We start from the raw sequence: 72,089 nt of genomic DNA, 5'->3' as shown, positions 1-72,089 counted from the left end.
AATACTCCAAGCCAGTTTCAGGTCATAATAGGTAAATTTTATCAAATCTTCCCAAAAGTTATGAATACTATATATATATATATATATATATATATATATTTATATTATATTTTTTTTTTGTTATTCATCTGTTCTAGATAGTATAGGGGGAAAAAAAGAAAGAATTTCAATTCATTCTAGAAGGCTAGAATAACCTTGATCACCAAATTGGGCAAAGACATAGAAAGGAAACTGTAAACATAGATGCAAAAATGCCAAACAATGCATGAACAAATCAAATCCAGCAAGCAATTAAAAAGTTTAGTATACAGGGAGACATAAAATGATGAAATCTATTATCAGTGAAATATATGTAAAATATTTATTTATTCTTAAAGATTGTATTTATTTGAGATACAAAGAAAGCATGAGCATGGGAAAGGTTAAGGGAGAGAGGGAAAAGCAGGCTTCCCAGGCAGGAAGCCTGACACGGGGTTTGATCCCAGGACCCTAAGATAATGACCTGAGCAGAAGGCAGATACTTAGCCTACTGAGCCACCCAGATGCCCTTATATATATAATTTCTTTAAAAAGATTTATTTATTTGGGGGAGAGAGAGAGAACATGTGTGCATGGGGAGAGAGTAAAAGGAGGGAGAAAGAGAGAATCTCAAGCAGACCCCCTATTAAGCATGGAACCCCACTTGGGGCTCCATCCCAGGGCGCTGAGATCATGACCGGAGCCCAAATCAAGGGTCAGTCAGCCACTTAACCAACTAAGCTACACTGGCGCCCCTAATATTTTGCTTTTGTTTTTTTAAAGTAGGGTCCCAAAATGGGGTTTGAACTCACAACCTTGAGATCATGACCTGTGTTGAGATGAAGAGCTGGATGCCTAACCAACTGAGCCAAATACATTTCCTAATAGAAGAATGATGGCAGAGGAAACCTGCCCTCTGAAATATCAACATTTACTATAATAAAAGTACAATAATTAAATATGGCATAGGAAGAAATAAAGAATCAAACAGAATAAATCAGAAACAAGTCGGTTCATAGTACATTTGATAAAGATTAAATTTCAAATTAGTGGGGAAACGAAGGCAAAATAAAGATTTTTTTCTCTGCTCTTTTTTTAGTTGAGGTATAACTGACCTATTAGTATCATGAAGGAAAGGTTTAAACACTAAATAAATTAATTAATTAAACTGCAAAAACACCAGAAGGAAGTCTAAGAGGATATTTTTATAATTTTTATAATTTACTTCTATGAGGAAGGCTTCTCTCTTGCAAGACACCACCCAGAACGCATAAAAGGTTTTTGATTTAGCTATGGACAAAAATGTAAGTTTCTGTTCAATGGGAGATACCATAAATAAAATTTAAATATGACCGTCTAGAAAACACATATAACAATAAAAATAATAAGAGCTGACATTAATATAGGTGTTATAATCTGTCAGGAATTATGCTAAGCATTTTACATAAATTATTTAATTACAAGTGATAAGTGTTATTATTACTACTATTATTCTGTTTTAGAGATGGGAAAACCGAGGCTTTGAAAGGTCAAATATATACTACCTGGGTTAATATTTGTCGTTGGCATTTGTTGCTTTGCATTGTTCAAGACATCCATTCTCTGGCCCCATCACTCCTTGGACATGTGAACAAAGTCAGCTAGAATCTTTTTGGCTTTGGTGCTAGAGGAGAATGGACCTTTGGGTCTAGAAAGCTTGAAGGATGTGATTTAAAGTTTCCGGTGGAAACATAAAATAAAATAAAGTTTCCGGTGGCCGTCAATGTTTCTGTCTACATAAAGTAAACTTAACTGATGGAATCATAGAATAGATTAGCAGAGGCGAAAGGTAAATGGAGAAAGGTCTTGACCTAATGGTTTGGGTCCCTCAATCCACTTGTGCCTGCATTATGGCAGTCAGTAAATTCCATCTCAAGCTAATGTGGATGGGTTATCTGACCTGTAGAATACAATATCCACAGTATATAAAGACCCCATCTACTACTTAAGGCGAAAAAAAGACAAATCAGTAGTACAATGGACAAAGCATGTCATTAGAAACTCTATGAAGAAGTAATAGTGGGGGTTAATTCTAGGATTCTTATCTGGGGAGGCCAAGCCTCTCTGGTGGAGGACCACACACAATTTTTATCAGTTCCTCCTGAGGACTCCCCAGTGCTAAGAGCTACATAGTTAAGGACATCCCATCCATAGTTAATGTCCAGCTAGAGGTACAGACAGTTTATTGTGGGATCATTTCTGCCTTATTATATGGACTTCTTGTTTGGCTCTATGAATTTAAGAGGTAATATTCCTTAAATGTGTACTTAGAAAAGATGAGAAATCATTAATGGTTTATTGTTTCTGAAATACTGAAGAACTGAGAAAAGATTCCCCCCCTTCTTGGCTTCTGTGACAATCATGGAGGTGTGGGGCTGTAAGTGTGTTACAGATGGGGCGTGGGTCATTAACTGGCTCTTTACTGCAAGGTCTCTGCCTGCCCTCCCAGGTGGCTAGCTGCACAGTCTGTAATGAAGCTGACAGCAATTGGAGGCACGATTTTTCTTCCTTAATGCATGGCTTCTTTGGAATACAATCAATTAAAGAGTTTTATTTTATTCCATCTCTACAAATTAGCTGTGGGATGATGCTTCTTTGTTGTTGAAAAAAAGTCCCTGGATGAGAGATTGATATAGAGCAGCAAAAAGAATGTCACCACTGAGGATGTGACACAAATTGGGCAAGTGTCACATACTGTGACAATTTAGGGTAAGAGTTTACTGAAAACCTCCTCTGTGCTCAGTGTGGAGGGCTCAAAGCGAGTAGAAAACATTCTTTCCCTCAAAAAGCTTTCAATGTAGCTTGAGAGAGAAGGAAGGGTACAGGGAAGGGACAAAGATGGACGAGTATGATCAGGGAAGTGACAGAGCTTGTTCTGGAAGTGGGGATTTCAAAAGCCAATTTTGGATACGTGTTCCTTCAGGACAGGAAGGAAGAAGTTAAAGTAAGTACAGGAGTATATACATCCGCACGATACCGACATCAAGTTCATGAACCAATACGGGTTCATTTTGTCTCTTTAAACATGATGTGTTGACCTCGAAGCCATGATAATCTATTAGCAAGGTATGCCTGGTTCTACTAAAAGGAACTAGAGCTCCTTGAAAACTCTTATTCCATGGGCATGACGCAGAAAAATTTCAGACTAATGAAGACTAGTCAAAATGGCACAGAACAAGTCTGAAAAAGCACTGCTGATTAAATTTGGGAAAAATTTTCACACCAAAAAAACTAGAACTGCAATGCATTAAAACACAGCAAACATACAAAAATCCACGAATTCATACTGATACTGAAAACATTTTTTTTACAGTCACATTAGAGGTGGCTTTAGGGAATCAAAGCATTAATCTAGTAAAGGGAAGGAATCCAGCATTTATCCTGCCTTTCCAAACATGAGAGGAAATTCTCCTCTAAGAATCGTGGCTAATACATGTCAAAAGAATGAAAACATTAGAATACCACCATTTAGGAACCCCTAATGAGAAAATCATCCTAGGCAATGGTTGTTAATGTCTGTTAAAACTAACTGTAAGGTGAAATGACGTCTGAGAGTTGTTGCCCACTAAAAAAAAGAAATGGAGTTATGAGATAGATCAAAAAGGACACAAGGACAGCAGAATGGAGAGAACAAGATGATGGACGTAATGGCGGTTTATGATACTATTCTCCTACCTTTGTGAATTTTTGAGAATTTCCATGATAGAACTTAAAAAAAAAAAATCCTGCTTCCGTTTTTCCTCTATGAAGTCTTTCCTGCTACAGAGTTAGGCAGAGTTGACCCAAGCCTCTCAGCAGTTTTCCAAAATAAAGACAAACCATCTATCTAGAGGAGGGGGCAGGAATTTTGCTAGGTCAAGTGTCTTTGTGGAGCCGGGGACACCATGGGTTAACAGCCTGTCCCTGGCAGCTGAGCAGGGGGCCCCACAGCTGCCAGCAATTAGGCTAGCTGGCAGTCCCCTTAGGAAACTCCTGCTGCCTGATTAGGACTAATTGCTAGCCGGCATCTAAGTCCCCAATCGATAGAAAAGGAAATCCATTAGGGAAAGGCCGGGCAGGGAGAGGCTGCCTTCTGGTCAGTCTGCCTGTGCATGGATATGCAGACATGTTCACTGCTCCTACCTGAGTGCCCCAGATGCACCCCACCTTGCCAGTGTTACTGGAAAAATTACACTGTGAAACTCTCTTACGGTTTCCTCTTGACCCTGATTTTGGCCTACAACTGAAAGATGCCTGTTTCTGCCAAGAATGGCGTGATGACAATGGTTTCTCTGAGCTATAAACAAGGTTCATGAGAGTGTGGCCAGGACATGTGTGCCTGGGAAGCCCAGGATGGGCTCTGTGTAAGTGTGGGATTTCAGCTGTGCTTCTGACTTTGGGCAGTTTGTTCTGTATTAAGTAGACTCAGTTCAGAGACTCTCTGGCAGCCACTGAAAAAATGTCAGATCCTTGAAATCAGTTTGAAATTTGTGACTGGACAGCAGACGGGAGGGCAGTTTTCACAGGAGCCGTATCAACCAACCATGCTAGGTTCTGAGTGTACAAACATGCGGAAGACCCGGTCCCTACCTCAGGAAGTCCTATGGCCCACTGCAAATTCAAAACCAGAAAGAGAATACAGAAAGACCTCTGGAAGTGCTTACACAGCAGAAGGGGGAGGATTTCTACTCCCACCACCAAATTAATGTTTCTCATTTTGTTGAATTTCTCATTAGACTGAAACACATACACACACACACACACACACAGAGTTTTCACTTTTAACCTATTTTGGAATTCAACGGTCTGATAATCAAGTATAGATTGTATTATTTGAGAGAATACATTGTGAGCTTACTTTATTTATTTTTTTTAGATTTTGTTTAAACTAATCTCTCCACCCAGTGTGGGTCTTGAACTCACAACGCTGAGATCAAGTTGCAAGCTCCACCAACTGAACTGGCCAAACACCTCTGTGAGCTCTCTTGAGGTAAATTTCACAAGTAAGACATGGGTCACATCAAGTAAAAGTACCTCCATAGATTATACAACGGCTAGATTAAATTCAACCTGTGAACTTGTTTCTCCCAGAAATAACATGCATCTGAAAACAAGAGAAGAACCAAACCATTATCTGTAACTCTGTACAGGGGCATATTCTGGTCCCTCTTGCACTAAAGTGTAAGAAGTTTGAAAGATATCAAAGTCAAACTACCGTAAATAGAAAAATAAAATCCACAATAATGTGTTCCAAACTTGGTATTTTCCTCAAACGTGATCTAGAGCAACTTTTTAAAGTGCTTAAGAGCATTCATTTGCTTTAAAATCAAGTTTCATGACAAATAATCCATTTATTAAAGAAAGTCAGGTATCAGTAGCTCATTAAAGTCACTGCGTTTTATGTATGAAAGTAATCATTAAACTGTGTTTCTGTCAAAATATTCTAAGATTCAGTTTTTCCCAAAGTACTACCATAGTGCTGTTTAGACTTAGGATGACCTTGAACCGTGATCACGTTGCAGAGAGATCCTCGCTCTCAGGTGAGAGCTACAGAAGAGACTAGAAGAGACCTTGGTGGGGATGGTTGGGATTGTGCTGCATAGCTCCGTCCCCTTGTGACTGTTAAATTCTTACTATTCTTCTTTTTTTTAAAAAAAAACATTTTTTTAAAAATTTTTATTTATTTATGATAGTCACACAGAGAGGGAGGGAGAGAGGCAGAGAGAGAGAGAGGCAGAGGGAGAGAGGCAGAGGGAGAAGCAGGCTCCATGCACCGGGAGCCTAACGTGGGATTCGATCCCGGGTCTCCAGGATCGCGCCCTGGGCCAAAGGCAGGCGCCAAACCGCTGTGCCACCCAGGGATCCCTTACTATTCTTCTGTGTTGCTGAACTGGGATGAGGTCACCCTGAAAGTGACAGATGAATTTGAGTGACCTGACTCAGAAAGTCATCGTGAGACAAGAACTTGTCACTGGCAAACTCACTTCTTTTAAGGTATTTGTCTTTTTTTTTTTTTTTTTCAGGGTGTTTCAGGGTGTAAGAAGCCCAATGATAGAGTCAAGAGACTGGCTTTACAAACAAAAAGGAAAACAAATCTCACTGTTTTAAGCTCAGAAGTCATACTTTGTCCTTTGTCCCAGAAGAAGGCCAGGGAAGCAGGAGCAGGGAAAGAATGTGACCTGCCCGATGTTTGTGATTTACAGAGCAGAGCTGGTCCTGGAACTGGATTCCCCAACTTCTAATCCGATGTTCACCCTCCACCATTCCTTTGACTTTGCTATTTTTTCCCCTAAAGTAGTCTCTTTATTCTTCATTTTCTTTTATTTCCTACTTATTCCTTTTCTTGGTTAGATGCTTTTCGTTTCTTCCCTCTACTTGAGTTCTACCCTTTTCAATTGCATGCTTTTCCTGTTCTCAGGAGTTGCTGGACTGCCTAGAAACTGGGGTGTGAGGAGGCCTTGGAGAAACATTAGAAACTTTACCCCACTTCCACCCCTCCCCAGGCTTATGTACTCCTTCTCTCTCAAATAAGTACATAAATAAATCTTTTTTAAAAAAATGCATACACATTTTATTTATTTACATTTTAACAGCTTTGTAGAGTGGTCTCGGTCCTGATCTTGGAGGAAAAGCTTTCAGCTTTTCACCACTGAGGAGGCTACCTCTGGGCTAATCCCGTGGATTTGATTATGTTGACACATGTTCCTTCTATACCTGCTTTGTCAAGAGTGTTTATTATAAATGGATGTTGAATATTGTCAAATGCTTTGTATGTATCTGTTGAGATAACTGCATGATTTTCATCTTTCATTTTGTTAATGGGGCATAGATATCACAGTGATTGATTTGCAGATGGCCACCCTTACATCTCTGGATCAAACCCCACTGGATCATGCTGTGTGATCCTTTTTTTTTTTTTTTTTGTGATTCTTTTAACATATGGCAAATTCAGTTTGCTAATATTTTGTTGAGGACTTTTGCATGTATTTTCATCAGGGATACCGACCTATACTTTTTTTTTTTTTTTTACAAAGATTTTATTATTTGAAAAAGACAGATACTTTGGCCCAGGGTGTGATCCTAGAGACCTGAGATCAAGTCCCACGTTGGCTCCCTGCATGGAGCCTGCTTCTCCCTGTGCCTGTGTCTGCCTCTCTCTATGTCTCTCATGAATAAATACATAAAAAAAAAAGAAAAGAAAAGCAATTTTCTGGGCAGCCCCAGGGGCCCAGCGGTTTATCGCTGCCTTCGGCCTGGGGTGTGATTCTGGAGACCCGGGATCGGGTCCCAAGTCGGGCTCCCGGCATGGAGCCTGCTTCTCCCTTTGCCTCTCTGTCATGAATAAATAAAATCTTAAAAAAAAAAAAAAAAAAGACAGTGACAGTGACAGAGATGGCAAGAGCGAGCATGAGTGGGGAGGAGAGGGAGAAGCAGACTCCCCATTGAGCAGCAAGCCCAGGGCGGGGCTCCATCCCAGGACCCTGGATCATGGCCTGAGCTGAAAGCAGATGCTTAACTGACTGAGCCACCCAGGCGCCCCATCTAATTTTCTTTTCTTGTGGTTTTCTGGTTTCGACATCCAGGTAATGCTGGATTTCTGAAGTGAGTTTGGAAGTGTTCCATCCTCTTCTGTTATGTGGAAGAAGGACTGGTATGAATTCTTCTTTAGAACCACTTGGTTGACTTCCTTTCCAACTAGGGCCCGGCAGAATGGCTCCCGCAAAGAAGGGTGGCGAGAAGAAGAAGGGCCGTTCTGCCATCAACGAGGTAGTGACCAGAGAATACACCATCAACATTCACAAACGTATCCATGGAGTGGGTTTCAAGAAGCGTGCCCCTTGGGCACTCAAAGAGATCCGGAAATTTGCCATGAAGGAGATGGGAACTCCAGATGTGCGCATTGACACCAGGCTCAACAAAGCTGTCTGGGCCAAAGGAATAAGGAATGTTCCATATCGTATCCGTGTGCGGTTGTCCAGAAAATGTAACGAGGATGAAGATTCACCAAACAAGCTCTACACGCTGGTTACCTATGTACCTGTCACCACTTTCAAAAATCTACAGACTGTTAATGTGGATGATAACTAATCGCTGATTGTCAAATAAAGGTATAAAACTGCAAAAAAAAAAAAGAACCACTTGGTTGGGGGATCCCTGGGTGGTGCAGCGGTTTGGCGCCTGCCTTTGGCCCAGGGCGCGATCCTGGAGACCCGGGATCAAATCCCACGTCGGGCTCCCGGTGCATGGAGCCTGCTTCTCCCTCTGCCTGTGTCTCTGCCTCTCTCTCTCTCTCTCTCTGTGACTATCATAAATAAATAAAAAAAAAATTTAAAAAAATAAAATTCTTAAAAAAAAAAAAAAAAGGAACCACTTGGTTGGGCAGCCCTGCTGGTGCAGTGGTTTGGCGCCGCCTGCAGCCTAGGGTGTGATCCTGGAGACCTGGGATGGAGTCCCACATCGGGCTCCCTGCACGGAGCCTGCTTCTCCCTCTGTCTGTGTCTCTGCCTCTCTCTCTCTGTGTGTCTATGAATAAATAAAATCTTAAAACAAAAAAAAGAACCACTTGGTTATTTTTTAAAAATCTGGCTACTTTCTTATGATTTCTATTTCCTTATTGATAGTCTCCATTTGATTAGACAGTGTCACTAAAACTTCCTTAATTCTTCAAGCATTTTCTCAGTTCTTTGAATATATTTGTAATTGACTTTTAACTACTCATCCAACATCTGGCTCCTTTCAGAGGCAGTTTCTGCTGCCTGTTCTTTTTCATGTGTATGGGTCACATTTTCCAGTTTCTTTGCACAACTGGTAAATTTTCTTTGCATAGTGATATTCTCAATAACAGTAACTCTAGTGCTGGCTTCCCCTCCCCTTCCCCTCAAGGCCTGTTGTTTCTGCTTATTTTCTTGGTGGTTTGGCTGTATTGTGTTACTAAAATCCATTACCCTCTGCAGCATGCAGACTCCGAAAGTGCTCACCAGAAGGCACAGCCCTAGGCACACAGTCACCTCTCCTGATCTCCACCCTCTTCCTAATTGCTTACCATCAAACTTTCCATTATTTTGGGGAGCACCTTTAAGCCTGAACTTCCTCCTATTCTACTCCAAATAATGTCGGATCTCTTTGGAGCTCTCTATTCTTATAGCTTGCCTCTCTCCTATTGCTCTGGAGTTTCTCTCAGTGTGGCAGTGCCAGCTTCTCCTGGAGGGACATCCTGTTTTTTAAAGCATGGTGCTGTGTAGGGACAGTAACCTCTGCTTTCCTCTCCTGGCATAAATCCTCTGCACTACAAATGAGCTGGGTTGAGGGCTTTTGAGGCCTGTGTTCTTGGCTGGTTGTGTTTGTTGAATTTCCATCCTGAGTGGGTACTGGGTAGTGATGAAGACCCAGATCTCTCAAGCTTCCTCAATGTCTATTTGGGAGGAAATGAGAAATGCCGGTAGTTTGTTCTTCCTGGAAAGATACTATATCCCACAATGGGAAGCTGGAGAGAGAAAGCCCTATGTTCTTTTCTGGGTCGGCCCCGGGCAGAGCTTCATCATTCTGAGCTGGGCTGAGGAGGAGGGAAAGAAAGCAGCTCATGCCTCAAATACCACAGACATTCCCTATTCTCTCAAAGAGATTTAGAAGATTTTCCTGAATCAATGTTTCTTCATTTGCTGTATGCCTTGAACACACTTCCAGACTTTAGACAGTTTTTTTTTTTTTAAAGCCATGTTTACCAGTTACAGTGAATTCACAAAGGGGAAAATCTTCAGAATTCCCTACACCTCTATTCCAGAAGTCACCTCAATGGATTAGATTTTTATTTTTATTTATTTTATTTTATTTATTTATTTTTAGATTAAAAAAAATCTCATATTCTATTTAAGACAAATTCTATCTTAAAACTTGGAAGGGACTCTTAATATTACTAAGGTCAACTTCCAATTAATGAAGACATATCTAGGCATCCCTGATTCACAGTCTTTTCTTTTCTTTTCTTTCTTTTCTTTTCTTCTCTTTCTTCTCTCTCTCTTCTCTTTCTTTCTTTCTTTTCTTTCTTTCTTTCTTTTTCTTTCTTTCCTCCCTCCCTCCCTTTCTCTTTCTTTCTCCTTCCTTCCTCCCTCCCTCCCTCCCTCCCTCTCTCTCTTTCTCTCTTTCTCTCTTTCTTTCTTTCTTTCTTTTCTTTCTCCCAGATCTCCAGGATCAGGCCCCAGGCTGAAGGCGGTGCTAAACCACTGAGCCACCAGGGCTGCTCAATTCAAAATCCTTTAATCTTTGCTTGGTGACAACCTATTCATGACTTCCTACATAGGCAACTGGTTTGCTGCTGGACCTAAAATATGCCTGTAATTGGTAATATTTTGAAAGCATCTAAATTGTCTAATCCTTTTTGTATTACACAGTTCTTCAAATATTTGAGGCCAAGCATCAAATCTCCCCTTTTTTCTTTTTAAGTAGTTAACCTTCAAGCTTTCTTTAAATGAGTAAGTTTCTGAACTTGTAAACAACTTAGTCACTTTTTCCCCAATATCTCTCTTAAAACTGGCCTAAATTAAATGCAAACATCTAAATGAGATCTGAGGGATTCAGTGTATGAAACTATTATTTTCAGTACAGATGGGTAGATGTAAATAGATAAATGGATCAGTTGACGTAGAGAAATGATTACTTGAATACCTTCCAAAAGACCCGCAAAGCTGAAAGATTTCCTTTTACCAACTAGCATTTTTGGGGCACTTTGTTTAGTATGTCAGTATCATGTCTAGTAGTTCCACAGTAATAGTGGAAACCAAAGAAGTCAGAGGCCAAGTAAGGGGCTTTCTAGGGGAGATTTCCAACCCTTATTCAGATGCATTATTCCTCATGTCAGTACAAGTATACTCTTATTAGCCTTTTACTTGTTCCCTGAATAAAGACAAAGGAAGGATCACAGTGCAAACTACTCACCAAGCTTTCTATGTCTTAGGTAACCAGAGCAGCTCATAAGGAGGCATTAAATTCAACCTGTAACTGTGCTAGAGAGTATTTAGCTGAAAACTCCTTTTGTTTTTCTTCACTATGTCACATTAAAGCATATTTGAAATTTACATTTGGAGCCAGAATTTTAAAGGGCATCAAGGAGATTTTCCATTTGTATGTTTTTGTAGTATCGTTGGGAATTATTTTTGAAATAAAAATCAGCAGATAAATCGTCCTCTGGTTACCATCCTCCAAGGATTCCTTTTTTCCATATGAATTCAACCTTATTATGGGATAGAATTTTGCCTTGGTGTTTCATCTCTCTCTAACTGCTATTAAATTCCACTATGGGTTATAGGTAAATCCTTGCCTCTAATGTAAAAGATCCAACATTTTCTGGTTTGAATAATCTCAAATGCAGTGAATTCATGTCTGAGAGCATCTGATAGTTCACTTGCTAGTCTTGTCCATTTTTTGCACCACAAATAGCTTATTACTGGGAGGCAAGGGGGCTGAGTCTTATTTTGTGTTGAAGTAGCAGGGATACCTGGTAGAGAGAAGGCCCAATGGCTCAATGGACAGAACATGAAGAAGAAAAGTTTCAGGAATAGGGCAGATTTTAGGGCAGCACAAAATAGTCTGAAAACCCCAAATTCTCTAAGGTAACAATTATCAAAGTGTAATCCCAGACCAACACTGAAAGCACTACCTGGGAACTTGTTAGAAATACAAGCACAAATACACATCTAAGACCTTACCCCAGATTCATAGAATCCAAACATTCATTTAAAAAAAAATCTCCTGGGGCGCCTGGGTGGCTCAGTCGGTTGAGCATCCAACTCTTGGTTCAGCTCAGGTGGTGATCTCAGGGTCTTAGGATTGGCCCCATCTGCATTGGGTGCCACGCTCCATGGGAAGTCTGTTTGAGATTCTCTCTCCCTCTACGTGTCCCACCCACAAGCTTGTGCTCTTGCTCTTTCCAATAAATATATAAAATCTTTAAAAAAACCCACACACCTCCTGGTCATTTGTATGCACATAAATGTTTGAGAAGCACTGGGAAACACACAGAGAGTTTTATTCTTCTATGCCACAATAGTCCTGCTTTATTTAGGAGTCTTATATTAGGGTCACCCTAAAGTGTATTTGTACTTAGAAGTACTTGGAATAGGGCTCATGATCACATAGGATAAGGTGGTCATTTATGCTGGTCTTTTTTTAGTTCACAGCTTACCCTAATGATTCAGTCAAGGAATATTTAATAAACTCCTATGAGCAAGGTACCAAGACTTGTATTACGGAAGATATATATATATATTTTTTTTACAAAACCTTAATTTTGTGATTGGGAGATAGGAATAGGAAACAATCCCAATGGCATCCTGTTAGACTCAAATACTCTACAGACTTTTTTAGACTCCAACTAGCTGTCATGAAACATAGGCATATTGCTTTAATAAATGTTTCATTCAACCAAATGTAAAACACATGTGATTATATGGAATTAGATTTGTTCTTTCCTTGTGCACATCTTGCTCTTCATTAGATGAATCAAATTTAAATGCCACATTGAAAATTCAAGAGTAGTTTCAGAAGCTTTCTGCTACATAAATACAACTTCAAATTTTAGGCATAGGGTTGTATGAGGAAAACAATAATGGGTGTAGATAGCTGAAAAAATGCCACACAGAAGCTGTAGTCACTGCTGCAGATCATCCAGAGAAGTAAATTCTATCAAGTGCCAATGAGCTTGATCATCTTTAAAAAGAGTCAGGCTGTAGTACCTCTTCTACCTCTATAGGCCAAGAGTAATCTGCTCTCCTGTGAACCAACCAACAGTTACTGATTACTGAATGGCTACTGTGTAACCAACACTGAGACATAAAAGTAGAGGCTACAAAATTTTTTCTCTAGGACTTATAATCCAGACCCATAGAAAAAGAGATGCAGGTAAGAGTAATGGCCAAGATAGTGCAGACGTCTCAAACAGGGGCTCACACAAGCATGCAGAAATTAACTCTGGCCGTAAAGGATCAGGGGAGCTTCAGGGCAGGTAAGATTTGAGCTGGGAGTTGAAGCCCAAAATAAGTTTAACAAAATGACAGAAACAATTACTGTGATGAGTAGAAGATTCTCCTTCACCCACAGTTCGCAGGGTGCTTCTCCCAAAAGACACATTTTCTTGGGCCTTTTTCGTATCAGGTATCTGATTCTAAGGTCCAAATCTGTTTGTCTCGCTAGGTTAGCCTTACTCACCATCCAATAAGGAAAATGATCATTTCTGGATGATTACTTGGCTAAGCTACATGGGGCTTTGTCTGTTTATCTGGCAAGATGCTAATGTATTATAGCTTCATTTCGTTATCGTCGCAAATTTTTCCCTCCTGCTTCAGACTAGCAGAATTGCAGCTGCAAACAGTAACATGAAACCATGCAGCAACATCCCCCCTTTTACTGTCTGTTCACTGTGCCCTCCAGAGACACACTCTTAACAAACGGGGCTTTAAAAATGTTGTTGGCAGATGGATTAGCTAACAGAACAATTCTCTCTAGCTCATCTTTTCTAGGTTACAGGCAGAGAAAGTACTTGACAGTGAACGAAGAAGGAAGGAAGGAGGGGATTTGAGTACCAGTTGGGTTATTTTTATTACTAGTAATATACGTTTTTGTTTATCAATCAACCTAACCTACTTGGAGGCCAGAGTAAAAAAGCGGAGGCCTCAAAAAAAAAAAAAAAAAAAAAAAAAAAAAGAGGCCTCTAAAACTATGCCAAAAAAATAATTTTCAAAAGGTTAAAAATACAATCTCATACAAATGTGAAAGGAACACATCCCCAAAGATTTTATTCAACTCATTAGTTAATGCGGAAAATGGCAAGACTGGGTTCAAATGAGAATGTGAGGAGCTACGTATTGATAACAATTTAATGCAGGAATGTTAGGATAATATTACTAGGTTATATTTAAAACTAATTAATGTCCCACAGGGCCATAAGCCACAACCTCGGAGTTATCTTTCCCACTGGACAAAAATTATTTGCATCTTTTAGCAGGACAGGAATCTACAAGTTAACCTCTGACTCTACAGAGTTGTCTGTCCAGTAACCTAGTTAATAGACAGTCAAAGGTGGGAAGCCCAGCAGTGCACTGGTAGAGACACCTCTTGCGTCTGTTGCACATTCTGAATAATGCTTCTGACACTCAGGAGAGGCTCTCAAAAGGTAATGGCAAAGGTCCAACATCATAATAGAATAGTACGCAGATCTTTACAATGCAGATGACATTGGACCAATTATAAAAGAACACTGGTAAGAGTAGGTATTCATTCTGCACAGTTTGAGGAAATAAGAGTTAAGTAACAATAAAACTCTGGGAAGTTAGGCACACAAAAAAAGTTCCAGTGAACAGCCATGAGCACAGAGATCATGTACATGGTAGCTTCAATGATCTGGAGCCCAGATGAGTGCCATCTGGGTACAAGTTTAAAGGGTACTTAAGTCTAATATTAAATTAAATTCTAGGGATCCCTGGGTGGCGCAGCGGTTTGGCGCCTGCCTTTGGCCCAGGGCGCGATCCTGGAGACCCCGGATCGAATCCCACGTCAGGCTCCCGGTGCATGGGGCCTGCTTCTCCCTCTGCCTGTGTCTCTGCCTCTCTCTCTCTCTCTCTCTCTCTCTCTCTGTGACTATCATAAATAAATAAAAATTAAAAAATAATTAAAAAAAATTAAATTCTAACACACTCTTGCTCATCTGGAAAATGCTGGGTGCCGTCATACATCGGCAGAGACACACCATCAGAGAGGAATACATAATCTATAAGCACATAGGGCCATTCAGTTGTAGAATACAGAACTAGGAACCTTTGAAGGCATTAGTGTCTCATAGCAAAGTCCAATAAATCATATTTATATAAATGTCAATCATGAAAAATCTTAAACTGTTCTTTAATAAACTCTGCTCAAGAAAGTATGCAAATATACTATTCAAAAATACTTCTATGAAAAATATTCCTAAATGTAAAAGCATTGCTATTTAAAGAGAAGAAATCAATTTAACCTCTTGTATTGAATATACACAAAGTGTAGGATATGTTATTTGGCTGAGGTGAGTTAACAGAATAAGATATTGTTCCAGCTTTCAAAAAACTTATAATGGGCAAGGTATCTCTGCAAACATGTGGGAGCACCCAGGAAAGGACCTAAGTCACTGCAAGTCAGGGAGGGCTTCATGGAGAAGGCAACATCTGAGCTGGTCCTTGAGGGATTCAACATTCATTTGACTGGAAAATCCCCTAAAGGAATGACTATGAATAGATGAAAGGTTGCTCTAATGTTTTTTTCTTAAAATTACTCCAAATATATAGAAAAATACATGTGATACTATAAACAAAGGCAAGTGACAAATTGAAATAAAAATATTAAGAAAATCAAAACCATGTTGTGAACAATTCAAAAAACAAACAAATGGCCAATGAACATCTAAAACTTTATTTTATCCTGTTAATAACAGGAATGCAAAGTAAATGAGATGCGATTTTGTACACAGCAGCATAGCAAAGATTAGAGAGAGAGGATAATACTCTGCATCAGCAAGTGCGTGAAGAACGAGTGCTCTCATATACTGTTACTAGTCAAATGAACATTTCCTTTAGAAATGAATTTCCATTCTGAAGAACCTATCATCTGAAAATAAAAATAGATAGCAGGGAGAGGATTGCATTTATATGAATGTCCTCAACACACTGAAATCATCTTTAAAAGGACAAAGCAGGGATCCCTGGGTGGTGCAGCGGTTTGGCGCCTGCCTTTGGCCCAGGGCACGATCCTGGAGACCCGGGATCGAATCCCATGTCGGGCTCCCGGTGCATGGAGCCTGCTTCTCCCTCTGCCTGTGTCTCTGCCTCTCTCTCTCTCTCTGTGACTATCATAAATAAATAAAACAATTAAAAAAAAAAAGGACAAAGCAAAGGAAGAAACGTCCAACAATTGAAAATTGGTCAAATTACGGACCTATGAAATATCATGTGGCATTAAAAATTATAATCACATAAAACTAGATTGTGTGAGCAAGGGGTGGTGATCAATTATAAATCCTAGTGTCTGTGAGGATTTCTTTAATCAAAGAACCCTAAAGCTCCATGTTTACCCCTCTCTTATTTGTTAAGGGTGGGATATCTCACAAAGTGGGTCAGTGGAGAAAAGACTGCTCTCTTAGGAACCTAACACCTCTGATTATTTGGAAGAATGCATCACTTATGAAGGAGAGTATCATGTGAGTTAAGAAGTATCAGTTCAAAACACGGAAGGCAGGGCACCCCCGGTTGGTCCAGCGGTTTAGCGCTGCCTGCAGCCCGGGGACTGATCCTGGAGACCCAGGATCGAGTCTCGCGTCAGGCTCCCTGCGTGGAGCCTGCTTCTCCCTCTGCCTGTGTCTCTGCCTCTCAGTCTCTCTCTCTCTCTCTCTGAATAAATAAATTTTAAAAAATACTTATTTAAAAAAAAAACACGGAAGGCAGTGGAAGTTTACTTCATTTGGGCAATAAAATGGCACAGATTAGTGAATTCATCTACCTGTCTATCCATCCAATAATTAAAATATTCAAGATTTGTAAATATCATTTTGGGAAATGCCAATCTGTTACAAAATGCATTTTCTCTGCATTTTCAGATAACGGGGAAAAACATAATTAATATGGCCACACAATGTGTCTCAGTTGCATTTTGCATGATTTCCAAGGAAGAGGAATGGAAATTTTCATGTTTACTTCTGACCCGATGAACCTTACCACTTCAAATGAAAGAAACTATATTCAAGGTAAGTGACAGTTTTATATTACTGGTATAGTTTCACTCATTTTTAACTTGTTGCATTTGAAAATCCATATTTATTTTTAAATACGGGCAAGTTTCCTTCCTGATATTATTGATCAACGAATTCTGTTCATTTATTCAGTCCCAGTATGTACTTATTTTGACTTTACTAACAGATTTTACTAAGAAATCGTTCTCCAACACATTTTACTTTGGGTTATTTACCAATATTTGAAATACTTAGGTTGTTTTGACCAATCATATTCTAATAACTTTGTAATAATTACTCAATTACTTAATATGTAGAGTTTCAAAGTTACAGGAGAAAATTCTTTCTAACTTAAATTTACACTCATATTTTTGTTGCAGATGCATGTGATCAGGCCAACAATGTCAGTAAAGGACTTTCAAATATAAAGCAGATGAGATGAGATTAAAATTCAGTAAGGGAAGGGAATGAAAATACAAATTCAGGAAACTATTAACAATGTAAAGATTCTGACTATTCAATAGAAGTTTTACCTTTTAAAATCTGTTTTTAATTTTAGGAAATTATGGCAAAATACATATAAGATAACAGTTACATTTGAAGTGTGCAGCTTAGTAGTGTTAAGTGCATTCACACTACTGTGCAACTAACCTACAAAAATCTTCATCTTCTAAAGTGAAACTATACCCACTCAGCAGCTCCCCATCCTTCCCTCCCTCCAGCCCAGGCAATTCCTAATTTCCGTCTTTGCAAATTTGACTATGATACACAGCCCCCCATAAGTGGAATCCTACAGTATTGATATCAACTTTACTTTTGCATTCTAAAATATAGGTAATATCAAATTGCTATGATACAGATTTCACTGGATAGAATTCATGTTTTATTTTAAAATATTAACGTCAAAAATCAAATCTTTTGCCGATATCTAAACTTATGAATTAAAGTTCTGAATGTCAATTCGAAAGGTGCAAGGCGATACAAAAATCCCCAAATTACATGTAGGGAGTACATGAGTAGCAAAGAAGCCCAGTGACTCTAATTTGGTCTTTCTGTTTTATATATAAGAGATTAAATGATTTGCACACAGTCACAGATCTACATGACTGTGGGGCATCAGAAAGATTCTAAGACTCCTGACACCTAAGGGCTACTTCCAATCACAGATTCTACTGTCTAAACACACTATTCACATGTAATCCTAGGTATGAATATTCTTGTACAGTCAGGAATCCTCTCTAAGAAAAAATACCTGTATCTCTGGGATGTTAGATTTTTTTGTTTTTTAAAGATTTATTTATTCGTGATAGACGTAGAGAGAGAGAGAGATGCAGAGACACAGGAGGAGGAAGAAGCAGTCTCCATGCTGGGAGCCCGACGTAGGACTTGATCCCGGGACTCCAGGATTGTGCCCTGGGCCAAAGGCAGGTGCCAAACCGCTGAGCCACCCAGGGATCCCCTGGGATGTTAGATTTTTTATACAATGAACTTGAACAAACTTGTATTTGGTAATGTAGTTAGAATTTTAAGTGAGATGAGTCATATCATCCTATAATTAATTAGTACACTAATATGGACTCACAGAAGTAGGAGAGATCTCAGAGGTCAAGTGGTCAGAGAAAGACAAAAGAATACACTAAATCACAGTGAAAACTGCCCCCAAACAGACTTCAGGAAATTCTGGGCCATATTTGAAATGTAAAGATATGAATTATGTGACTATTCATAAATATTTCTTAATCTTTAAAAAGAGATCCTTTAAGAAACTTCAAAATAAATTAATGGAATCTAATAATTTAAAACTCAAGTGCTGTTATTTCTACAAGATCTTGGATTATACGTTCATTTGTTCATTGGAAGAAAAATCACATTTTCATTTCTTATATTTTATTTATATTAGTGAGCACTTCAATATTAATTCAAATATCTATCCATTAAATGCAAAAATGTTAATGCAATATTAAAAATGAAATTTAAATGGAAGCAAGGGGCTATCACATTAAGGTTCCCATGGTAACTCTCACTACACTTTCCAGCTTCTGAACTGTAATATGGTCATTTATTACAGGCTCATATCAAATATAATTTTGCAAATATTTAAAGATGTGTAGATTAATTCATATCAATTCAAGACTTTAGATGCAATGTAATATAATATATCAGGCTAAGGATACTCTAAATATTAACCCATACTCTTAATTTAGACATATCTATACCAAACAGATGCAAACTTTTTTTTTAAATTTTTATTTATTTATGATAGTCACATACACACACACACACAGAGGCAGAGACACAGGCAGAGGGAGAAGCAGGCTCCATGCACCGGGAGCCCAACGTGGGACTCGATCCCGGGTCTCCAGGATCGCGCCCAGGGCCAAAGGCAGGCGCCAAACCGCTGCGCCACTCAGGGATCCCAGATGCAAACTTTTTAATTTTGAGTCATTTGTTAGCACTCACAAGAAGCACAGCATTTTGCTATCCTCATCACAGTTGAGATCTGAACTGTGTTATTAAATACTAATATAGGTATGGTCGAGTGCCTTCCTCTTTAGCTGAGCAAGAGTTTGAAATGTCATAACAAATCTTGCCATACTAGGCAAAATGTAAATTCATTAGTTCACACAAGTTAGAAGTCCAAGAACTGAATAATGCAAGAAGCCAGATGACACTGCCAAAGCCTCACCTTTATTATTGGCTTTAGTGTTTTCCACAACCTTCAGCAGTACATATTAATATACTAAGAACTCAAAAAAGTAAACATCCTTTAACCAAGCAGTATCTCTTTATTTATGTGAAGGAAAGAATTGGACCACTACTTTCACAAAACGTGCAGGACAGAGTGCCCACTCCAAATGCATTTTTGAGTACATGTTATGATTACTATAATGTATGATAATGAGCTAAGGCATATTGAAAATGAACCTTAATGGACTTACTAGAACATTGACAAATCTCAATCTGTTTCCTTCCTTTCCTAATTGTAGCATATACTGTTTAGTTGTGCTTGTCTTTGAACCTTATTTTAAAAAGAATGTCCACATTAAAACTTAGGAGTGTCCACAGCAGCATCAATCATAATTTCCCCAAATTGGAAGCAACCCACATGTCTAACTGATAAATGGATTTTTTTAAAAGTGGTATATTTGCACAATGGAATATTACACAGTGATACAAAGTAACAAAGTACTGATGCATGCTGTAACATGGATGAATCTTGAAAACATGATGCTTAGTGAAAGAAGCCTCACAAAAGACCACGTATTGTGTGATTCTATTTATATGAGATGCTCAGTATAGGGAAAAGCATAGAGACAGTAAGATTAGTGGTTGCTAGGGGCTGAGGAGAGAGGGGTATGGAGGTTTTTTTTTTGGGGGGGGTGATGAAAATTGTCTAAAATTAAATAGCTGTGCAACTCTGAATATGCAAAAACCACCAAAGTGTATTCTTTAAATGGGTGAACTTCATGGTACATGAAGCATATTTCAATAAAGCTATCAAAAATAGGTATTATATTGAATGTGTTTTTTGGCAGTATTTTAAGAAAATTCAACAGTATGTTTAAAGATTTTTATGTAGGGGTGGCTGGGTGGCTCAGTCCACTGAGTGGCCAACTCTTGGTTTCAGCTCAGGTTGTCATCAGGCTCAATATTCAGTGGGGAGTCTGCTTAAAGTCTCTCTCCCCTAGCCCCTCCTACCACTCACATGTGGGAGAGTGTGTGTGTATGTGTGTGTCTCACCAAAATAAATCTTATGAAAAAAATGAAGGTTTACCCTAATGTTTATGCACTACACTGTAGTGCTTTCAATTTTAACGCTGCTGAGTGCTTCATGGTATGAATATACTATCATGTTTACCCATACTATAGTGAAGGGATATTTTAGTGGATTTCAGCTTTTGCTATTAAAAACAATGCTAAGATATTTATACACTTTCCTGATGCATATAAACAAGAACTTCTCAAGTACATATACCAGAGTAAAGACTGTAAGTGTTTAACAGGATAGAATAATGACAAATTAGTTTCTTCGTGTGCTGCACTGCCACGGTTCTACGTTCCCACCAGCACTGCCCTCCGTTTACACACCTTCACTGCTGAGTACTGTTGGCCCTTAAGCTTCTGTCCTCCAATTGTGGATGAAATGGCATCTTACTGAGATCTTAATTTGTACTCCAAATGACCAATGAGACTGAACCTTATTTTATGTTTTTTGATCATTCCCATTTCTTCTGTGAAATGCCTTCAAATAGGTTTTGCCCATTTTTCTCTTCATTAATTTTTCCTTATCATTGTGTGTGTATACTGTATGTTCATACAGTATCATATACGTATAAAACAAATTAGAAAAGTTAATGGATAGGAACGCCTGGGTGGCTCAGTTGTTGAGCGTCTGCCTTCGGCTCAGGGCGTGATCCCGGGGTCCAGGATCGAGTCCCACATCGGGCTCTCCCTCAGGGAGCCTGCTTCTCCTTCTGCCTGTGTGTCTCTGCCTCTCTCTCTGTGTCTCTCATGAATAAATAAAATCTTTAAAAAAAAGTTAATAGAAAAAATATATACAGTGTATATGTTTAGTCATATGATACATATCTAACAATTTATTTTGGATACTATGTTCACATGGATTGCAAATACTTTCAGTTTGTAGCATGTTACTTTATTTTACCCTCTGATGGATAAAAAAAGTGTCCACGTCAAATTTACTTCTTTTCCATTAACAATTCTTTTGTTTGCGTCTGTCTGAACTACTTCCCTAGAGTATTAAAAATATATTCTGTCTCCTGTGGTTTTTAATCTTCTGCCTTTACATTTATGTCTTTAACTACTGAAATAGATTTTTAAAAATATTATAAGGATCCAGTTTCTTTTTTTGCCCCCCATATGTATCTTATCTTCTTGTTACAATTTGAATAGCCCATCTTTTCCACAATGATTTGCTCCTTTTGAAGTATATCAAGCCCATTCATGGGTGGGTTTGTTCTGGAGCTCTTTCTGGTCTACTTGTTTACTCCTGTACCAAAAACATAACTTCTATTTCCATATAATAGGGTAAGCCTCCCTACCTCAGTCTACAGAGTAGCCTTTGAAGGGCACTGCTCAGACCTCCCTGAGAAGGGATATGCGACCACTGGAGTTAGTTGACAGCCTCCATCTGAAGCACCTTCTGGATCTGCTGCACCATCTGAACTGAACTAATGTTCTTCCCAGACAACTAAAGCCTGGCATTTCTGCACGATGTGGGGGCTCCTCTACAATCTCTGTGCTGGAGCTCCCTGTTGATCAAGCCAAGATTTTCTCAGAGCTGTGTGGCCAGTCTGAGGTTCCTCCTGCCAATCCTTCTTCCATCTGCCCATCAGAGTCAGACCTGCATCCCAGCCTGAAGGCTTTCCCTGCCTAATCCTGCTCTTTCCTCTTTATCTTTCACATTTTACACTTGTAACCACATTTTGACCACTGTCTCTTGGAAGACCCGAAATGATACAAGGGTCTTGGCTATTTTTGGTGCCTTGCTCTATTAAATTTAAGAATCAGATTTCTGGTTTCCAAAATGAACACAAAAACAAAAATACTTTGTTGTGATTTTATAGGAATCACACTGGATTTATCCACTGCAGAACTGACGTCTTCAAAATAAGGAGTCTATCTATGAACATGGTATCTCTCTCCACTTATTTAGGTTTTCTTTAAAACTTCTTTCAACACGGCATTTTAATTTTCCCAGGGTCTTGCTAATTTTTGCGAGATTTCTAGGGGTCTCATATTTCTAGTTATGGCTGAAATTATATATTTTAAAACTTTTTCTAATTCTGCTGCTAGAATTCAGGGTTTTTTTTTTTTGTTTGTTTGTTTGTTTTTGAGAGTGTGTAAGCTCAATGGCAGGGGGTAGGAGGAAAGGGAGAAAAAAAATCCTGAGCAGGCTCCTTGCCCAGAGTTGAGCCCCACATGGGGCTTAATCTCATAACCTTAAGATCATGAGCTGAGCTGAAACTAAGAGTTACTCAACTGACTAAGCCACTCAGGTGCCCTACATTGTATTATCATGAAGATCCTGAGTCCTATCAAATACTTGTTCTACATTGTTTCAGATCCTGTTTTTCCCTTTAATCCAGTTTATGTCGTACATTATATTGATTGGTTTTCAAATGTTAAACCAGTCTGTGTTCCTGGGATAAATCCAACTTGGTCATGATGTAGTTAATTGTTTGTTGATTGTGTTCAGTATTATTGCATATATGCCTTTCAGAAAGAAGGGCTTATAATTTCCTCCTCATGTCTCTGTCCAGTTTTGGCATCAGTGTTGGGAGCCTGATTAAATGAATTGGAATCTGGGGCGCCTGGGTGGTTCAGTTGGTTAAGTGCCTGCCTTTGGCTCAAGTCATCACCCCAAGGACCTGGGGTCAGGCCCCACATCAGGCTCCCAAGCAGGGAGTCTGCTTCCCCCTCTCCCTGCCACTCCTCCTGCTTGTGCACACTCTCTCTGTCAAATAAATAAAGTCTTCAAAAAACAAATTAATTGGAATCTGACCCTGACCCTCTTTTTCTTTTCTCTGAAAGAGTACACATAAAATTGATAACATTCTCCCTTCAAATGCTTGATAAAACTCAGTGGAGAAACCACCAAAGTCTGGAGTTTCCTTAGGTCTTAAATTTCAGATCCAATTTAATAGTTATAGACTATACAGACTTTTAAAATGTTGTCTGTGCAGACTCTAATAAGCTGTATTTTTCTATTAATTTGCTCATCTTACCATTTATCAGAAATCTTGAACATGAAATAATTACTAATAACTCATCTTTTGAAGGTCAGTAGAATCTGCAGGGGTGTCCCCTTTTTCATTTCTGATATTGGTTATTTGTGCCTAGCCAGGGGGTTATCAATTTTATTGGCCTTTTCAAAGAAATAACAATTGGCTTTGTTGATCCTTTATTACATTCCCCCTCCCCATTTTATTAATTCCTGCTTTTATTATTACATTTCTTCTACACAGGGAAGGGGATTTAATTTGCTAATTTCCTTCAAGTAAATGCTTATTTAGCTCACTTTTTAAAGACTTTCTAATATAAGAGTTTAAGGCTGTAAATTTCCACCTAAATATTGTCACTGGAGAACTTACTCTGTGATTTCAATCCTGTGAACTCTGTTGACAGATTTATGGCCCAGTATAGAGTCACTAAAAAAATGTTATAAGCATGCTAGAAAATAACGTATTCTGCACTTGGTGAGTTTATTGACTGTGCTGTTCAGGTTTCAGTATGTTTTCTGATTTTGTTTGCTCCTTGCACCACTCAGGCGTTAAAAGCTCTATCTATGATTCTGAATGGATTCCTTTACACTTCTATAAACTTTATATTATTCTGGTGAACCAAGAGTTTTATCAATTTTGTTATTAATCTTTACCTTTAGTAAAGACACCTTCCAGCTTAATATTTTTTGTCTGACATCAATATCCATAGATCAGTCTTCCCTTGACTTGCGTTTAATAGAGAATCTTTTTTCTATTCCCTTAATATCAAGTTTCCTGAATTCTTATGTCTAGAGGTCTCTTTAAAACAGCAAATATGTATTTTTAAAATCCAGTCTGAAAATGCATGTTAAACCAAACAATTAGTCCATTTAAATATAATTATTGCTATACATGGATTTAGATGTATTATCTTATGTCTTTTCAATTTGTCCTCCTGTATTGTTCCTTTTCTCTTTAGATTTTAAAAATCATCATTTGTGCTCTATTCATTTTAACACTATTCCCCCTTTTTCTACTGAGTGGTTATTCTAGAAATCATAAGATGCATCCTCTTTATCGCTGCATGTTAACTGATCCCTTTCCTTCTTCCAGAGTCTGACTGAACACCAACTCAACTGACCCCTACTCCCACACCTCGTGTTGCTCTTCCTAAACGTCTAGGTCTGTATGAGTTATGTATGTGTGCTTGCCTGTCTTGAACAGTGCTCTTGAGAATTCACTTTTAGAAATAATTTGAAGCCCAGGATGATATCCTTCTCCAGAGAGAACTTGTGTTTTGATAGGGACATGGGTGCACCAAAAGTCTGAAACCACCTTACCACCCTTCACCCAGATTTAAGTCATGAACACTGTGCCATTCTTGTTTCTGTTACACCCCCTACTTCAAATTTGTAAAATATATTTTGAAAAATTATTTTTTAAGGGTTGTGATTTTTTTGAGCCATCTAGATGATGAGAGGCCAAGATGTGGCCTGTGCAAGGCTGGTCTACCTCAATTTCACCCTTAATCCTAGGGCTACAGGGTCCTGGTCCTTCCTCTTCTGAATCTTCATCTGATAATTCCTCATTAACTGGTTTGCTCTTTGATACCTTAAATATAAATGTGTATTTTATCCAGTTTTGTTTAGCTTTGACACATTCTGCTATTACTGGAAGTAACACTGACTGGAAGAGTCCAGGTCTTGTAATGATTATAGTATTTGACCTAGAGATTTAGAAATTTGAACATTTTTTCCTTCCATTTGGAGACTTCCAGTCATTCTTTTGTTGCTGACTTCTGACAGTTCCATTATAATCAAGAAAAATGATCTCCGTGATATGGATTCTTTGAAATTTAATATCTTTTCATAGCACAAGATCACTTTACATAAATTTCCCTTTTTTGTTTAAAGTACATATGATTTAGTATGCAGAGTTCAACATATGTTCACTATATCAGGTTTGATTTTGTGTCCATATTCTATCTTCAACCAATTTTTTAAAAAAGATTTTATTTATTTGAGAGCAAGGAGAGAGCGCAAAGGGGTGTGGCAGAGGGAACCCAATGTGGGGCTCAATCCCAGGACCCTGAGATCATGATCTGAGCTAAAGGCAGATCAGCTAAATGCTTAACTGAATGAACCACCTAGGTGCCCCTTCAACTGATTTTTTTAATTGCTTGATCTCCTAGGTATATTAAAACATCTACCATGACGGTGACTTTGACAATTTCTCTTTGCTATATAGTTTTGGAAGTTATCTTACTGAAGACATATAAACTTAAGGGATAAATCAAACCTTCTGTCTTTATGTAGTGATCATCATTAAAACAAAATGTTATCATAGTTAGAGTCTATTTATACAGCTACAGAGCTTTCTTTTATCTTTCTTTGGTCTTTTTTTTTTTTTTTTAATCTTTTGGCTCTCAGCACTTCAGTATCTTTGTTTTAGATGCATTTCTTTTATTTTTTTAAGATTTTTTATTTATTTACGAGGGGGGGGGGCAGAGATAGACAGAGGGAGAAGCAGGCTCCGTGCAGGGAGCCTGACATGGGACTTGATCCCGGGTCTTCAGGATCACGCCCTGGGCCGAAAGTGGCACTAAACTGCTGGGCCACCGGGACTGCCCTAGATGCATTTCTTTTAAAAGCACATTGCAGACTCTTAAAAAACTAATGACCAAGATTTCTTGAAGAAGTGCTCAATCCATTTACCATTGGATTTATCTTACCTATTATTTGGCACTTATTTGTCCTATCCACTTTTCCTCCTGTGTGCATTTTGTTTGCTTCTTGTTTTTCTCACCTTCCTTTGCCTCCTCAACAGATACCAGTGGAGCATGTATTGATTTGTTTCTTCTAGGGGCAGCTCTTCAATTTGTCAAGTTCATACCTAAGTCTAAAGTAGGTCCACATCTTTACTTTCCTTCAAAATAATACAAGAGGGGCAGGCCAGGTGGCTCAGCGGTTTAGCACCACCTTTGGCCCAGGGAGTGATCCTGGAGACCCTGGATGAGTCCCACGTCAGGCTCCCTGAATGGGGCCTGCCTCTCCCTCTGCCTGTGTCTCTGCCTCTCTCTCTCTCTCTCTCATGGATAAATAAAATCTTAAAAAATAATAATAATACAAGATATTTATATTGATAATTTCAATTATCTACTTCATATGCATTAGGCTTAAAAAACAACAGGATACCTAGACTTTTTACTTTATATCATCTTTTCCTACAAATTTGACATTGTTTACACTATCAATAGTTCTTTAGATTTATTCAAGTACTTATTATTTTCTTTACTCACTGCTACTCCTTACACCCTTCTGTGATAATATTCCTCCTCTTTCAAGTTTATCTTTTATTTTTTTTTATTTTTTTTATTTTTTTTTTGTTTTTATTTATGACAGTCACAGAGAGAGAGAGAGAGAGGCAGAGACACAGGCAGAGGGAGAAGCAGGCTCCATGAACCGGGAGCCCGACGTGGGATTCGATCCCGGGTCTCCAGGATCGCGCCACGGGGCAAAGACAGGCGCCAAACCACTGCGCCACCCAGGGATCCCTCAAGTTTATCTTTTAGAAGTTCCTTTAGTGAGGCAATTTTGGTGGTAAATTCTAAGTTTTTGTTCATCTAAAAATGTCTTTCACCCTCATTCTTAGATAATCCATAAAGCAGAGTATCTACATCAAAATTGCTTGGAATGGTATAAATAACACAGTATTTGATAGTTGAAGGCTCAAAACTCTATATAAAGGAAGCAGTAGGTAAGTGCTATCTTAATTTTGTATTGCATTTACCATATGAATGTCTGGAATATCCTTCATATGCAATTTTCTTTCACTAGGTTCTCAGGAGGATCGCAAAGAAGCTCACCCCTCCCCCCTTCTTTACAGGTAAATGGAACACTCTAGAAAGTGTAACCCCTCACTTCATTATTCTTCTGGTTCTAACCAGCACCCCCGTATATGCTTTCCGTATAACCTAAGATGTGCTTGCTACTTTTCTTTCCCTGTAAGCTTCATTCTTTTTTATAAGTATTAAATTTTCTGTAGTGTTCAAGAAATCCCATTGGTATAACTTTTAGTTTAAAAGAATTTTTTATTAACCAGGACTCTTAATTCCTTCCAACATGTCAGATAACAAATCTTTTTAAGATAACTAAGTCTTTGGTCTGACACATTAATATATAATTGATAATTTAAGTTAATATAAAAGTTCATTATTTTTTAATCATGTTCCTGAAGAATAAGTTATAAATCTGTGAATAACAGTCCATTAAGTTAATACTTCATTTATATAGAGGAGAAATGGAAACAAGGATAGAATTCTGCTAAGAGTTAGTAAGTTTCTCCTATATGCATGTAACACACAAGCTAGGCAGGGAAGTTGGTGGAATTTTCATTTTTCCAACAGCTGAAAAGAGACATAACCTAGAGTAGACCAAGAGATTTTCAATCTTACTATTTTTAAAAGATTTTATTTATTTGAGAGTAAGTGTGTGGTGCAGGTGCACATGGGCGACGGGGTGGGGGGGTGGGGGTGAGTGGTGGGTGGGAGGCAGGGGAGAGGGAGGAGCAGGCCCCCGCACCGAGCAGCACAGGTGGGCGACTCCAGAACCCCAGGATCATGATGTGAGCTGAAGGCTCAACCGACTGATCCACCCAGGTGCCCCAAGAGTCTCAATCTGGTTCATCACACACATATGGGGATATTAGCATATTCCTCCAACATGCAAATATTTATAAATTACTTACATGTAATAAAAAAAAATACAAAGTGAAAATGGATGAACTAGTAAAGTAGGTCATATTCTTAAATATTTTAAAGTTTATCAGGGCAGCCCTGGTGGTTCAGTTTAGTGCCGCCCTCAGCCCGGGGTGTGATCCTGGAGACCCAGGATCAAGTCCCACATCAGGCTCCCTGCATGGAGCCTGCTTCTCCCTCTGCCTGTGTCTCTGCCTCTCTCTCTCTCTGTGTCTCTCATGAATAAATAAATAAAATCTTAAAAAAAAAAAGTTTATTAGTGAGAAAACAAAATTTATTGAAGGCATATGGGTGGGTGTGGGAATGTGAATGACAGGAATGTGATCCAATGTGACTTGACTTGATTGCTATTTGGGTCACCATTGTTTAAAATTTCACAGTGTGGCTGAAGAACAAACCCTGGGCCTAGAAGGCCTGTCTGACCACCTTTTATTGTCTACTGTCGGTTTGGATCCCCCTGACCCACAATAGAAGTAGCTCCTGGACCAGAACTTGTTGTTCATTGGGGAGACAACCCCAAGATGCCCCCTGAGGCTGCAGTGAGAGGGAAGGACAGACAGATTGCTGCCATAAGCAATGGGAACCAATCCTATTGGGGCCAGTCTGAGAAAACCTCAGTGTCCTCTAAGCTGAGGGGTAAGAAAGCTGCAGCACTTACAACCCTTTACTGATTAAGGGCTCCTGGCCTGGCAGCCAGAGGACACCACCAGAAGCCCGTGGGTTTTGGAGAGTGCAGGTATGCTAGAGGAGGCGGGGTACATGAACAGGGCAGACAGCATATGCTATGCTGCATTATGAAGAATATGATCTTCAGGGATGCCCGGGTGGCTCGGCAGTTGAGCTTCTGCCTTTGGCTCGGGTTGTGACCCTGGGGTCCTGGGATCGGGTCGTGCATCGGGATCCCTGTAGGGAGCCTGCTTCTCCCTCTGCCTGTGTCTCTGCCTCTCTCATGAATACATACAATCTTAAAATAAAGAGTATGATCTTTAATCTTAATTTCTTTGCAGAATTCTTTCTTACCCCTTAAAAACAATCTGTTAGGTAGGTCAATTTACATTGAATGTTAACTAAATTGGTAACATACCTACAAAAATATCACTGTCAATTCTTTCTACCTCCCCATAAGATTCTTCAGGTATGTATGTGACAGAGGACAACCTGACACCGGTCGGTGGGTGCACCATGCACCAGTCAATCTGAATATCAAACATTGATACAATTTTACCTTTTCTTAGATCAAGATGTATAAAGAGAAGTTCTGAGATTTTTCTTCCTTTCCACAATACATTGCCAGAGGTGCATGCTTCCCGTTCTGGTCATCCCATGACCAAAGTACAGAAAGTTATCTAGCTCTCAGCTGGAAATAATTTGATCATTTCATGGTATGGCTGGACTATTCCAAATGGGTAAGAACACACTAGTAACATAGAATTATAATGCAGTTTCAGCATTTGTCTTTCACTTGAGGAGGAGGAGACGAAAATTTCAAAACTATCTTCACAGAATTCCTTGAATGGAAATATTATCTCCCTGTGTTTAAAAAATTATGAAGAAATCCAACCAGAATGCAACTCCATCTTGGAGTCACTCTAAATCAGATCAAAATGCCCTGACTTTCCAGTCTTTGGTGTGAAAGGCAGATGGGCAGGCTCCTTGTTTTCATTCCCTTTGCAGAAATAACAGCTCTGCAGAAACATTTTCCAAAGTCACAGCTTCCTAAAGGAGTTACATATGAGAAATCAGAAATGCATTGAAACTTTCCTAAACAAGTACTTAACAAAATTCCAGAAATGTGACACAAAGTTATAAAAGTTCATTTTATTTAGGCTGCAACGTGTAGATTATTTATTTAGTTTTAAAACAGGCTTAATACACAGTTTACTTTTTACCAGCACTTTGATTTAGCTTCAACAACTTAAGAACAGAATAGTTTACGGTTTTACTGTACTAGTTTAGAAATCTATTCTGGAAAGAAAAAAAAAATCCATTCTGTGTAGAGACACTTATATTATTTAATTTTCCCAGAGTTTAAAGCCTTATAATTGAAATAAAAATCTTAAAAAAAAGGAGGGGGGCAGCCCCAGTGGCTCAGTGGTTTAGCGCCGCCTTCAGCCCAGGGTGTGATCCTGGAGACCTGGGATCGAGTCCCACGTCAGGCTCCCGGCACGGAGCCTGCTTCTCCCTCTGCCTGTGTCTCTGCCTCTCTCTCTCTCTCTCTCTCTCTCTCTCTGTGTGTGTGTCTCTCATGAATAACTAAATAAAAATCTTTAAAAAAAAAAAGAGCCTTATAATTGAATCATTTTATTTCAGTAAAGACTTTTAAAATTTTGAATATCTTGAAAAACACTATTTTATGATACATATCAACAAAACTCAATGCCATTTTCTCCAATAATAAAAGTATGCTTTTTTAAACTGTTGCTTTTTAAATGACGTGAAACTAAAGAAAATTGGTTGGTTTTAAAATCCTCTTGTTTGGAGAAAAATATTCTGTGCTTTACTACTTGTTGCCACTCCTTACAGAGATAGGGTCTATAGTCTGCATCTGCCTCCCTCGGATGGTTAAAGGCAGAAGAAGGTCCTTCTGTCCAGTTTGAGGTTTTCTGCATTATACTTTGTGTTGTTGCAAAAAGTACTAAGCGATACTCATTTACAAGTTTCTCTAAGAACTGAGCACATTTCTTCAGAGTAGCCTCCTGTAAATTAACACTTTCTCCTCCATTGACACGGTCTATCCAGTAAAAAGCTGACAGGCTGTCCAAGATCAAAAGGCAGAGGGACGGGTGGCTACAAACCACAGTTTCTAGTGAGTACAGTGTGAGGAGCAGCTGGGTGCTGCTATTGCAGTTCACCAAGAACAACCTTCCGAGGCAGTGTTTTACCATTTCTTCTGAACTTTGGGATAGTCTATGCTCGAGAATTGTAACAAGCCGAAGCATATCAAAGTGATAATCTGTATCAATAAATAAGACTTCTACTTCCAGTCCACCTTCCGATTTTGGAAGTATACATCGTGCTGTTAAATGATAAAGCATTTCTGTTTTTCCTGTTCCCTCTGGACCATGAAATTCAAGAATATCACCTGTGTAAAATTTAAAAATGTCAGTCAAAATGCAGCAGCACGGTAACGGTAGGCTACAGAATGAAAAGTCTGCAACAATGTTTGAAAAGACATTTACTGGAATGCGAAAGAAAATCTAAATCCATTTGCCAAAATGGGTCCATATAAGCAAATACAAATACATAAGGAAACTGAATCATTAAATTTCACCTCTGGGAAAGGAGCTGGCTACTAATTAGCATCAAGAAAATCTGAAAAACAGAATGACAGGGTTGAAGGGCACCCAAGGAAATCTCCTGGGGAGGGGTCCACATGCACTCACACTTGAAACTGGTGATGTTAATAAAGTGCCAGACCTATGGTCTTTCAAAAATTTACTGATTACTATGGTACACACCATTTCTGGCGCTTGATTACCCAATATACATTCTCTCTTTTTTCTTAAGTATTAAACTTCAATTTGGGGGTACAAGGGAAGGCAATGCGCCCAATTGAAAAACCATTTTTCTCAGTATCCCTTGCAGAAAAGGGTCAGAGATATCACAGTTGTAGCCAATGAGACACAATTAGATTTCTGTTGGGAGTTTCTAAGTTTTGCTCTCCTGATACAGACCCCACTTCTGCTCTGCCACCCCTGACTCTGTAGGGGAAGCAGCCACCCTGAAGCGGTGAGTATAAAAGGGACACCCTAAATAGGGTGGGCCCTAAGAATGGTGGAACAGGAAGACAAGAGGTGCCCAGGACATTGATGACAATACAGAACCCTACCCCAGCTATGCAGGGCCTGCCTCTATACCACTGTGAGATGAGGAAAATAAGCCTGGTTCAGGTAAGCCACTAGGCTGGACTTCATTACACGCTGAAACAATCCCTAACTAGGGTTTCTCAGTGTTACTGGCATTATGCGCAGAACAATTCTTGACTGTGCAGTTTCACACATACAGAGCCATAAGAGTGCACAGCTCTTAGGCCTAAATGCCAATAGCGTCCCTCATCTGAGAACATCCGTCCACATTTCTAAAATGCTATCAGTTATTCTCTGCTACATGAATTTCCTGAAATTGTGCCCAGCTGGAATGACATCTGCACTGTAAAGTATTTTCCTAGCATTATAAATTTAAGTAAACTACCTGAACTTCAAAGACTCCAAATCTTTACTATATAGGTTCCAGTAACTCTCTCCCAATGAAGACAACACAAATTAAACACCTGGGGAAGTTTTCCTGCCTCCAGAGCTCCTCAAAATCCACTCTGAACAATGGCCTTCCAATTCTTGTTGATTTGTTTCCATTTAATTTATGGCTGAATCACATAATTGGAAACACTGTGTTAAAAATGCAGATTCTTGGGCCCCAAGCAAATTACAGTCTACTGAGAGTCCAGTTACTTTATTTCCTGTTATTACTAATAAACCATTATAGATTGGAACATTCACAATGTGTAAAAAAAATCTAGCATGTTACCACTGTACAATATTTAAGGTACTATCAAACTTCAATCAGTTTCTACCATAACCTTACATGTAATTTGCAATTCAAAATTTAAATAAAGAGGATTCTTCCTCACCCTTCCCCCAAAAGATCCCAGCTCAAGGAGTAAAACTATTTTCTCAATAACAATTGTTCACTGATGCTCTTACTGAAAGTTAACGTAGTGATAAAAACTATTTAAGCCAGGGATCCCTGGGTGGCGCAGCGGTTTAGCGCCTGCCTTTGGCCCGGGGCGCGATCCTGGAGACCCGGGATCGAATCCCACGTCGGGCTCCCTGCATGGAGCCTGCTTCTCCCTCTGCCTGTGTCTCTGCCTCTTTCTCTCTCTGTGTGTGACTATCATAAATAAATAAAAAATAAAAAATAAACTATTTAAGCCAGATATTGTTTACTCTCCTACTATAATGACTGAGGAGCTAAGCTGTTATCTTTCCCTTAAGTCTTTCACTCCTCTATATGATAGAAAGAGAACAAACTACATGCATTAGATGAAACATTAACATAGAACAGATATTAATGGTAGTGAAGGAAAGCTGAAGTTTAGCAAGATTAATCTTAAAAAGGGTTTGGAGGACACAGTGAACCACAGAGAAACACATGGGGAAGCCAATTAGACTGCACCAAACCTTCTCTTCTTTCCCCAGAAATGGTAGAAGAGGCCAATCAATAGTAACTAACTTTTTCATCGTACTTTACAGATGAAAAGGGACAACTTCATGATACCTCATTTGGTCCTAATAACAATACTTTGAGGTAAAGAAAGCAAACTTTATCACCTTCCATCATCACAGTTATTGTGCTTTATAATTTTTTTTAAAGAGGAGAGATTAATTAAAAATTTAAAATCTTGGGGAAAAAAATCTCTACACCCAACTCACAACCCTAAGATCAAGAGCCGCACACTTCACTGACAGAGCCAGCTGGCATCCCTCATGCTGTGTGATTTTGCCTATTTCATTATATTTCCTGTATGCTACTTTAAGTTGGGACTTCACTATTCCATCTCCAGCACAAAACACAGTATCTTTTGGATGCACTTCATCAGATTACCTTCTTTTTGAGAACTTCTTGAGAGACACCTAAAAAATGAAAATATAAGTCCTGATCTGGTAAGGAGTAAAGGTCCACAGTGGACTTTGGAACATGACATTTTGAAAGGAAGCAAGTCGATAGGGGACAGAGATAGAGGTGTGGCATTGCTTCCCAGAGTCCAACAGGTGTGAAACAAGAGACCAGCAGAGGACGCAAGCAAGAATAAGACCTGGCCCTCAAGACGTGCTGACACTAGTTTGTGTCAGGTTTTCAGCCCCCATCACTTATTCAGAAGGTTAAGGGTAAAGCTAACGTAGTGATGGAAAAGTTCTTCTCAGAGACAGGGTTGGAAGTACCCATACAAATCAAATACATAAGGAAAGCAGGGATTTTAAAGTCACATAATCACATAAATATCCTAACAAGAATTTAGCTTTCAAAAGGCTATGTTAGCTAGGGTGTCATAGAAGAAAAATGTTTTATAACCACTAGAATTTAAGATTCAAAAAAAAATAATGTTTTATTATGTATGATCAATATGTAGCCACAATGATCAGAGAGTAAGCTACACAGAAACCGAAAACAGCTCAATTTCGTGGGTGAGAATGAACAAAAAATTAAGAAGAGAGGTAAAAAATTCAATTCTTAGGATACATCTACGTTAGAGGAGTCAGCATGAAGACATACAAAACAGAAATTTAATATAAAAATTAGGAGGAGGGCAGCCCCGGTGGCGCAGTGGTTTAGCACCACCTGCAGCCCAGGGAGTGATCCTGGAGACCCGGGATCAAGTCCCACATTGGGCTCCCTGCATGGAGCCTGCTTCTTCCTCTGCCTGTGTCTCTGCCTCTGCCTCTCTCTCTGTGTGTGTCTCCATGAATTAATAAAATAAAAAATCTTTAAAAAAAAATTAGGAGGAAACAGACTACAAAACATTTCAAGAAAATGAAACTATACTAAATAACATTCAATAGCACAAAATTTCTAAAAGTAAAAAAATTGCAGTTTGGGAACAGATCACTGAACTGGTCCTGGATACTTACCTTATAGCAAAAAATGTGTAGTTTGCAAAACCACATTTAATACAAATATTATTTTATGAACCAAACTTCAAAATCAGATATTCAGAAAAGAGATGGAAGGGCACTCCAGGGAGCACTCAGTGTTCTTCCAAGAACCAGGCTGAAGGGAAGGCAGAGGAATAAGGGAATATGGGAAATGAGGAATAAGGGAAAAAATATGATGGTTTACATTCATTTAAAAAATAAAAATATGGGCAGCCCTGGTGGCTCAGCGATTTAGTGCTGCCTTCAGCCCAGAGTGGGATCCTGGAGACTGGGATGGAATCCCATGTCAGGCTCCTTGCATGGAGCCTGCTTCTTCCTCTGCCTGTGTCTCTGCCTCTCTCTCTCTCTCTCTCTCTCTCTCTCTCTCTCTCTCTCTCTCTGTCTCTTATGCATAAATAAATAAAATCTTAAAAAAAAAGTAAAAAATATTCAGTAGCAGGTTCATGACGCTGGGGAGTCAAATGAAGTCAAACGAAGGTAAGAGAAAGGCAACATATTCTGAAGTAAAAGAGAAGAGACTCTACAGGAAGACAGAAATACGTGACGCTGACCAGAGGGTAACTGTGAGAGCTCTCTCTGGATGTTTCTGGAATTCTCCAAATAGGAAAAAAATTAAAACCTTGCCAGATATTTTCTTGGAGAGAAGGTGGTGCTCATTAACATCTTTTGGATAACTCAAAAGAGTTATGCCTTTAAGAACACTTGCTTACACGGTTTAATAAGGTTTGCTAAATCCACACATTACTAAGAAATAGATGATGTAGTATATGAGTTCTGCAGATCCTTGGTTTGGCATGATTGAGATGAGGCAAAGATTAAGGTGAAATCCTTGGTTAGGAAATTATTAAGCGGTATATAAAAACACTCTTCTTCTTTTACAGATTAACAGCAAGGCAGTAAAAGGGTCATTTGTAACAAGTGGGGAAATAAAATATGCAACTTGCAAATTACACATAAATATTATCATTAAGGTCCTAGATTCCCTAGAAGTATGTTTAATGATGAATTGAAGTCAGTTTTGCTGGTTTTAGAAACATTTACTGTCTAATCCTCATATCAAAAATCATTTTCAAACGTGATGTTCTACAGAGGGGCACCGTCCTTTTAGCTGTATTTGAAGTCACTATCTCAAATGTTTCTGAGGGCTGCTACAACAGAAATTGTACCCTTGTCCACTCAAAAGTATTGAGTATGACAACTTGCAGTAAAAAAACCCACCCCCACCCCTACTCCCACCCCCAAACACACACACACACACACACACACACACACACACACACACACACACCAAAAAAACACCTCTACAGTTTGGCACTTGACAAATTAAACTAAATCAGAAAATCTGGATGGTTTGGCCTTGATAGTTGCTCTCACAAATAGAATGCTGTAAGGGATCTGGGTAACAGATTGTCAGAGTGAGTTTATGAATCTGAAGATCCTTCAAAATAAGGATAAAAAAGAGAAGCCAAAAAAAATACATCATCTTGGTACCAATCTACTAATTGTATGACAAATATGTTGTATTTGCAATCATTATGGTATGGAAGAGGTAATTGGTATATAGAACAGAGTACTACTACAAAAAGCATATAGAAATGTTTAGAATGGCCTTAGAGTTTCCTATAATCCCTAACTCTCTTATTGCTTCACTTTGACCTTCCCTATATGGTTTCTGATAAACTACTGTTGATAAATAATGCTTATAATACCAGTCTTAAGTCTGCTATTGCTCCAATTAGTATTCATTTAACTAGTTTTACAGCTAAAATGTCTATTTATAAAATATTGAAATTAAGATGGTGTTAATCCAAATTAGATAAACTTTTTTGTTACTGACTGAACATGATGGTGTTTTTAAAGTTTCTACAAATGTAATATTCAAATGTATAAGTAGTGCTGCCAACTCATGCTTTAGTGTCAGTTTCATAAGGTCCAACTTAATAACATCCTTTCTGATAGAATACAAAGTTCAATCTTTTGTCTAACATGGTTAGTCAAAATTTGTCTTTTACTGATAGTTTAGAATATTGTTTACTAACAGACCTGTTCTATAAAAAATAGTAAAGGGAATCTTCTAGGTTGAATGAAAGGACAGTAGATAGTTACCTGAATCCAAATGAGTTAATAACGACCACCGGTAAATATAACCTACCTAAGTAAGTATGAAAGACAGTACATATTTTATATTTGTAACCTTTTCCCATTTATCTGACTTAAGAAACAAATGAATTAAGTAATTTTTTTTAAATTTCTGTTATAAGACATTTTAATTTCTCTGCTGTACTGGCTTTTTAATTTCTTGCATTAAGGAATAATTTAAGTAATAATTTTAGAAGTGTTTATGGACATACAACATATAAATATGTAATTTATTAACAACACAAAGGAAGGGGGAGGAAATCGAGCTACCTAGTAGCAAAGTATTTATGAAATATTGAAATTAAGATGATATGTATCTAAATTAAATTGCTTTAAATTAAGATATTAATTGTAATCCTTGGAGCAACCATTAGGAAAATAACACAAAAAAATAAAGTAAAAGGAATAAAGTAAAAGGACCAGGAATAAAAATGGTACACTAGGGGCACCTGGGTGGCTCAGTTGGTTAAGTGTCTTAACTCCTGCTTCTTGATTTCACCTCAGGTCATGATCTCAGGGTTGTGAGATGGAGCCCATGGTGGGCTCCACACTGGGTATGGAGTTTGCTTAGGACTCTCTCCCCCTGCCCCCCCCCCAAAAAAAGATCCTCTCTCCCTCTTCTTCTGCCTCTCCCCACTAAATAACATGGTACACTAGAAAATATTTACTTAACATTAAAGAAGACAGTAATGGAGGAAAAGACAAACAAAAAAGATATAATACTATCTAAAAGAGCAAAATGGCAATCGTAAACCCTATCTTATCAGTAATTCATTAACTATAAATGGATTAAATAGTCCAAACAAAAGGCAGAGATTGGCAGAATGGAATAAAAACACCTGATGCAATTGTAGGCTATCTACCATAGAATACTTCACATCACTAAGTCACAATAGATTGATAACAAAAGGATAGAAAAAGATATGCCATGCAATCAGTAACCAAAAGAGAGCTGATGTGGCTATACTATTATCAGACAAAATATACTTTAAGACAACTGTTATTAGAGACGAAGAAGTATATTTTTGTTTTCCATTTTGCTAAAGACAGCATAATTTACATCTTAACCATTTTTAAGTATAGTTCAGTAGTGTTAAATTACATTCACACTCTTGTAAAACATCTCCAGAGCTTTTCCATCCTGCAAAACTGAAACTCTGAACCCACTGAACAACAAGTCCCCTTGTCTCCTTTTTCCCCAACTCCTGGTAACTATCATTTTACTTTCTGTTCCTATGAATCTGACTGCTTTAGATACCGCATATAAGTGAAGTCACAGTATTTTTCATTTTGTGACTAGTTTATTTCCCTTAGCATGTCCTCCCAGTTTATCCACATAGTAGCATGACAGGATTTCCTTTTTAAGGCTGAATAATATTTCCTTGTTTGCATATACCACATTTTGTCTATGCATTCATCTGTCAATGAACATTTGGATTGTTTCCATCTCTTAGCTATTATGAATAGTGCTTCTATGAACATAAGTATGCAAATTATCTCTTCAATACTCTGCTTTCTATTCTTCTGGAGATACACCCAGACAGTGGAGTTGTTGGATCATATGGCACTTCCTTTTTTCTTAAAAGATTTTATTTATTTATTTTGAGAGAGAGAGGCACACAGGCGGGGATAGTGGGGGTGGGGTGGGGTGGGGAGGGACAGAGGGAAAAGGAAAGAAAGAACCTTAAGCAGACTCTGCACCAAACCCAGACGCAACCTGCAGGGCTCCAACTCACAACCCTGAGATCATGACATGAGTGGAGATCAAGAGTCAAACACTTAACTGACTGAGCCACTGAGATGTGTCAATCATATGACAATTTTTTTTAAATTTTTTGAGGAACTTCCATACTGTTTTTCACAGTAGTTGCACCATTTTACAGTCACATCAACAGTGCAAAAGGGGTCCAATTTCTCTACATCCTCACCCAACACTCGTTATTTTTTACTGTAACTATGATAGTGGGTGTGAGGTGACAAAGGACATTTTATAATGATAAAAGAATCAATCCATCAATAAGGTATAATAATACTCTTGTAAGTGCCCAACAGTGCACAAAGCCCCAAAATATATGAAGCAAAACTAAGAACTAAAGGGAGAAATAAACAATTTAACAGTAATTGTTGGTAACTTCAATATTCACTTTCAATACCATATAGAACAATTAGGTAGAAGATCAACACAGAAGCAGGAGACTTGAATGCTAGAAACCAACCAGAAATACAAAACATCAAGAAAACACTCAATCCAACAATAGCAGAATACACATTCTTCTCAAGTGCACAGGGAACATTCAAGATAGACCATATGTTCAGCAATAAAACAAATCTCAACCAATTAAAAAGAATGAATCACAGAAGTATGTTCTCTGACAGAAAAGAATGAAAATAAAAATCAGTAACAACAAAACCATAAATCTTCCTGACCCTGGATTAGCCAATAGCCTCCTAGCTATACCAAAAGTATGAGCAAAAAGATAAATAAATTGGACTTCATAAAAATGAAAAGCCTTAAAAAAATTTAATAGCCTTGTGCTTCAATGGACACCATTGAGATCGTGAAAAGACAACAAAAAGAGTGGGAAAGGCTATTTATAAATCGTATTTGATAAGGGACTTGTATCTACAATATATAAAGGACTCTTACAACCCAATAATAAAAACACAACCTATTTTTTTTAAATGAGAAGATATGACATTTCTCCAAATAACACATACAAATTGCCAATAAGCACATGAAAAGATGCTTAATATCATTAGCCATAAGGGAATGTAAATCAAAACCACAATGAGGTATCATTTCATACTCACTAGGAAGGGGATAATAAAAAACAAAGACAATGACATTTGTTTGCAGGATGTGGGAAAATTGGAACCATTCTATGCTTCATCCCCAGTGGCAAGTAAAATGTGCAGCTGCTATGGAAAATAGTCTGGTAGTTCCAAAAAAGGTTAAACATAGTTGCCACGGGAACCTAACAGTCCCTCTCATAGGTATTACTCATGAGAAATGAAAATATACATCCAGAGAAAAACTTATACACAGATAACCATAGCAGCATTATCCATAACAGCAAAAAGAAACCCAAATGTCCATCAACTGATGCATGGATAAACAAAATGTGGTATACCCATACAACAGAGTATTACTCAACAATAAACAGAACTACAGATACATGCCACAATGTGATAAGATTTGAAAAGATTATGCAAAGTAACAGAAGCCAGTCACAGAAGACCACATACTGTGTAATTCAATTATATGAAATATGCAGACAAGGCTAGTCTAGAGAGTCAAGTAGATTAGTGACCGCCTAGGGCTGTGGGATGTGGGAAGAAATGGGGAGTGACTGCTAACAGGTACAGCTTTCTTTCTGGAGTGATGAAAATGTCCTAAAATCAACTGTGGTGACAGGTAAAGAAACGTGAATACTACAAACCATGAAGCTGCACACTTAAACGGATAAATTATATCTCTACAGAGTTCTTCTTACACTAAAGAAGAAAACAATGCAAGCACAGTACCTTTCTGTAAGTTTTCCCTAGTGTAGAAGTGTTGGTGGAACAAGCAGGTAGGTCTTTTCCCTTCTATAGAAATATTAACAACAGGGTACCTAAGGACTTTCCTGTGATTCTCAAACTTCTAAGGAATTAAAAAATAAATTATAACAAAACTCCCACAAATAACGTGTCAAGATAACAGAGGTCAGTATTTATTCTGAAATTTACTGCAAATGAGCCGAACTTTCTCTTATCTGACACAGATAAAGTGTCCTGTCATGATCTATTCTCACTTTTTAATTTTACAGGTTAATCCATATAGCCATTTGCTACAAGTATGTACATATAAATGAATATATGTTGGAAAAGAACATGTTTTATAAGACTTAATGTATGACACTGTATTTTGATTTGAAATTGTTTTTACCATGTACAGATGAAACTTCATCAGCGAACAGATATGGTTCTATTTCTTTCAAGGAACTTCTACCTTCAAGTCGGGCAAGGAGCTTGCAAAAGAAAAGAAAAGGAAAAAGAGAAGGAAAAACTCATTACCTAAAAATACAAAATCTTACAAATCTACATTTACACAATTTTCCTAAAGTCTATTTTAAAAACTCATTTAGTTTTGAGGATTTGGAAGAAATTATGAAATAGGAAATAAAATTTAGGAGAAAAACTCTGTTCATTTATTCAGGAAATATGTCATTCTTTTGTTTATGTATCAAATACTGAGGTATAAAATAAGTCCCTGCCCTCAAAAGAGCTGATTATATAGTTTGGGATATAGGACCAAACTACTAACTGCAAAGTATTTATCTTTCTTATGTGTCACAATTTTTCTTTCTCACTTTCTTACCAGATATCAGCTTTTTATCTGTCTGCCTTGTATATTGTCAATTCTTTATCTAGTAGTGAGAGGGGGCAAAGGAAAAAGGTAGAGAAAAGCCATCCTCAAGGAGCTCCCACCTCCATCTGTTAGGATCCTCAGGTTCCATTAATTTACCAGAGCAGCTCATGGAACTCAGAGAAACATTTTATTACTAGATTACCCATTTATTTTAAAAGGATACAACTCAGGAAGAGCTCAAAGGAGTAGATGCACAGGGAAGGCTTGGGGAAAGAGGGAGGAGCTTTCATTCTCTGGATGCATCACTCTCCCAGCACCTCTATATATGTTCACCAACCTGGAATCTCTTCCAACCCTGTCTTTGGGCGGGGGGTGTGTTATGGAGATTTCACTACATAGACTTGGTTGATGCAATCACTCGCTTTTGGTGGTTGAATTCAGTCTCCAGCTCCTTTGCCCTCCCAGAAGGTTGGTGGTCAGAGAGTGGGACTGAAGATTCCAACCTTCTAATCACATGGCTCCTTCTCCTGATGACCAGTCCCTATCCGTAGGTGGGGTCCAAAAGTCACCTCATTAACATAACAAATGACGTTTGTCAGTCTTAACACAGGAAATTCCAAGGATTTTTAGGAGCTCTGTGCCAGAAATGGGGATAAAGACCAAATACATATTTCTAATTATAAATCACAACATAAAGGCATACCAGGATTGGCAAGATCTGCCATGCAAAAGGTAATTTTAGGAATAATGATGACGCCACCAAGAACTTCTGAGGTTTGAAGGCTTGCTGTTCCCTAGGCCCTGGGTGCAAGCACCTTGCTTGCATTCTTATTTAATCCTCATGATGAAGAAAATGAGGCTCTAGTTGCCTAACTAAGTGACTTGTAAGATCACACAGGAAGGGGCAAACCTGAGACTTGAATTCAAATCAAGATCCTTACCTGTTAGGTCAAATACACAGTAATATTCTGAATCAGGGTACAGGCAGATGTGATATCAGCCAGGGTGCAGAGGCTGAAAGGCGCACTCTGCATGTAGGTAAACTTGAACTGCTAGAGCTCGTAGTATGAAACAGGCAGGAGATAAGTCTTAAAAGAGCGGAAGTCACATCACAGAAGATCTTAGATGCCATATTTAGGAGCTTGTTCTCTGGTTTGTAGACAAGAGAAGGGATTTTAAGCAACAGTGTAAGAAGCAGTCTCTGAGAAGCAGTCTGAAATAGTTTAAAGTAGACAGCTGGGAATTCAGAACTAGATCTGCTAACTCCCTTCTCTGGGCCTCAGGTATCTTATCATTAAAGTGATAAACAGTATCTCCCCTCCCAAAGTTATTGACGATTCAGAGTATTTTTAAAAAGTGCTTTGCATAAAGTAAGCACAACGTAAGTAGAGCACAAACTATCATCGTCTGCATTTTAAATAGATTATCTCGGAGGCTAAAAGGGAACAAGGATGGAGTCTGTCACACTAATCTGGAGAGGAGTGCCCCCCCCCCCCAGACAAAAGTAGTTAGGATGACAGCAAACAGAATTGCATGACTGATTTAAATGTCAATGAAGGACATGTAATCAAAGCTATCACAGCTGATTCTCAAGTTTCTAAGAAATCAGCACAGATTTGACAACTCTTCCATACAACAAAAGAAAAAAAAGAGCATATCACAAATGGGAACAAAGCAGTCACTTTAGGTTTTTTTTAAACTGAAGCAAAAGTTCTGAAAAGATTTCCTGAAGTGATGAAAGGGTTCTATACATTAATTTAGCAAATGTTTATTGAGTTTTTATTACATACAATGCACCATGGCAGGTAAAATGCAGACTACAAAGATGAAGATGACAACCGACCCTCAAAGAACTTGCTGTGTCCGTCCTCTAAATGACATTTTATTACAAAACAAAGTAAAGACTGCTCAATACACAAGAGATACAGTGCTCTGAGTTAGAGCAGATTCTGGAAGTGTATCTGAAGTTAAGGCTCGTTTCATGGGTACTAAGACATAATCTGTCTTTCCCCCTAAATTGACGCTTGCACTGATAGTGTAACAGCAGTGGTGGATGAAAATGCTGACAGAAACAAGGCAGTGGCATCAAACTATGTCCCTGCAGACACAGCATTCTTCACCACTTAAAAAAAAAAAAAACTCAAACAAGCAAAACTAGTTTTTCATAAGAATGCCTTTGATGATGCAGTTAAAAGTATTAGTTGTATTAAATCATGACCCCTGACTACTTTTTAAAGTTATGATAACACAGGCCACATACTAGCAGTAAAGAATTTAACCTTGACTGCAGAGGTCTGGCCTTTGCCCTTGGATCCTGAGAGGTCATCTCCAACTCTCTTGGAATATCCTGCCTGATAAAAGTGTCTTTGTTTACCAGGGGGCCTTCAGCCACACCAGAGAGTCTAACAGAGTGACTTAGAGTTGGGGCTTTGGGTCAACTTGATCTCTGGTATCAGAGGGCTGTAGAGTGAGGTCAGCTGTTTGGGCAGTTGACTGTGTCTCCATGAGTGAGTGAGCCCCATGAAGACTCTGGACACCCAAGTCCAGGTTAGCTTCCTTGATTGGCAGACAGTCACACACTGCTGCTGAGAGAACCAAGTACCATCCACAACTCCACCAGGAGAGGACAACTGGAAGGTCTACATTTGCAATTCTCCCGGACTTTCATCCTCTTCTAGCTGCTTTCAAACCTGCATCCATTTCCTGTAGTGAACCATAACCACAAATTAACAGTTTCCAATGAGTTCTGTGAGTCCTTCTACTGAATTGCTATACCTAAAGGCAGTCTCAGGGACCCCTCAACTTGCAATTAATATCAGAGCTGAGTGTAGTCTTGGGGATCTGGAACTCTACATTCTGTCTGGAGTAAAGGCTGCTCCAGGAGCCTTCCCCAACTTCACACACAATTAAGGGTTTCTGCTCCAAAATGAAATACAATCGGGTTTTTTTTCTCTAGGAAAAGCACTTGAGTTGATTATTTCAGTAGGATGCTTTTTTCATAGCCTACCCTTTTATTTAAAAGAACGACTAAAAGACAAATTTCGATTATACAGACTTTGGTATTTGGCAGACATTTTATCGAAAACAAAGAAAGTACCCTGGTCATTTCAAGAAAACTGACAGTACTTGTTGCCAATGATAACATTTGAATTTTGGAAAACTCATCCAGTACTGTGACCCTGACAGTTTCCTAATACTTAAGGTCCTTTTGGTGAATCACCAGTGTTTTAATAAATGTGATTTCTAAAAATAATCATCTAACAAAACACATCACTACCTCAAAGATCTGTGTAATTCAGTGAACCAATATTTCCAAAGACCAATGCAAAATATTCCTGGGTAAAAGATTCACTCCCAGTGTTCTGAGCAATTAATTGGCTTTAATGTATGAAAAATTCACTGCTAAAATTTTATATCTATGTTGCAATTAACTTTTAGGAAACTACTATTTGTCAAGTTTTGGTATAGAACCAAAGAAGAAAATCCACAATTAGCTGACAAGATCTTCAAATCCCCCCCCTTTTTCCAACTCCGTATGTATCTGTGAAAGGCTAGACAGTCCTCATGTACTTTAACCAGAACAATGTACAGTAATAGACTGGATGCAGAAGAGAGGAGAACCCAGTTAAGTTCAGCCAGACATTAAAGAGATTTGCAAATATGTAAAGCAGTGTCAGTCCTCACATATTTTTGTTTAGGGGAATATAGCTATCTTTCATTAAAATATTTATTATAATATTCAAAGGGATTATTATTGTCACTTGTATATGGATGTAAATTTTAAAAATTTTAAGTTTCTCAGTGCAGCTCTCTTTCTAGAGCTTGCCTCTCTAGAGATATCTGGAGTATACTTTTCACTTTAATAAACTTTCTTGTTTCTGCTATTCAATAACTTTAAAAATTAATTTTCTCAATTTCACTGACAGATATAACCCACAAAAACAAAAGCTCTTTTGGTGGGACACCTGGGTAGTTAAGTGGTTGAACGTCTGCCTTTGGCTCAGGTTGTGATCCTAGAGTCCTGGGATTGAGTCCCACATGGGGCTCCCTGGATGGAGCCTGCCTCTCTGTGTCTCTCATGAATAAATAAATAAAATATTTTTTATAAAATATTTTTTAAAAGCTCTTTTGGTGACAGATCACCACTTACTGATCACAGATCATCATGCTTACTGTGGTGATTATTTTGCAACATAAACAAATATTAAATCATTATGGTGTATACCTGAAACTTATATATCTATTATACCACCAACCCCCACCAAAAAATGCACAAAATCTCTTTCAAATTCTCAATAATTTTTAATGCACTCCCTAAAGCTAAAAAGTATGAGAACCACTGAGTTAGAAGATGCACAGTCCAGCTTGAAGGACAAGACAGAAACTTTCATGGACAAGATGGAACTCAATTAAAGGACTTCAAAATGTTTTAAAAAGCATATATACACATGGCTAACCTCTTCATCAGAATGATTAACTTAGGAAGTTACTCCAATTGTTTATTCTTATTGTCACTGCTCAAAATATTTTATTTTATTTTATTTTTTAATTTATTTATGATAGTCACACACACACACACAGAGAGAGGCAGAGACATAGGCAGAGGGAGAAGCAGGCTCCATGCACTGGGAGCCCGATGTGGGATTCGATCCCGGGTCTCCAGGATCGCGCCCTAGGCCAAAGGCAGGCGCCAAACCGCTGCGCCACCCAGAGATCCCTCAAAATATTTTAGAATTCTCCCCTGTGAGAAGTCCTTGTAAGAAAGTGTTCAAGAAGGTGTTACATTGACATGACACTTGGACAAAAATGTATTACTCCCTTTACTAAATTGGCTGTTAGCCAGTTTGCATCTGAATCACCACCAATTAAAAAATCAAATTCATTTTCAAAGGGTGAAAACTTCCCACTACTGAGAATATTCAAGGGGCACTTAGGTGGCTCAGCAGTTGAGGATCTACCTTTGCCTCCAGTTGTGATCCCAGGGTCCTGGAATCCAGTCCTCCATCGGGCTCCCTGTGAGGAGCCTGCTTCTCCCTCTGCCTATATCTTTCTGCTTCTCTCTGTGCCTCTCATGAATATATAAAATTTTTAAAGAGAATATTCAAAAAAATGTTTTGCAATGACAAAGCAGAGTATACAGAGTACAGAGGCAGTAAAATTGCATCCCAGAACCTATATTTACCCTTACAAATTACAATACAAATAATAGTAACAGTTTATAAAAGCCATTTTATGGGATGAGATATCTTCCAAACCTAAGCAGAAAGCAGACCCTAGGGGCACTTGGGTGGCTCAGTCAGTTAGGCATCTGACTCTTGGTTTTGGCTCAGGTCATGATCTCAGTGTCATAGGACTGAACCTAAATTGTGCTCCATGCTCAGTGTGGAGTCTGCTTATCCCTCTCCTTCTGCCAACTTGTATTCTGGCTCTATCTCTCTTTCTCTCTGTCTCTCTCAAAAAAATAAATAAAATCTTAACAAAACAAAACCTTAAGGCCTGACACAAACCTATTATAGAAATTAAAATTAATGATGTCTAGATTTAAGGAATTATTGAAAGAAGACAGGTATAATCAATCGGGAGCTTCTGAAGGGCAAAAAAGAGTTTATTAAGTGTCCAGGATAAAGGAAACCCAAATAAGTTCTGCCAGACAAGACAGTTTAATCCTTTTAGGGAAGATTAACACATTGGGCAATTAGCTTGGTGATGGATTTCACTTGATTCTCTCAACAATCTTTCTGAGGCCAAATTTCCTATTTAGGAAAGAAGGCACAGTGGACACAACAATTTTAGTCTATTTGGCAGTTTCACTAATATTGTTAATTGATAGATTTGACATTTGATTTGTATTTATTACCATTCTATTTTTCAGATGAGAAAACTAGTAGATACCAGAGTCAAGATTTAGGAGATCTATTCTGGCTCCCAAAGGCTGGGGTTCTTCTACTGTGCTACAATGTCTCACAGTCAGTAGTGGCGAGTCTAATAAAATTTGAGTACAGAGATGAAATGGTTTTTGGACCTACTAAGATCCAAAATCTGTCTGAGATCCTGTCTATGTAATCACCTGGCCCCTTTCAACCATCTCTGTTAGTACTCCCTCTAACAGCAACAAGGAGCCCTAAATGTCTTCAACGGCAGCACTATTACCGTAACAAGTATATGGTCTGCAATGGGGATAATACTTAATTGTATAGATATCCACTGGTAAACATTTCAGCCAAGTCAACAGTGTCCCAGGAACTGAGGGAGGTGCTAGGGATACACAGATGTAGCAGTTTCCATCCTCAAAGAATTTAATAGGGGACAGTCAGAAGGTTACAAAACTGCAGTAAAGTACTGTAGATGCTACAAGAGAAATAGAGGCAGGTGCTACAAAGGTGTGTGACCCTGACTAATGCCATCCTGGACAAATCATCCCAAGGACCAGCCAATGACCTGGGACCTCCTGGAGCATGTTGCTCCCTCCCAACATTCTTGGGAATTTCCTTTTGTTTAACCACACCCTTAAGTACACCCTTAAGGCACAACATCCTTGACCTGCCCTGGAGACCTAGGACATACATCCATTAAACAGTCTCCTTTTGGGTGGCCCCTGAAGCACTCCCAACCCCCAGGGCTAGAAATGCTGGTCTTCAGGGAGGTGGGGTTGCTAAGGTTTACTCATCTTGCTAGAGACAGCTCAGTGAGTAAGGTCCTTAACAAGCCATTTCATAACAAGGTGGGCTTGTCGGCTTTTTTCTTCAGTCTTGCAGGCAGTTTTAATTTGTGGAAGGCACCTTCAATTTTTTTTTTGGCACCTTCAATTTTGAATGAGAAATTTAGCATATAGTTCTTTTAAACACAAAATGTGCATTGATAGAGAAATGCTTTTTTTTCTATGTGGAATCCATTGCCTATTCTCTCATTTAAATTTCTAAGATCAAGACTTTTTCTTTTTCTTTTTTTTTAAGACTTTTTCTTAAGATTTTATTTATTTACTCATGAGAGACACAGAGAGAGGCTGAGACACAGGCAGAGGGAGAAGCAGGCTTCCTGCAGGGAGCCTGATGCAGGACTTGATCCCAGGACCCTGAGATCACAACCTGAGCCAAAGGCAGATGCTCAACCATTGAGCCACCCAGGTGCCCCTAAGGTCAAGACTTTTGAACAAATGATGATAATACACATCTCTCAAGGCCGCCTCTTTCCATGAAGCTGTTACTGTACTTAACACATTACACCAACCTGTCTCCCTCACCTGGATGTAAAAACTCAAAAGGAAAAGAATCTATTTTGGCTTACAATGGAGAAATGCTTTGTTTGGCAGAAACTCAGCTGCCTGTTAAAGGTAAACAGGGCACATGTAGGCAAGCTTGGGAAGGGTGGAGAGCGTAAAGAACCTCAAACTATCTTGATTTTCTTTTTAAATATTTTATTTATTCATGAGAGACAAAGAGAGAGAGAGAGAGAGAGAGAGAGAGAGAGAGAGGCAGAGACACAGGCAGAGGGAGAAGCAGGCTCCATGCTGGGAGCCTGATGTGGGACTCCTGGGTCTCCAGGATCATGCGCTGGGCTGAAGGCAGTGCTTAAACTGCTGGGCCACAGGGGCTGCCCCTATCTTGATTTTTATGTTTGGATAGTCTGCAAATTTCTACCAAACAAAAGTTCTTGAATATTCGTGTCCATGAGTATATCATCTAAGTTCTTCATACTAACACAAGGCCTTTCTGGTGCAATCCTGTACCTTCAACACCTAGTAAGTAGAATACCTACCATATAGGTGTCTTTAAAGAGCATTTGGTTGCAGAAAAGCTTACACAAGAGCAGAAAGAAGAACTTAAAGATCAAACTAACCAGAAACAAATGGCATTAAGGTAAATGTCTATATAAGACTCATTTGGATAAAGGCTCATTTCCCCTGACCGACCTTCCTTTTTTCTTTCCTTCTTTCTTTCTTTCTTCTTTCTTTCTCTCTCTCTCTCCCTTTCTTTCTCTTTCTTTCTTTTTTTCCTTTCTTTCTCTCTCTTTCTTTCTTTTTTAAAGATTTTATTTATTTATTCATGAGAGAGAGAGAGAGACAGAGACAGAGGCAGAGACACAGGCAGAGGGAAAAGCAGGCTCAATGCAGGGAGCCTGACGAGGGACTCCAGGATCACGCCCTGGGCGAAAGGTGGCGTCAAACCGCTGAGCCACCCAGGCGTCCCATCCCCTGACCTTTCTAATTAAATATCTGCAGACAGACCCCACCCAGCAGCGGTGTTACAAACCAGTGAAGTATAAAAGGCTACCTAAATCCAACGTTCTAAACTAAATATTTCCACTCCTGCCCCCTAACAGGCCTAGGTTTTCACCTAGAAAATGAAAACAATTCATATGTAGAGGAAATTCAGGCAAAAATAGCTATAACACAGGGAATGTAAGAAAGGAGCTCAAGTAAGGAAGCGAAGCAAAGCAGCAGCTCAGAATTTAGGTGACTGATGCAAAATCTGGCTCTTATGGTAGTTCCATAAATTAGAGGACCAATTCCTCTTCACATGGGAAATCAGGCTCCTTTGCCGCTTTGAAAACTCAACTGTCCTTCAGGGCAGAGTACAGGCCTGGCTCTTCAATCAAGCTTTTGTCTAAATTAATTTGGAAAAGGGACACTTGGGTGGCTCAGCGGTTGAGCATCTGCCTTCAGCACAGGTCGTGATCCCGTGGTCCCAAGATCAAGTCCCACATTGGACTCCCTGCATGGAGCCTGCTTCTCCCTCTGCTTCTGCCTGTTTCTCTGCCTCTGCCTGTGTCTCTTGTGAATAGATAAAAAAAAAAAAAAAAAAAAAAAAAACTAAATTAAATAAATAAAATTATTTGGAAAAGACAACTGTTGAATAACATACTATATGGTTAAATCCCATCATTTCTAAGTACATTCCATGAAGAGCTAATGCTTTTATAAATAATATTTAAAAGCAATCATCCGGGATCCCTGGGTGGCGCAGTGGTTTAGCGCCTGCCTTTGGCCCAGGGCGCGATCCTGGAGACCCGGGATCAAATCCCACGTCGGGCTCCCGGTGCATGGAGCCTGCTTCTCCCTCTGCCTATGTCTCTGCCTCTCTCTCTCTCTCTGTGACTATCATAAATAAATAAATATTAAAAAAAATAAAAGCAATCATCCTATAAGAAAAAAATACATATAAAGCAAAAACTACTAAATATACACTTGATAATTTAAGCAGCAGAAATTGTTTTTTTAAGTTTTTAACTCCAGTTAACTAACATATAGTTTCAGGTGTACAATCAGGTGTACAATATAGTAATGCAACACTTCCATACATCATCCTGTGCTCATCAGGACAAGCACACTCCTTAATCCCCATCACCTGTTTCACCCATCCCCTCACTGTCCTCCCCTCTGGTAAGCATCAGTTTGTTCCCTATAATTAGGAGTCTGTGTATTGGTTTGTCTTTTTCCTTTGCTTGCTTCTTTTATTTTCTAAGATTTTATTTATTTGAAAGAGAGAGCAGGAGCTGGAGGGAGGGAGAAGCAGACTCCCTGCTGAGCAAAGAGCCTGATGCAGGGCTGGATCCCAGGACACCTGGGATCACAATCTGAGCCAAAAGTAGCCACTTAATCAACTGAGCCACCCAGATGCCCATTTATTTCTTCAATTCTTAAATGAATGAAATCACATGGTATTCATCTTTCTCTGACTTATTTCACTTAGCATAATATTCTCTAGCTCCATCCATGTCGCTGCAAATGGCAAGATTTCATTGTTTTGTGGCTGAATTAATATTCTAGTGTATGTATATACCACTTCCTCTTTTTTTTTTTTTTTAAAGACTTATTTATTCATGAGAGAGACAAAGGCAGAGACACAGGCAGAGGGAGAAGCAAATTTTGGGACCATAACCTGAGTTGAAGGCAGATGCCCAAACGCTGAGCCACCCAGGCATCCCTGTACCACTTCCTCTATCTATTCATCAATTGATGGACATCTTGGTTGCTTACATATCTTGGCTACTGTAAATAATGCTGCTATAAACACTGGGGTACAGGTATCCCTTTGAATTAGTGTTCTTGTATTCCTTGGGTAAATACTCAGAAGTTCGATTGCTGGATCATCAATAGTTCTTTTTTTAACTTTTGATGACCCTCCATACTGTTCTCCACAGTGGCTGCACCAGTTGCATTCCCAACAACAGTGCACGAGTATTTCTTTTTCTCCAAATACTGGCCAACAACCATTGTTTCTTGTGTTGTTGATTTTAGCCATTCTGAAGGTGGGTAAGCAGCATTATAATTTCTAGCAGAATTTGTAAGGATTAAATTTTAAATATATGCTATCCCACAAATTAATAATCCCATTAAATGCATTCTTCAGATTTCATCAAGAATTTATACCAAACTGCTTCAAATTTTCATTTAGATAAAAAAAATCAAATATATGCAGTCCCAGAAAAAAACAGTAAAGCACAAAATCAAAATTATAGGAGCTTAATGTTGGCTGAACACTTATTCTCACTTTGCATGTGAGGAACTCTGCTGGAGAAACACTCTTGGCATATTCTCCTATTCTCTTCCTCAGGGAAGATTTTCTAATGTGTTATTTCAAGAGCAGGTACTAGACATGCATGGATCATCCCCTCCCTCCCTCCCTCCCTCCTAACGGCTTGCCTACAGGAAGTACACATTCTGTTGTGTTCCTATATTTGAGTCTAAAAGAAATGAGAAATGCTCACTCAGAAATGAGCATCTGGCAACATAAAGTTGGCTGATAACCTTGACAAGAGAATTTTTAGTGGTACAGTGGGAGACAGAATCCTGATCACTATGGGTTAAAGAGTGACTGGGAGATAAAGATGTGCAGACACAAAGTACAAACACTTTGCTGTGCCGAGTAAAAGAATGGGGCTGGATGGGGCATAGACATCTAAGGAGTTATTTTATGTTAGGATACCAATGGAAATGATTGGTGGAAAAGAAGATTAAAAGTACAAAAGACAGAAAAATGACCAGAGGAGTGGGAACACCTGTAGCAGTAAGGTCCTTAAGGAGGAATGGAATGGAAGAAATCCGCATTTAAGTGGAGAAGTTGCACTTTCTTTTTTAAAAGATATTATTTCAGACGCCTGGGTGGCTCAGTGGTTGGGCATCTGCCTTCAGCTCAGGGCCTGATCAGGGAGTCCCAGGATCGAGTCCTGCATTGGGCTCCCTGCATGGAGCCTGCTTTTCCCTCTGCCTGTCTCTGCCTCTCTGTCGCTTGTGAATAAATAAATGAATAGAAGATTTATTTGAGAAGGAGACTGTGTGTGCACTGAGGCACACATGCTGCATGCTGTAGGGAAGACCAGGAGAGGGAAGGGGAAAGAATCTCAAGCAGATTCCCAATTGTGCATGGAGACTGGTGAGGGTGGGGGGTGTGGGGGCAGTTCATTCTTAGGACCCTGACATCATGACGTGAGCCAAAACCAAGAGTCAGATGCTTAACCAATCGATCCACTCAGACACCTCAAAGTACTCTGAAGTTGCTTCTAAGAAGACAGATCACATTCTATGCCATAAAACAAACCTCAACAAATTTAAAAGAACTGAAATCATATAAAGTATGTTTTTAACACTGATGGGCACAGACTACAAATCAGTAACAGAAAGACAGGAAAAATTAAGGGAGTTTCTGTGAAATTTTTTGTTTTCTCAATGACACATGAAGCAAGGTAGAACAAGGGGAGAGGGAAGAGAAAGATACGAAATTTATCCACTAAATAAACAATTACTGAGTGCCTACTATGGGCTAAATATTGTTCTAAACACTAGGAGTAAAGGAGTAAACTCAACAGACAGCGAAAAGTCTGCTCTATGACCCTTAAATCAACATAAAATGTCAGGTGTGCTAAGTGTTAAGAAGAATAAACAGGGTAGGGGATCCCTGGATGGCTCAGCGGTTTCGCGCCTGCCTTTGGCCCAGGGCACGATCCTGGAGTCCTGGGATCGAGTCCCGCGTCAGGCTCCCGGCATGGAGCCTGTTTCTCCCTCTGCCTGTGTCTCTGCCTCTCTCTCTCTCTCTCTATCATAAATAAATAAATAAATAAATAAATAAATAAATAAATAATAAATAAATAAGAATAAACAGGGTAAAAAATAAAGATTAACAGTAGAAAAGGTAAAAAAAATGGTTATTTTATTTTAAATTGTAGTCAAATGCGGATCTTTAAATCAAGGGATTATTATTAAGTTTTCCACTCGCTACCTGGTCTACCATAATTCCATCTCTAGAATCTGTTAAAATATTTTTTTGCAACTTTAATTTCTTAGAGGACCCTGTATAAAATGTCTTTTCCCTAATACTCACAAAATGTGAGAATGATTTGCTGTTTTTTAAAGTTGTAATTCTAGTGAATTAAAATTTTAAAGTAGTTTACTTCAGTTTCTTGGGCTAGCTTGTGACTTCAAGTATCTTCCTCAACATGATGCCTCAAAGTAGAACCCATAAGGTACTGCAGTAATGTGCAAAGGAAGAAAACTGTGTCCAAACGAATTAAGTGCTAGCCATCAAGTATCCAAGAACTCTTAAAGGAAGAGAGATTCACTTAGCTGGTTTTCTTAACAAAAAGGAAAAAGAATAAAGTAGCACCTATGGCCCAGCGCCTTATCCTCCCCTTCACCCCTCTGTCCTGGTAATATGAGCCAGGCAATCGGCTTAGAGTCTCCATGCAGACCTGGCAGGTCAAGGATGTGTTGCTAAATTCTTTGTTCAATGACTGGGCTGTGCTGGGCTCCCATTTTTAAGATACTAGGCTTGTTTGTTTGTTTGTTTTAAAGATTTCATTTATTTATTCATGAGAGAGGCAGAGACACAGGCAGAGGGAGCAGCAGGCTCCACGCAGGAAGCCCAATGTGGGACTCAATCCCGGGACTCCAGGATCACGCCGAGACGAAGGGAGGCACCAAACCCCTGAGCCACCCAGGGATCCGATACTAGGCTTGTTTTGACTGCAAAAGTCATCTGGGTTTAACCTTGGTTTCAAATAATCATTTAAATAAGTAAAGTTTTAACTGCAGTGGCTCTAAACTATGGCCAGCAGGTCAAATCCAAAAGTTTAAAAGTAAGTTTTATTGAACACAGCCATACTAACTTGTTCACCTCCCTATGGATGCCTTCACATTAGGACTTCACTGCAGGACTGAGTAGTTCTGACAGAGACCCCTTAGCCTGCAAAGCCTAAATACCCTCTGGCCCTTCACAGGAAGAGTCTGTTGACTCCTCTTAAGAATACTGCTTCTCTCCCCAACCTGGATAAGAGATCCTTCCTAATCCACCTCTACCTATTTCTCACGTCTCCCTGCCCAACCCCACTCTCCCTCACTAGCTTTGTTCCAACTACAGATCTACCTGCAGTTCCCCTAAATAAGGCCTCTGCTCTTGAGGCAGAACCCACATTAAATGCTACTCTCTGCTTTGACTGCCACCCCCTCCTTACCTAACATATTTCACAAGGTTCTTAAGACTTCAGTCATTGCCTCCTCCTAACTAGCTTGTGATACCTGCCCTTCTACTAGACAGCATGCTCTAGCATACAGGCTGCATTTCTTTAAAGTCACCCTCCCTTCCTAGTTTGATGGCAGAAATTGTTGCTTTTGCTTCTTACTCCAAGTTCCTTAACCAGTGGTTGACACATAGTAAGCACTTGACACTTCTTGGTTCAATTCCTGAATAAATTCTTGCAGGACGTCAAAGAACTGGCATGGTTTGGGAGGAACTTAAGCTGGAAATGCAAACGGGGCCGGCCAGGGCTTGATGCCATAAGCAGAGACATAGGAACTAGAGGGCGAAGGGGAGGCAACCTACTCAAGTACCTCCTGTCCTGGATAACGGCTATAAATTCTCCAACTGGCAATCCCCCCTTTTTCCTCGGTTCTGTTGCGGGTTTACTATTTCTAACAGCAGTTAACATGTGACAGCTCTGGATCGTGCACCTTGCAAGCAGAGATGAGGAATGGCACACCTATCCGTGCGCGCAGTGGGATGGAAGATGAGGAATGGCACACCTATCCGTTGGCGCAGCAGATCAGGAATAGCACATCTATTCGTGCGCGCAGCGGGAGATCAGGAATGGCACGCCTATCCATGCGCGCAGTGGCATGGGAGACGAGGAACTGCACACCTATGCGTGCGTGCAACGAGAGATCAGGAATGGCACGCCTATCCATGCGCGCAGTGGCATGGGAGACGAGGAACTGCACACCTATGCGTGCGTGCAACGAGAGATCAGGAATGGCACGCCTATCCATGCGCGCAGTGGCATGGGAGACGAGGAACTGCACACCTATCCGTGCGTGCAACGAGAGATCAGGAATGGCACGCCTATCCATGCGCGCAGTGGCATGGGAGACGAGGAATGGCACGCCTATCCGTGCGTGCAACGAGAGATCAGGAATGGCACGCCTATCCATGCGCGCAGTGGCATGGGATATGAGGAATGGCACACCTATCCGTGTGCGCAGTGGCATGGGAGACGAGGAATGGCACGCCTATCCGTGCGTGCAACGAGAGATCAGGAATGGCACGCCTATCCATGCGCGCAGTGGCATGGGATATGAGGAATGGCACACCTATCCGTGTGCGCAGTGGCATGGGAGACGAGGAACTGCACACCTATCCGTGCGTGCAACGAGAGATCAGGAATGGCACGCCTATCCATGCGCGCAGTGGCATGGGAGACGAGGAGTGGCACACCTATCCGTGTGCGCAGTGGGATGGGAGGGGAGGAACTGTACATCTATCCGTGCGCGCGGCGAGAGATCGGGAATGGCACACCTAACCTATCCGTGCGCAGAGTGGGATGGGAGACGAGGAATGGCACACCTCACCGTGCGCGCAGCTGGAGTGCCCATCTCCGCCTCGGAGCGCGCGCGTCAGCCCTCCCACCTCAGGGGACTTCCGGTCTTGGGAGCCCGCCCCGGGGGGCAAAGGCGGGAGGGGGCGGCCGGAGGGGAGGCTAGAGTCCCGCCCCGCTCGCCTTCCCTCCGCCGAGGGCGCCGCGCGCTCCCGGCCAGGGCGCCCCGCCCCCCTTCCCCCGCCCTCCCAGGTCCCACGCCCGCCCACCGCCCCGTTCTCATCTCCCTCGCTTCCGTCCCGGCAGCTCTCACCTCCGTCCCAGACTCGGCCCTGTGATAGTCACTACTCATCGCCCCGAAGGCTGGGCGCACCGAGCACTCAACTTTCCCGCCACCAGCGCCATTTACAGTGACAGACGCGCTGACCCGCTGACCCGGAAGGGAGCATGCGCACTGCGCCCTTGCTCAGCCGGGGAGGCAGCGGGCATGCGCAGCAGGGCTGACGGGCGTCCCTCGCTCAGGTGACGTCAGACCCCGTCTCCTAGGAGACCCGGAGACCGCTGGTGATTTTTTTTTGTCTTCTCTCATAAACTACAATTCGTTTTTATTAGGTAAGACTAGCATTATGTACCTTTTTTTGTTTTTAATTATAAACAGAGCAGTTACTGAGCACGTAGGGTTTTTTGTCCAGTTGTGGGTTAAAAGTCTGTGGCTGGCTGTACATAGGATTCATGGTTAATTCTGAAAACAAGGAATCACAGTAAGTTTGCAAGAATCTATGTAATTAAGAAATAAGTATTATAATAATAGTAATTACAGTTAACACTGAGTGGTTAGTATGTGTCCTTAGTGCTTTGCATATAATAATTAACTTACTCCCACAGTCCTATGAAGTAGATACTATTATCCCCAATTTACAGATGAGGAAACCGAGGCACAACCGTGGCGCACGTTACTCTGACCATAGTGTAGTGAATCAGCGCATTAATGAGAAATAGGAAAGAGCATGAATACAAACAGTTCTTCAAAGAAACATGGTTGTGAGGGAAGGAGATAACTTAGTAACAAGAAAAATCAAGGAAGAGTCTTTTAAGAAGGCAAAGCCTGGGGCATTTTAAATGCTGGCAGGAAAGAACTAGGAAACCTACTGGTTAAAGAAAGAGGAAGACTACTTGATGGAGTCAGGACCTAGAGAAGATGGAGGGTGTAGGTGTAAAAATTAGCTTTAGGTGGAGCACCTGGGTGGCTCAGTGGTTGAGTGCCTGCCTTGGGCCCAGGGTGTGATCCTGGAGTCCCTGGATCGAGTCCCGCATCGGGCTCCCTGCATGGAGCCTGCTTCTCCCTCTGCCCGTGTCTCTGCCTCTCTCTCCGTGTGTCTCTCATGAATAAATAAATAAAATTAAAAAAAAATCAGATTATTGGTTGCCTAGTGTTGGAGGGTATGGGGGAGTGTTGGTGAATAATGGCTAATGAGTACTGGGTTTCTTTTTGAAATAACGAAAATGTTCTAAAATTGATGGTATAATGAAGGCACAACTATTGAATAAGCTAAGAGCCGTTTAACTATACACTTTAATAGGTAAACTGTATGCATGTGAGTTTTTCAGGAAAGCTGTTGAAAAAGACTATGAGATTAAGACTTTTAGAGAAGTGGATGTTGGGAATGGACTAGGACAACATTATCTTCTTTATTTACAAACTTACTATTTTAAGGATTTTATTTATTTATTCACGAGAGACACACAGAGAGGCAGAGACATAGGCAGAGGGAGAAGCAGGCTCCCAACGGTGAGCCTGATGAGGGACTTGATCTCAAGACCCTGGGATCACGACCCAAGCCAACTCAACCACTGAGCCACCCAGGTCCCCCAATGTTTTATTATTTTTACAGACAATTAATTACACAGACCTCAGTTCATTCCAGAAGAAATTTTTATTTCTCAGAGACTGCTTTTTTACCCATCTGTATGTCTCTTTTGGGTCTTAGAGAATAGGATTTCCAATGCCCTCTCTTATTTTCCTTTTCATTTATATTTATAGTCATATATTAAAAGAGTTGTTATAATAAAAATCTGTTATGTAGGTGAAGATGGAAATAGAATTCTCTCACCTTTTTAGGTAAAAAAAAAAAAAAAAAGAAGTCAAAGGAAATTCCAAGAAAACTATCCAGACTGAATTTGAATAATCATTTTTGGGCAGCAGCTCTCAGAATTTTGGGGCTCAGGAACACTTTGTACTCTTAAAAATTATTAAGGATCCCAAAAAAACTTCTATTTATATGGGATATATCTAATGGTAATTGCTGTACTATAAGTTGAGAAAATTAAATATATATATTTATTTATTTAACCTGTTACATGTCAACATATTTTATGTAATATATATGTTTTTAAGATTTTATTTATTTATTCATGAGAAACACAGAGAGAGGCAGAGTCACAGGCAGAGGGAGAAGCAGGCTCCATGCAGGAAGCCCAATGTGGGACTCAGTCCCAGGACCTGGGATCATGCCCTGAGCCGAAGGCAAATGCTCAACCACTGAGCCACCCAGGTGTCCCCAACACATTTTATTTAAAAAAGTATTTTGTTGGGGATCCCTGGGTGGCGCAGCGGTTTGGCACCTGCCTTTGGCTCAGGGCGCGATCCTGGCGACCCGGGATCGAATCCCACGTCGGGCTCCCTATGCATGGAGCCTGCTTCTCCCTCTGCCTGTGTCTCTGTCTCTCTCTCTCTCTCTCTCTCTGTGACTATCATAAATAAATTTAAAAAAAGAGCACAGATAAAAAAAAAAGTATTTTGTTAAATCAAAAATTAGTGAGAGGCACCCAGCTAGCTCAGTTGGTAGAGCATGCAACCCTTGGTCTCAGGGTTGCGAGTTTGAGCCCCATGCTGGGTGTTGAGATTATTTAACAAAAATAAAATCTTTAAAAATTAAATTAAATTAAATAAAAAATTAGAGAAAAGAATAGCATCATTTTACATTTTTTGCAAATCTCTTTAATGGTTAATCAGATGACAGCTAGAATCTCCTATCTGCTTCTGAATTCAGTCTGTTGTGATGTCAGCACAGTGCAAATGCCAACACAAAGAGAAAGGAAGATAACATCTTAGTATTTTTATGAACACAGTGTTGATCTCATGAACCCCTGATATGTCCTGGCGATTGCAGGAGCCTCAGATCATAGCACACTGACCACTGGTTTAGGGCTAAAATTCCTTATAATGGTTGCTTTGACTAGGTTTCCTATTTCATTTTAACAGAATCATTATTTAATAATTACATTTCAAAATATGTGCACAGATGCCTAGGAATATGTACAAAAATTATGTAACAAAGCATGTGCCTCACAACTAAACATTTACTTCTGTTCTATGAAAATATAGAAACCAGGGTCACCTGGATGGTTCAGTTGGTAAAGCATCCAACTCTTGACCAGCTCTGGTCATGATCTCAGGGCTGTGGGCTTGAGCTCCATGTCAGGCTCTGAGCTTGTCCCTTTCCCTCTGCTCCTCCTTCTGCTCTCTCTCTCTCTCTCTCTCCCCATGTCTCTAAAATAAATAAATAAATAAAATCTTTTTTTTTTTTTTAAAAAGCCATTTTAATTACAGAAGAGGAGTGGCTAACAGAAGAAGGAAATCCCTCACAATGACATGATAGTCTTACAGTTGATGACTTTAAATGCAGAGCCCATTGCCCTTCTACTCAACTTTAGGTATATTTTTCGGTAATCACGATTGCTGAAAAGCCCAGAAGGAAGCTAGAATGTGTCACTAATGGTTGTGAAGCTTTGTGTGAGGAAGTGAGAGAAGGCAGGAGGGGAACAGGTTTAAGTCCAGGCCAGAGTCAGTAATACAGGAGCAAGAACTGAGGTAGTACTGGTCTCAGTAATTCAGGGGGTGATGATACAACAGGTCTAAACAAACCCATATTGCTGCAACAGTTGGTATGGCCATGTACAGAGCCTGGGTACCAAACAAAATGAACTTTGAATAGATGGATCTGGAAAATGATCTTATAAACACCACTGAAAATCAGGGAAATAAAACTTAGGGTATGAGCCAGGAAATAAGAGGCTACACTCTGTTTTCACATATATTAAAGAACCACATATATTAAAACACAGAGGTGAACTGGCGCTGTCTTCAGAACATGTCCCCCTACTGTGGAGACACACGCACCAGTGGGGAAGATGGCAGGAAGCGTTCGGGAAAGTAGGGACAGAGGAAGGGTGCTGGAGGTTGGTCGGAGGGCAAGGATACCACAAACCACCAGACCACACAGAAAAAATGAGTCATGTTTTCCTAAAATGAAATGCAAAACCAGCACAGGAAAAAGAAAGAGGATTGAACCATCTGCTCACTGATAGAAGCCTCATTCTGTTGAAAGCAGAGCCTCAGATACATCCTTTCCCTCCTTTGTTGGAGATTAAAGTGTTCAGATTTAAATGTTAGATGACAGGAACCTCTATATAGAACTTAACTCTGACCACATGGAAAGGCAGCAATGGAAAGTGACTGTATTTTAGAGGAAACATGGGTCTAGTCAGATAGGTCCCAGGCTTAAGAATAGTAGAATTCCAGTGGAGGGGGGGAAAAAAGCTATAACTTGTGGGTAGACAATGGAAAAGTGAATAGGGCCAAAGGAAGATGGCTCTAAAAATGAGTCAGTCTCTCATAGAGTGGAATTATCATTAATATATATATATATATTTTTTTATTTTTTATTTATTTAAAAGAGAGCACACAAGTGAGGTAGCATGAGTAGGGGGAGGGGCAGAGTGAGAAGCAGCAGGTAGCCCTCCCCCCAACAGGTAGCCTGATGTGGAGCTTGATCCCAGAACCCTGGGATCATGACCTGAGCCAAAGACAGATGCTTAATTGACTGAGCCATCCAGGCACCCCTGATATATTTTGATTAGATCAAGCATTTAATAGTTTATGAATAACATAGAAAAGTAAAAGCGGACAGATAGAATGTTCACTACTGTGAAACCTCTATTTCTAAAAGGTTTAGAAGAGTACAGCCGATACCCTCGAACCTATCAATTCCCCTCCAAGAAGCCATCCTTTAGAAATATGAGCCCACGTACATAAAGAAATATGTGCCAGGTAAGTGCTGAAGCTTTGCTTGTAAAATCATACCAATGTCTATAAATAGGTGATTGATTTAATAATTATGGTATTTCACATCAGGGATTATTTCATAGCACTCAGAGAAGAAGGGAGCTGTATATATGGAAACGGAAAAGATTGGGAGCATAATACTGTTGGGGTGAAAAGCAAGAGGCAGAGCTGGGTGTGGTCAGAGGCTGTGAGCACAAGGGGAGAGCCCAGCATCACTGAAGACAGGCTGGAAGAAAACCAAAGACAAAAGAAACAGGAGACAAGTGTTAATATTGGCTTATCACGTGTAACAAATATACCACAGATGGTAATCATTGCTGAAACAGGGTGTCAGGTACCTGGGTACATGGGTCCAGGTACATTTTGTTCTATCTTATCAATTTTCCTATAAATGTAACAGTATTTGTAAAAACTAAAGCCTAGTTAAAAATGTATGTGTACAAGGATGAGAATTTTATAGATGAAAAGATGCTTTTTGAAGTAGCAATTTAGTATATCTTATCACCTCCATATTAAAACAAAAATGAAGGGTAAAGTGTGAGAAATATCACAATATATTTATAGTTACATTAGAAAATCCCAGTAAGTCATGGTAAAAGACTGCAATGTTTCATATAAATTACATATTGCTTATAATTTATAAATTGTTTTTTAACTCCTAGTAGCAAAGGAGAATTCTTTGCCTTGTTTTAGATAAAGTAAAGCTAAACTGAGAAGCTCATTTTTACCCACTGTAGACTCAAAACTATTTTGTTCCTGCTGCTTTCCTGTCAAGCTCGAATATATAACTTTTCTTCATTTTTGATCTCAGCATTTGTAAGGGATAAATAATTGATTAGCACAGGAATTCTGGGACTATATTCAGCTTATGCTCAGCACTAAGCTATTTCTAAATGTCCTTAGGCCTCACCCAAAATGTGCATCACAAAGATGTCAGTTGAAACTGGGAAGTGCAGTGACAGTATGGATTAGAGTCATGAAATGTGAAGTGCAACCAGAGGAATAGTTGACATCAGTTTCACTGCTCCTTAAACAGTGTACTTGGCTACATAAAAAAATTCCCCTCGGTGTCTCTCCAGTAAAACTATAACCTCTTTGAGGGTAGAATCTTCCCTTCCAATTTTAACAAAATCTGTTGAAAACAGAAACTTCAAAATGCGTTGAAGAAAAAGTATCATTTATACGTTTTTAAATTTATTATAACACAACATGAGATCTACTCTCGACAAATGTTTAAGTGTATGATGTTGTACAGCAGAGCTCAGGAATCTATCCATCTTGCATAACTGACACTTTAGGCCCTTGATTAAAAGCTGCCCATATCCCAATCCCTGTAGCCGCTAGAAACCAATGTTCTACTCTCTGACTCTATGAGTTTTTTATTTTATTTTATTTTATTTTTTATTTTATTATCTATCTTATCTTATCTTATCTTATCTTATTATATAGAAGGAGTAAGGGGAGGCACAGAGGAAGAAGGAAAGAGAATCTCAAGCAGACTCCCCACTGAGTGCTAAACTGAAGTAGAGCTTGATTTCTTGACTCTGAAATCATGACCTGAGCTGAAACCAAGAGTCAGATGCTTAACTGAGCCACCCAGGTGCCCCTAAAAATAAAATCTTTTTTTTCTTAAATAAAATCTTAAAAAAATTCCATTGTATGTACATGCCATGTTTTCTTTACTCATCTACCAACAGGCATTGAGATTATTTCTACATCTTGACTACTGTGAATAATACTACTGTGAGCATTGGAGGGCTAATAACTCTTTGAAATCCTGATTTAAATTCTTTGTATAAATACCTGGGAGTGGGATTGCTAGATTAGATGGTAGTTCCATTTTTCGTTTTTTGAGGACTCTCCATACTGTTTTCCAGAGTGGCAGCACTATTTTGCATTCCCACCAGAGTAGAAGAGTTCCCTTTCTCCACATCCCTGCCAACATTTATCATCCTTTGGAGTTTTTGATAACAGCCATTCTGACAGGTATGAGGTGGTATCTCATTGTGATTTTGATATGCATTTCCCTGATGATGAATGATGTTGAGCATCTTTTCATGAATCTATTGGCCTTTTGTATATCTTCTTTGAAGAAATGTCTATTCAAGTATTTATCCCATTTTTTAAAAGCTTCATGACATTGGTCTTGGCAGTGATTTCTTAGATATGACACCAAAAACACAGGCAACAAAAACAAAAATAGACAAGTAGGATTATATCAAACTAAAAATTTTCCACCCCACAAAGAAAACAAGCAATGAAATGGAAGGTTAACCTAAAGATGGAAGAAAATATCTATACCATCAAGTAGTAGGTAAATTGGTAAATTTCCAAAAAATTCATAAAACTTGGGCAGCCCCGGTGGCATAGCGGTTTAGTGCTGCCTGCAGCCCGAGGTGTAATCCTGGAGACCCAGGATCAAGGCCCACGTCAGGCTCCCTGCATGGAGCCTGCTTCTCTCTCTCTGCCTGTGTCCCTGCCTCTCTCTCTCTCTCTCTCTGAAAAAAAAATAAATAATTCTCCTTAAAAAAATAAAATAAAACTCATAAAACTCAAGAGCAAAAAAGTTAATAACCCAATTTAAAAAGGATGATTTTTTAAGACTTGATTTACTTTACATATGTAAAAGGGTAACCTCTGTCTGCAAATGTTTCATACATAAAATTGTTTCTTTTTATTTAGTGTCAAAGATCTCAGGCCCAGCTCAGGGTGTAACTGAGGAACACCGTGAATACCATAAACCCAGGATGAGCCTCAGTTTTCATGCTCAGAAAATAGCTTAACCTCTTTTATCCCTTCCTTCTACACCCCAAGGCATTTCTGGGATCCATTCGGTTTGTGTCATATCCTGAGAAATGGGTCCCAGGGGCAGCCCCAGTGGCGCAGCGGTTTAGCACCGCCTGTGGCCTGAGGCATGATCCTGGAGACCCGGAATCGAGTTCTACGTCGGGCTCCCTGCATGGAGCCCGCTTCTCCCTCTGCCTGTGTCTCTGCCTCTCTCTCTCTCTCTCTCTCTCTCTCTCTCTCTCTGTGTGTGTGTGTGTGTGTGTCTCTATGAATAAATAAAGTCTTAAAAAAAAAAAAAAAGAAATGGGTCCCAGTTAGGTTCTTCTGTGCAGTTTTCTTGTCAAGGATCTTATCCTGGCTTGCTATTGGTGCCCTGGTTGAACAATGATTTGACTGGACCCAGCTGTCCTCTGCAGATGTTTACACTGAACCCTCAGAGGGCAAATGTACAGACTATGTTGGATAGACTTCCCACCAGTCTTGTGTTGTAGTCTCTCAGCTGGAACTCAGAGCCATGCAGCTGTCATCCAGACTTCTACCAGCCAGAGCTTTTTGGAAATATGTTTCTTCCACTTTGAGACCTTACCCCTCAGTCAATAGCAACTGGGAACATAGGCCTAGCCATCCTCTCTCTTTATCTCATTTCACCCATTCTGTCCAGGCATCCATGCATACCATACCATATCCCCCTCCTAGCTTCACAGACCAAGACCACTGTTCATATCATCTCATGCCTATAGGGCGTCTGGAAGAATCTTGCACATGACCATCCATTATAAATTCTAGTTACCAAGGATCTGTTACATACTTCTAAAACAAAGTCTTACTTTCTAGATATGCTGGAAGAAGGGAAGCTTGACTAGCTCACATCACTGAGCTGCATTCATCAATTATGAAGAATATACTTAGCTTACCATATGTAGTATTTAATTGAAGGCATAGAAAAGAATATGAAAAGGGCTATATTATTTATTTTTTATCCAATTATGTTTCTTTTTAAAAATATTTATTTATTTATTCATGAGAGACATAGAGAAAGGCAGAGGCACAGGCAGAGGGAGAAGCAGCCCTATGTGGGACTTGATCCGGGGACTCCAGGATCACACCCTGGGCTGAAGGCAGATGCTCAATCGCTGAGCCACCCGAGCGTCCCTCCAATCATCTTTGTATCACTGGCCTCACCTCTCCCCCCAAACTAATTGTATCATAAGTGAGTGTCTGTCATAATCGGGAGTTTTAGAATTGGCATTTGTAAAACTGTCAGCAGTCCCTGTATATGGCTGGACCACAGACCATAAATTCAGGAGTTAGGGGGTGGCCACAGTTGGCCTTTTTACTGGAAAAGAGAAGACCAGGCTTCAGAAGGATAGCCAAATGAATGCAGAAAGTAGAGAGGAAAGAGGAGAGATGGTACTTTGCCCATTTCTACTAATTTTCTTCATTTCATTTGGATCCTTTCCTGTGGCCCTGTTGTCTTTAAGTTTCTTGGTATATGCCTGTGTCTTTAGAAAAATCCCACCTTTTTTGCTTATTTGACATAAAGTTGAATTCTGGCACTTGTAATCAAATAGCCAATATTTACTCACAGTTACTTAAAATTCCAAGCGCTGTATGGTACTAAATGTTTTGCATATGCTCACTTAATCTTTATAAGAACATAGTGAAACAGAGAGAGATCATGCTCGTACCATTCTGTTTCCCAAAGAATATTTAAATAATAAACCCTGTGTAGTAATTAGTGATTTCTCTTGGCTGTCTCTCCCATTGACCTGTAAGCATCTTGAAGTCAGGAAATAGGATTTATTTATCATTGTACTCATAGCACAATGTTAAATGATTGGGTTAGGTAACTGATCATGGCTTTACTTTATTACAGTGCAAATATTTACACCTTCTCTCTCAATACATCTAACGTCCTGTAGGGGATTAAGGGAGAGTATTATATCATTTGGGAGATGCTTTTAAAATGACACACACCTTCAAGTTCTGATGTGTACCTTTGAATCCCCACCTTCTTCAAGTTGCTCTGTGAGGACCCCCCCCATTAATGCTGGAAATATGTTATGTAGCTCAAGTGTGGAAAGCTGTTGAGCAAAGGGTTGAGTACCATTATTGAGCTTCTTGAATTAAGCAGTGTGCCTTTTCATTGCTATACGCCCATTGTCTAACAGAGTCCCTGGCACACAATGGATGCATGATATGTACTGTTGAATGAATTAGTAAGGTTGCTTTTTATCAAGTAGTTTCTAAATCTTTTTTTTTTTTTAACCACTTCAAAGATATTTCTTATCTTCTGGATTCTGTTGTTTCTATTGAGAATTCTGCCACCAGTCTTAGTGTTATTCTTTTGAAAGCGTCTTTTCCTCTGGCTGCACTTGTGTATTTTCCTCTTTGTTTTTGGTTTCCAAGAAGTTCTACTGTGATGTATCTACGTGGAAATTTTTCTTTGTATTTATCTTGCTTGCGGCTCATTGGGATGATGGTATCTGTAGCTTCATATCTTTCATCAATTTTGGAACATTCTTTACCATTATCTCTTCAAATATTGCTTCATCCCCATTCTCTTTTCTCTCTTGGTACTCTATCTAGACATTTTAATCCCTTCTGCCTCTTCCTCTTACTTCCTCTTCTTTTTTTTTAATTTTTATTTATTTATGATAGTCAGAGAGAGAGAGAGAGAGGCAGAGACATAGGCAGAGGGAGAAGCAGGCTCCATGTACCAGGAGCCCAATGTGGGATTCGATCCCGGGTCTCCAGGATCGCGCCCTGGGCCAAAGGCAGGCGCTAAACCGCTGGGCCACCCAGGGTTCCCTCTTACTTCCTCTTCTATGGTTTCTTACCTTTTCTCTCAAGGCTTCATGCTAGATATTTTTTTCCTGATCTCTTTCTAATTTATTCTCTTGTTAGCTGTGTCTAATATGAGGTTAAATGCATATACTGAATTCTTATAATAATAACCAAAGTTATTACTTTTTTAATTCTATAACTCTCATTTAGTTCTGCCTTATAGTTTCCAATGCTCTTTTGAGTTGTTTTTCGTCTCTTGGAACATAATCAGCATAGTTATTTTAACACCTCTGAATAAGAAGAACTCCACTATTTTGATCCTTATGGGTATATTTCTATTGTTTTTTGTTTCTCTAGGTTTCAGCTGACTTGACTCCTCATAAACCTATTTCTTTTTTGTTGTGTACAAGAACATTGTATATTGATTATTAAAGAAATAATTTAAATCTGATATAATGTTATCTTTTGCTAGAGAAGATTTGTATTTGCTTTTGGCAGGTGGCTAGGGATACCAGGAATTCCAGATCAGGTTAATTCAATAGAGGCCTTAAGATAATTGGAAGCTGAGCTTCAGTTCATCCTGATTTCTGGGATCTGCTCCTTGAATTTCCCAACCCACAGTGGTGTGTGTGTGTGTGTGTGTGTGTTTCTCTAGCACTCCCCCTCAGAGATCTCCCTCACAAAGCTATTAAAATATCTGCTGAGCTTTTCAATCTTTCAGTTACTTTTTTTAGTAAGGCGGGTGCCTTGGGGGAAGAGTAGACCTAATGCTGGATGTCACTCCTTGGGTTTAATTCTTCTCTAGATGCCAGCCCTGTAATTTTTTTTACTGTGTTGTTAATTCCCCTAATGCCTTCAAACAAATTATTTCTATATTTTGAGCAGCTTTTCTAATTGTTCTCAGTGGAGGAGTTATTCCTCATTATCCAGTCTACCATTTGCAGAAGGTATCGAATTCAATCCTTATTAAAATTTTATCCTTACCAGATAAGTTAATAGTAAAAACAAAACAAAAGCTTTTATTTTTTTTAAATGTCATTTACTGTTTCTTTACTCATTAGTGAAGATGCTATTAAGCACTTTCTAAATAACTGAGAGGCAAGGCAGGTGACTAAACAAGATAAAGGAAAAGATCTGGTTGGTTCCCAAATTGTATAGTTAGCCTGAACAATGGAGATAAGAGAAACATTCCCCAAATTAGGTTGAGCAGACATTCTCCCTTTAAAAAGGCAATCCCATTCTCAGCTTTCATGTGTTATGTGTTACCTGAAGCAAACTTCTCTTTATGCAAAGCATAAAGCAATCAGGTATTTCTTCAAAGAGGACCAAACGTATTTTTCCTTCCTCAATGACCTGGGGTTGTACATACCATATGTCATACCAGGGGTGTAGGGGACACTGGGTTAAAGGTGCAAGCAAGGAGATGACCTCTTAAGAAAGGCTATAGCTAAGTCAGTGATCAATACTAAATATGTCAAAGCCTGGGCCAGGTTGGGCCAGAGTGAACACGAGCAGAGGAAGCAAGATGGTGTTGGCAGTCAACCGGCCACAGTGCCCGAGGGAGGTCAGCAGAACTGGCTAGGGCAGTGGCAGCTGGAAGGATCCAGTGAGACATTGTAACTGGGACAATCTGCTTTCATTTCCTTCTTGTCCAGAGCCAGCCTTATTCTCAATGGAGCCCAGAGGAATGCAAGGGAAGAGAATTTCACTCTGGTTTCTGTGGCAGAGGGAAGTGGAATTTTATACCTCTCCTTACAGAGGCAATTACAGCCTCTAGGAGCAAAGCCCAGGTGGTATTTCCCCAGAGTTGATCCTGTTTCTCTCCCAGGTTGATAACTACCTCAGAGCAGAGATAATGGTTGTTGATACTATCTGCCACTGTGCTGATGTGAAGCTAAGAGATTAAATATACAAGCAGAAAAGTATAAGGAGAAAAATCAAGACTATGTTGCAAGCATCCCTCTGCTTCTGGTAACCATCAATGATTCTGCATTGGTGCACACCTGGAAGGCTAACACCCCTTCTTTCATGGAACCTGGGAAGAAATGTAGTGCATGAAGTCCTCCCCACTGTCTCTGGCTCACCTGCCTCATCTACCTCCACCACTCTAACCTGTTCATAGATCTCTAAATTGGAATGGAACTTGGAATTTTGTCATGAACAGGTCCTCACCCAAAGCAAGAATTCTTTTCAAAGCAATCCTATCAACTGGTCCACAAGATTGTGCCCAACCACCATCAGAATTAGAAAAATTACTGAGGCATTCCTTTTATTCTCATTTTATTACACATGAAAACACATGCAGAACAAAAGAGTATGCTGAGAGGATAATTCTCTGTCTTTTCAGTGCCCTTCACTGTGGCAAACATTGTACCTGGAGGGTTTTGTACACATATTTATATGATTGTTGTACCCTTCCTTCAGACAGCCCCACACACATACTTTTTATGTAATCTGAATAAGAACATAATTTCATGTTAAGTTCCATTTTGAGCACTCTAATGGACAGAAAGTTGTGCCTAAATTGAACTGGAACTTTTTTTTTAAATTTTTTTTGTTTTTTATTTATTTATGATAGGCACACAGTGAGAGAGAGAGAGAGGCAGAGACACAGGCAGAGGGAGAAGCAGGCTCCATACACCGGGAGCCCGACGTGGGATTCGATCCCCGGTCTCCAGGATCACGCCCTGGGCCAAAGGCAGGCGCCAAGCTGCTGCGCCACCCAGGGATCCCCTGAACTGGAACTTATATCATTTCAAATTGTTTAGTCCTTGTCTTGGCTTCTAGAACTTCACGGAATGAGTGGAACTCTTCCATGCAGTGATGGTTCTGCAAGGGCTTCAAGACAGTGCTCTTCTCTCTCCCAGCACCCGCCAAAGTATTTTGAGTATCTTTATTTCTCCTATGGCATCGTAGAATTAAAAATAATTTTACTTATTCCTTGCCAGTGAAAACATCCAGAATAGTAAGCTTGCTTTGGGTTAAATAAAACCAGTTAATCACTTCTGGTGAAAGGATGATTGGTTTGTTCCTGTTCTTATAGCATTATTATGCCATTATATGGAATCATTATTGCTGTTATAGCATTTGGTTATATGTGGTTATGTCCCGAAGACTTTATGCATCTCAATTATCTTAATTTTACTTGCCTAAATAAGACATTTATATGATTTGGTTTTTTTTGCACCTACCAAAGTAGACTTTAAAAATCAGGATAACTTTTTTTTTTTTTTAAAGATTCTATTTATTCATGAGAGACACACAGAGAGAGGCAGAGACCTGGGCAGAGGGAGAAGCAGACTCCCTGTGGGGGGCCCGATGCAGGACTCAATCCCAAGATCTGGGATCATGCCTTGAGCTAAAGCCAGATGCTCAACCGCTGAGCCACTCAGGCATCCCCAAGATAATAATAATAATAAAAAATGTATAGACGGGGTGGCTGGGTGGCTTAGTCGATGAAGCAGCTGACTCTTGATTTTGGCTCAGGTCATAATCTCAGGGTCTGGGATCTAGTGCCCTGTTGGGTGCCACACTCAGCAGGGAGTCTGCTTAAGATTCTTTCTCTCCCTCTCCCTTTGCCCCTCCCTGGCTTGTCCTCATTCTCTCTCTGTTTTACCCTAAAATAAATGAATAAATCTTTAAAGAAAATAATACAAATAAAAATGTATACACTATGTCTCCTAAAGTAGAAAAAAGTTTATTTATTTATATTTATTTTTTAAAGATTTTATTTATTTATGAGAGACACAGAGAGAGAGAGGCAGAGACACAGGCAGAGGGAGAAGCAGGCTCCATGCAGGGAGCCCGACGTGGGACTCAATCCCGGGACTCCAGGATCACGCCCTGGCCTGATGGCAGCACTAAACCGCTGAGCCACCCGGGCTGCCCAGAAAAAAGTTTAAATACATTTTATTGTATAGCATGTTTATAGATACTATCAAATTTACTTATTGAAATGAAAACAATGAATTCGACGGAAAGGCGTTGAAATCCCCAGCTAAATAAAATCTTTATTAATTGGAAATCAGTTAACTGTAGTCACAAATTAGGCTTTCTTCCTCAAAGTCATGAAAATGGAGCTACTACTGAGACTACTATATTTCTGAAACTATTGGTGCTTTAACATAAAGGTGAAAATACAAGATTGCAGGAGATATTTGGGGACGGAAGGACTTTGGATTTTTTTTTTGTACGTGTAAGGAAGAAGAACCCTGTATCAGAGTCATAAGACTACAGTTTGTTCAGATTTACCTCTGGGTAGTTGTGATCTAGTTGAGCCACAATTTCCTCAGAGTGCCATCATCTTCATCAGTGACGAGTACACAGTGCTGCCACCGTACAGGTGCCTTCTGTAGCTGATTTATGTGATATGTAACCCTATGAGGCTCATGCTCTCATTAACCCCATGTTACAGATGAGACACAGGCTCAGAAGGGTTGACTACTAGCTTGCCCAAAGTCACACAGCTCAATGCCAGGGAGTGAGAATTCACAGGCAAACAGCCTGAGGCCTCCTCACCTGACTCAGCTGTATTTTGGGGTGACTTTTTTTTAAGTGCTTCTTTGCTCATATTTCATTCATTCTCTTCTATAGATCTTCCCATAAGACATTTTTCAGCTCTTTTCTAAAAATCTGGACTGGCTCTTTAAAAGGCACCTGTTAAACTCCGTATTTGCTTACCAAGGACTCATCACTTATCCTTCTGGAAGACGTATCCTGCAGAGCTGGACCTGAACCCGACTTGTGCTTTCCTACTTTTGTTCTGTTTCCTCTGAGAAAGGCCTCTGTGAAGTGCCGTCCTTTCGTGAAGTCAGATTATTCCTGGGTGAAGGGATCTCTCCCTACCCCACCTAGAAACCCTTGGTTGTGGGTGGTACTGTTCATATCATCTCTTTAAACACACTATCACCTATAATTACTCGTGCATATGAACTACCTCCTTTAAGATCCTGTAAGAAGATAGTAGGTATCAATTCTATTTTGTCTTGCCAACAAAGGAAAGCTGGTAAGCCTTGGGGCATAGGAATCAAACAGGAAATTCCTCTGGTCAAAGCCAGTGTCGTGAGCATCATTGCAAAGCAAGTTTAGTTTAGAAAAAGAAAAAAAAAAATCTAAGCTCTCCTTCAGTTCCAGGACAGTTATTCACAGGAGAATCTCTTTCAAATCCTTGAAACTAGAGTTTGACCC

General features: G+C 39.6%; 2 protein-coding genes and 1 long non-coding RNA gene across 3 annotated transcripts; 2 read left to right on the top strand and 1 right to left on the bottom strand.

Annotated features, from left to right (window-relative positions):
- The first annotated feature begins 7,725 nt into the window (after window positions 1-7,725).
- On the top strand, window positions 7,726-8,154 carry LOC129515921 (60S ribosomal protein L31-like). The gene has a single exon (XM_055335144.1). The coding sequence runs from the start codon at window positions 7,747-7,749 to the stop codon at window positions 8,122-8,124; it is 378 nt and encodes a 125-aa protein (XP_055191119.1). The 5' UTR covers window positions 7,726-7,746; the 3' UTR covers window positions 8,125-8,154.
- Window positions 8,155-30,094: 21,940 nt separating this feature from the next.
- XRCC2 (X-ray repair cross complementing 2) lies at window positions 30,095-56,628 on the bottom strand. Its single transcript, XM_055335143.1, has 3 exons — window positions 56,517-56,628; window positions 40,979-41,060; window positions 30,095-31,343 (listed from the first exon to the last, which is right to left on the bottom strand). Exons 1-3 carry the CDS (start codon window positions 56,553-56,555, stop codon window positions 30,625-30,627), a joined length of 840 nt encoding a protein of 279 aa, XP_055191118.1. The 5' UTR covers window positions 56,556-56,628; the 3' UTR covers window positions 30,095-30,624.
- A 109-nt stretch (window positions 56,629-56,737) lies between these two features.
- Window positions 56,738-69,877, top strand: LOC129516069 (uncharacterized). The gene is made up of 4 exons (XR_008665696.1): window positions 56,738-56,815; window positions 61,213-61,313; window positions 63,206-63,314; window positions 69,481-69,877. It is a non-coding gene; the product is annotated as an uncharacterized LOC129516069 (long non-coding RNA).
- Window positions 69,878-72,089: the final 2,212 nt, after the last annotated feature.

This window comes from Nyctereutes procyonoides, unplaced genomic scaffold (assembly GCF_905146905.1).
Source record: "Nyctereutes procyonoides isolate TBG_1078 unplaced genomic scaffold, NYPRO_anot_genome, whole genome shotgun sequence".
NCBI lineage: Eukaryota > Metazoa > Chordata > Mammalia > Carnivora > Canidae > Nyctereutes > Nyctereutes procyonoides.
This window is presented reverse-complemented; position numbering and strand designations above follow the sequence as displayed.

What these genes read in the sequence shown, in the direction of transcription:
- LOC129515921 (XM_055335144.1), top strand. Translation starts at nt 7,747, where the DNA reads ATGGCTCCCGCAAAGAAGGGTGGCGAGAAGAAGAAGGGCCGTTCTGCC.
- XRCC2 (XM_055335143.1), bottom strand. Translation starts at nt 56,555, where the DNA reads ATGAGTAGTGACTATCACAGGGCCGAGTCTGGGACGGAG. An exon ending in GGGCCGAGTCTGGGACGGAG is followed by an intron (nt 41,061 to 56,516) that starts GTGAGAGCTGCC and finishes TTCTTTTGCAAG; the next exon opens with CTCCTTGCCCGACTTGAAGG. An exon ending in TGAAGTTTCATCTGTACATG is followed by an intron (nt 31,344 to 40,978) that starts GTAAAAACAATT and finishes AATTTTACACAG; the next exon opens with GTGATATTCTTGAATTTCAT.